The 68,574-nt window shown below is 34.4% G+C and overlaps 2 long non-coding RNA genes and 1 pseudogene across 2 annotated transcripts; all 3 read left to right on the forward strand.

Annotated features, from left to right (window-relative positions):
- The first annotated feature begins 1,043 nt into the window (after positions 1-1,043).
- Positions 1,044-10,814, forward strand: LOC139363126 (uncharacterized). The gene is made up of 3 exons (XR_011623040.1): positions 1,044-1,090; positions 6,638-6,735; positions 10,681-10,814. It is a non-coding gene; the product is annotated as an uncharacterized lncRNA (long non-coding RNA).
- A 34,659-nt stretch (positions 10,815-45,473) lies between these two features.
- LOC105465779 (small ribosomal subunit protein eS4, X isoform-like) lies at positions 45,474-46,305 on the forward strand (annotated as a pseudogene).
- Positions 46,306-51,977: 5,672 nt separating this feature from the next.
- LOC139363127 (uncharacterized) lies at positions 51,978-57,954 on the forward strand. Its single transcript, XR_011623041.1, has 3 exons — positions 51,978-52,237; positions 55,760-56,150; positions 57,873-57,954. It is a non-coding gene; the product is annotated as an uncharacterized lncRNA (long non-coding RNA).
- The last annotated feature ends 10,620 nt before the right edge of the window (positions 57,955-68,574 follow it).

Genomic DNA, 68,574 nt, shown 5'->3' on the forward strand with positions numbered 1-68,574 from the left:
GTCGGTACAACATGAATAGCTGTGTAGATTTACAGTGTCATTCATGTCATCTGAGCCCTTTGGTTTTCTGCAAGCAGAAGGACGGTTGTACTACCAGGCAATCTGTTACGTATTAAGCTGGGGTATGAAATAGTCTGTATTGAAAATGTTTCTGCTCAAAAGCAGACATGAAGCACTTAGAACTTTTTCACTTTAGGTACTTTCAGTCAATGAAGTACTCAGAAGTAAAATGTTTTTTCACCCCCGTTAAAACAATGAGGAAGATGAGAATGGGAAGGGTTAGAAAGAAAAGTATTAATTTAAAAACCATTATTTTAGTATTAACCAAATTACAGCTCCTAAATTCAAGGAGTGAAGTGTGTAGTCACTGAAACTGAAGTCAGGAGACAAATTGCTGGAGAATTACAATTATTATTTGCCTAATTTTTGTAATCAACTCTGATTGCAACAGCCCTTTATTTAAATAAGACCACATGGAAATGATTTATTGTTTGTGATTGTAGGGTCACAGAATGTGAAAGACCCTACACTGCAAACGATTGCAAACTTGAAAATTAGATAGAAAATAATTTTAGCTTAGACAGAAAAGAATTATTTTACACTATCAGTAGAAAAGATGTTGCTAAGCAAAGAACTATATTTTCATAGTTTTTTTAATTTAGAAACATCCATTCTAATATAGAGCTATTTATATATTCTTATTTAGTTACTAATGTTCTCAATAAAAAACTTGATTTTAAAATAGTTAAACATTGTATATTTCAAATTTAAGGATTCTTTTCTTCCACCAGTTTCAGCATTAAACATAGTTTTGTGTTTTTTAAAGGTTGTTTATGGTTTAAGTTAATTGTTATTTTAAAATAATACCTGTTGAATATTTATGGGAAGTTCAATGATAAAGAAATTTATGGAGCTATTCTCCTGATGGCAATAAAATAACATATTTGTATAAAACTAAGTAATGATTCAAGATCATATATATCCTTCAGTGTTTTTCCTTGGGAAATTGAACATAGTTGTTAGTATCCTTAACAGATACCTACAGATAGAACTGAAGCAAGAGAGATGCTATTACTTGGGGTATTTTAAGGTCAGTATTTCAGTACTTGCTGTTTTTTATTACTTGTCATGTAGACCAGTTCTTCTCTACTGAATAACATTAGCTTGAAAAATGAAAGGTTTGATGTCCTAAATAGACAACAATAACCAATATCTTAACTTTGCCAGACACTTCTGTGGGAAACACTAAGTATGTCAGTTTTGCCATTCTTACATCTCCAGCCAATGCACTAAAGGCAACAAGTAGTGTTGCTTGGTCATGATGTGGGAGTGTTGAGAATATGACATCCCTTGGTTCTACTGATTGCCAAAAGAGCCAAGTTTTTTTTTTTTTTTTGCCTCCAGGGGAAATGCAGCTTAGGCTTTCTGTAGTTCTCTGTGGTTTGCATTCAGTCCTAAATTCAGAGTCCAGGATAAAAAAGTTATTGTCAACCAACAGCAGGCAAATCAAAAAATGCCAGGCTGATGTAACACAGGCTTCTATTTCACTTCAGAATGAAAATTTAATGTTTTTTGAGAGTCTGTTACAGAGCAATTCATTATGGTTATCTTATGAATGATGGGTTCAGAGAACTATTGTTGTGCTACATATTTTTGTGGCTATTTCAGAAAATGCATTACAAGAGGCAAACAGCCAACAGCAAGAATCATGTTTAAGACTAAATTAGAAGTAGAACTGGTTCAGCACAAAATGGATTTTTGTTTATTTCTTTGGGTCAAAGGTAAAAGGCTGTGTCACATAGGGCATATGCTTTTGGGAAGGGTGCCTGGTTAGGCACTGTTTTGTAAAGGTATTTTCCTTGTCTTGTTTGCCCTTTCTGGGCAATCGAATATTTTATACTTTTTCTAGTTAGTATTTCTCTATATGCTCATTTTAAAATAAAACAATAGGAAAATAGAGAAAATTTGGAGGAAGGAAAAAGTATAAATGTAAACCCACAAACACAACTATTGTTTACACATTGATGTATCTCCTTCCAATAAATTCCTTTGTAGATAAAAGCTTTAAACACATGATATGATTATGATAGTAACAGATCAATGTAGAAACATATATAAGCATTGTTAGTACCAGATTAATACAAATTAAGCTTTGCTTAACTGTTGTCAGATTCAATAGAATCTGCTGACCCAAAATGTCTTCATATATATATATGTATATATATGTATATACACACATATATTGAACACACACACACATATACTTTTAAATTCAGGGATCTACTTACAGGCTTGTTACATACGTAAATGTGTGTCATGGGGGTTCGTTATACAAATTATTTCATCACCCAGCTATTAAGCCTAGTACCAATTAGTTATTTTTCCTGATCCTCTCCCTTCTCCCACCCTTCACCCTCCAATAAGCCCCAGTGTGTGTTGTTCCCCTCTATATATTGATATGTTCTCGTCATTTAGCTCTCACTTATAAGTGAGAACATTAGGTATTTGATTTTCTCTTCCTGAGTTAGTTTGCTAAAGATAATGGCCTCCAGCTCCATCCATGTTCCTGCATAAGACATGATCTTTTTCTTTTTATGGTTGCATAGTCCGTGGTATATATGAACCACATTTTCTTTATCCAATCCACCATTGATGGACATTTAGTTGATTCTATGTCTTTGCTATTATGAGCAGTGCTGCAATGAGCATACCCATGCATGTGGTTGAACTAATTTATACTCCCACCAAAGTGTATTATTATTTTTCTCCACAACCTCACCAGCATGTTATTTTTTGACTTTTTAATAATAGCCATTCTGACTGATATGAGATGGTATCTCATTCTAGTTTTGATTTGCATTTCTCTAATGATCAGTGATGTTGAGCTTTTTTTCATATGTTTGTTGGCTGCATGTATGTCTTCTTTTGAGAAGTGTATGTTCATGTCTTTGCCCACTTTTTAATGGGGTTACTTATTTTTATTCTGTAAATTTGGTTAGTTCCTTATAGATGCTGGATATTAGACCTTTGTCAGATGTATGCTTTGCAAAAATTTTCTTCCATTCTGTAGGTTGTCTGTTTACTCTGTTGAGAGTTTGTTTTGCTGTGTAGAAGCTCTTTAGCAAACATCTCTTCATATTTAGAAGAGACGTTTCCAGGTTCTCACTAACATTAATATTCAAATAATAATGCCCCAGAATCCCACATTATTCAATTAGTAGGAAGTCTTTCAGCAGGCTGCATTCCTGGAGTATTTCTGGGAGCATTCCTGGAAGAATGCTCATATGTTCCCATATCCATCCTTGTTTTCACTTGTCACCATAATGCTCTGTCTACTCTAAGATGTTGCTCATATGTTGCTGTCTTTTATCACCTTTAATCAGACTCCAGCCTGCATTCTGTCTGTCCTGACTGCTGCACTTCAAGAACAAACATTCTAAATTTCCCAAATAAGAGCTAATGTCAGTCAATTAACAGATAATAAAACTTTGTCAGAGTTTTGGGGTTACCAGAAAATGCAACATAAAAACGAAAAAAGGTTAGAAATATTTAAAATGCTACTTAATATTCTATTCAGGAAAACAATCTAAAATTTCTTATGTGCTTAATTTTGAGCTTTTAGGTTGTCTCAGTTTTTCACTTTTAAAAACAGTTCATGGCCGGGCGCGGTGGCTCACGCCTGTAATCCCAGCACTTTGGGAGGCCGAGACGGGCCGATCACGAGGTCAGGAAATTAAGACCATCCTGGCTAACACGGTGAAACCCCGTCTCTACTAAAAAATACAAAAAAAAATATTAGCCGGGCATGGTGGCGGGCGCCTGTAGCCCCAGCTATTCCGGAGGCTGAGGCAGGAGAATGGCGTGAACCCGGGAGGCGGAGCTTGCAGTGAGCCGAGATCGTGCCACTGCACTCCAGCCTGGGCGACAAATCGAGACTCCGTCTCAAAAAAAACAAAAACAAAAACAAAAACAAACAAACAAAACAAACAAAAAAACAGTTTATATATATATATATAAAATCTATCTATATATGTAATCTATATATATAGATGTAAAATTTTTATACTTCTATTTTGTATATCATCTCTGCCAGAACATATTCTTAGCTCTTAAAATCTATCAGAACATTTTGTGAGAAAGAAGTCCTATATAAAGAATTTCTAGATTCACTTATTTTATGGTTAGTGATAGTTTGTGCTGTTTCCAATTGATTTAATTTGATAAATTATATTTTCCTAGGAACTTGACCCTTTTATTCAAGTTTTTTAATTTACTGCCATAATCTGTTTGTGTTATTGTATTATCTGCTTCACATCTGTAGTAATTATTTTCCATTTTAAATTTTGACAATGTGTATGTATGGGCCCGTGTGTGTGTTTGCACTTTCTTATTGTTTTCTTTGATTGGTCTTCCCAGAGTTTTGTTAATTTTACTATGAAAAAAATTGCGTTTTTCTATATTACTAATGTTGGCTCCTGTTAATTTTTCCCTTTTACTACTTTCAATTTTTTTTAAATATTTCAAACTTCTTTATTTGAACATTTAATTTTCAGCCCTTATCCTTTTCTAATAAAAACCAGGCTATGCATCTATCCCCAAGCACTGCTTTAGCTGTTCACAGATGTTTTCATTTATGTTTTTAATATTATTCATTAAATTTAGAATATTATTTAGCTCCAAATATTTTCTAATTTCTATGACAATTTATACTTTCTTTTTTCCCCCAGTTTTTATTTAGAAATATCTGTCTTAATTTATGAATTTGAAATTTTCTAGTCATTTTTTACTATTTTTAACTTAGTCACACAATGAAATATATATTATAGTAGTATATATCATATACCTGTACATTATATATTATATTAAATATTATGCAGCCTATATTGTCCTATTATATGGTACATACATATATCAGTATTTGCTACTGGAATTTGGCGTGTGGTCTATTATGTGCTCAACTTTATTTTTATTTATTTTTTATTTTATTTTATTTTATTTTTATTATATTTTAAGTTCTAGGATACATGTGCTCAACGTGCAGGTTTGTTACATATGTATACAGGTGCCATGTTGGTGTGCTGCTCCCATTAACTCATCATTTACATTAGGTATATCTCCTAATGCTATCCCTCCCCACTCCTGGTTCCCCACAATAGACCCCGGTGTGTGATATTCCCCTTCCTGTGTCCAGGTGATCTCATTGTTCAATTCCCACCTATGAGTGAGAAGATGCGGTGTTTGGTTTTCTGTTCTTGTGATAGTTTGCTGAGAATGATGGTTTCCAGCTGCATCCATGTCCCTACAAAGGACACAAACTCATCCTTTTTTATGGCTGCATAGTATTCCATGGTGTATATGTGCCACATTTTCTTAATCCAGTCTGTCACTGATGGACATTTGGGTTGATTCCAAGTCTTTGTTATTGTGAATAGTGCCGCAATAAACATACGTGTGCATGTGTCTTTATAGCAGCATGACTTATAATCCTTTGGGAATATCCCCAGTAATGGCATGGCCGGGTCAAATGGTATTTCTAGTTCTAGATCCTTGAGGAATCACCACACTGTTTTCCACAATGATTGAACTAGTTTACAGTCCCACCAACAGTGTAAAAGTGTTCCTATTTCTCCACATCCTCTCTAGCACCTGTTGTTTCCTGACTTTTTAATGATTTCCATTCTAAGTGGTGTGAGATGGTATCTCATTGTGGTTTTGATTTACATTTCTCTGATGGCAAGTGATGATGCCTGTGCTCAACTTTTAAAAAAATGATTCATATATGCTTGAAAATACATAAATTCTATGGTGGTTCAGTATAGTTTTTAAAATATGTTTTTAATATCTCAAGTTTATTAATAATATCGAATTATTCTGGTTATTTATTATTTTGTCTGTTGTTTAGTCATTTACTGAAAAAGTTATGTTGATATCTTGCAATATGATAGTGAATTTGTATATTTTCCTCATTCTGAAAAAAAAAAGTCTGTGCTATTTTAATTTTATATTCAGTGCATGAAGGGTGAGATTGTTAAAAATTCTTCAATTTGTATGTTGAAAGCTTCATCATTATGCACTAACCTTCATCGCTTGCAATGTTTTTTAATTTCAAGTCTTATTACAAATATTAACATAGTTTCATTAATTTTATTTTCATTCGTATTTACCTGATATATCTTCTTTTGTTGTTTATCTTTCCTATCTATATCCCTGGTTTAGAAAAGTCTCCTACACACAGTATACAGACGGATTTTTAAAATTTTGAGTTTGACTATATTTGTCTTTTAATTTACCTTGTTGGGAATTCATCAGTTTTCTTGAATTTGTGGATTCATTATAAATTCTGATTGGACATATGTTGAATCTTCCCATCCTGGTCTCATATCTCTTATCTCCCTATTATATTTTACACCTCTGATTCTCTAAACTCCCTGTCTGATATTTCCTTCAGCTCTACTAGTTCAAGAATCCTCTCTTTGGCTATATCTATCTTCCATTTAATACATAACAGGAGTTCTTAATTTTAGTTACATAATTTGTATTTTTATTTCTAAATTTTCTACTTCTCTTCTATAAAAGCTATGCCTAGGCATTTGATGTTGTTGTTGTTATTTACACAGAGTCTCATTCTGTCACACAGGCTGGACTGCAGTGGTGCGATGATAGATCACTGCAGCCTCAACCTTCTGGGCCCAAGTGATCCTTCCACCTCAGCCTCCTGAGTAGCTCTGACCACAGGTATGTACCCTCATGGCTGGATAATTTTTAAAGAATTTTTTGTAGAGATGGGGTCTTCCTATGTTGCCCAGGTGGTCTCAAACTCCTGAGCTCAAGCAATCCTCCCACCTCTGCCTCCCAAAATACTAAGATTACAGGCGTGAGCCGCTGGGCCCAGCCTGCTTAGTCATATTTACAGTGTATTAATTATACTTAACAAATTGTATTAATTCTACAGCTCTGGTAGTTATATCTCTATTTGACTCTCCATCTAATTCATCACCTTTTCTTGTCCTAGCTGTGGCCCCAGGAAGATGGACTATATCACCTAGCTTCTTAGATGTCTGGTTTCTGGTTAGATTTGGTCATAGTTACTCACCAGTAGGGATTCAAGAGTGGGGTTAGATAGTGGAAAAATGTTTATTTACTTTCACATTCCTTCCAGGCTTTGAATGTATATAGTTCTTTACTTATGCCACCTAATGAGATATTTATGTTTTCTGGAACAGAATAAATATCTCATTAGGTGGCATAAGTAAAGACTACTAAGAAAATAATCTAACATCAGTTCAGGTCAGGTTTTGCTGCCAAATCAATTTGTGACAAGTCTAGGAAAAAATATTGGTTTCTCAAATTGTTAAAGATTTTGGAATGATGGATAGGGGATTATGAATCTGTACTATTATTATTATAATTCTGCTCTAAAATCTTTGCAATTCTGATTCTCCTATCTGTTGTTTCTTTTGACCCTAACTCAAAAATCCTTATTTCATTGTGATTTTGTTATTTTTAATTGAGAAATCATCTTTCTCTCTTTTCTTTTACTTCTTATTTTTAAGTAATTTTATGTTTAGAGAAAAGTTGCACAAAATAGTACGGAAAGTTTATGTAAAATTTTCATGTATTTTCCCCTAAAGTTAACGTCTTGCATATCTATAGGGCAATTTCCTAATGCAGAATATTAACACTGCACCAATACTATTAAATAATCTATAAGCCTTATTTAAATTTTGCCAATTTTCTCACTAATGTCTTTCTTTTTTCTGATCTAGAATCAAATTCAGGACCCCAAACTGCATTCATTGTCATGTCATTTTATTCTCTCTCCGTTGGTAGAGGTTCTTCAGTCTTTCTTTTTCATAATTTTGATGCTTTTGACAAGTACTGATCTTTGAAGTATTGATCTTTTTGAAGAGGACTGACTTTCTAGCATGTCCTTCAACCTGAATTTGTTGAATGCTTTGTTATGTTTATCTAGTGGTGATCTTCCATTTCCATCATTCCTTCTACATTAATTAATTAGAATCCCACTGCAAATAAGAGCTAGGCTTACTTTCCTATTTATTTATTTATTTATTTATAGCATTGTGTACTCATGGATATTTATTTTATTCCATAGGTTTTAAACCATTTCCATTATTTGTTTGGATGCACAAATTTGGCTCTTTTTTTTTATTATTACTGTTCAAGTTGGCTACTCTCTTTCAACAAACTCCCGATTTCTTTCTTTTTCTCTTTTTTAGCACTTCTTTACTTTCTGGTACTACAGGGTGTTGCAAGCTCATCTTCTGTATTCTCTGCCCCAGTCCCAGAAAGAAACATTTTCTTCAGAGAGCCCTGGTTTATTTTATTGGCAAGCAGTATTTAGAAACAAAGATCTGGGGAGAGATCTTGTTTCTTGCAACTTTATCTAAGGAAATTATCTGAGGACTGGGTGGACTACTTTAGAAAGTTTTTGTATTTGCTTCTGTTAGATGCCATGACTCTACCAGTCTTAAGCTACTTTGCTGTTGCCTTTAAGTTTTTACTTCATTCAAGTAGTTCAGTTTTACTGTGTGCATCTAGGTGAGGGCTAGTTTATGGTTATTAATTCTTAGGGGCAAGAAGGTTCAATACAGGAAATTGTCCTTACTGCCTTCTAGCAGTAGAGTAGACTGCTTTTTTTCTGGTTGAGCTTGCCATCAGGATTTATTCCTTTGGTGTTCTCATCTCCAGGTAGACTCTTCAATTTGTCCAGATCCTAAAATTTTTCTCCCATCCTCTGATCCTTATGAAACCATGAGAATTGAAGCCCAAATTCACTAGGTTTGGCAAATTCTCTTCAGGAGACAGCCAGGTTCAATGTTCAGCTTTTCACTGTGTTCCTGATTTCATTTCACTTTTCGGCCTCTGGATATTTCTTACATTCATTCCAGCTCATCAAAGGTATTTGTAAAAATGTTTTGTACGTTTAATTCAGCATTTTTAATTGTCAGTGGAAAGATTATTCATGTGACCTCATCCTCCAAGTTATAGGAATTGAATATGCGTTAAAAATTTAGGTTTAATTCATTTTAATTCATTCTATAGACTATTTTTCTGAGGGCATAATCATAAGGTTCAATAACATTTTAAGGCTTCATATAAACAAACATTGTTATAATTCTCTAATTTTTTATTTTAAACATTGCTTTAAAAGCAATGCAATATTTTATTTCACCTTCAATGGACGAGCGTAAGTATTAATGCACTTGCTAAGGGCCCTGGAATCCTCTAGGAATCCAGAGAAAGGAATGGTTTCTTAACCTCCGTTTGTGAGTTGTTCTCCATAGTTAGTATGCTTATCTGGAATCTCTGACACAGGGACAGCAAAGGGGGTGGGTTAAACTGACGACAGATATTCAACAAAGATTATTGAAATGCAAAGTAAAAAAGAGGATATGTGTTTTTCAAAGATCATCACATAAAATCTCCCATCCATCAAAACATATTGACAGCTATGAGGCCTTCTGTGCTGTTGGAGACTGATGGAACCACGATGTATGATGCTATAATAATAGCAATGTTACCTGTTGACTTGCATAGTTACTTTGGTCTCATCGACATACCTGGGATGTCAGTTGTTTTGGAATTTCATTCTCTCTCAATTACTTTTTATAGCCTAATCCCTCTTTCCACTTTTCATAGCTACATTGCTTTAAATTAGCTAAAACAGATTCATTTCTCTACTGTTGTTGCTAATAGCTTTATTTGATTCTTTTCACAATTCTTACTTTCTTGTAATGCCCATAATTTTAAAACTATTTTAACTGACACAATTGCTGTTTCTCTTAATAAAACTTAGAACAAGTTCTCAGTGAGTCAGAGTAAGAGGACAAAAAAAGAAATCCTGAAAGTGCCCTACAACAAGATATTTTAACTAACCCCATGAGAGTCCTGCTGCTAAAATTGTACACCTACTGGTCACTGCTCATAGATAACTCATAAAGCTTTCAGGCAAGGATGTCCTCAAAGAAAATTGGAAAAGATGGTCCTCCCATTGCTAGATTTTCACTGCACTCATAATTCTTGAGGATCCATGTATTAAATAGCAGAATGGCAAAATAATTTTAAGTTAACTAGTATTCTCAATAGTTTTGACTTTTAATTTTTTTATTAAAATGTACACAAATGTTTAAAATTCAAGTAAAAGGTTAAAGCATAAGTTTACTTAGCTATGCTGTAACTATACTCACTTCTGTACTCTTAAAGACTTGATTTGTTTCTTCTTTATTTAATATGCTATTCAATGCAAACAGAATATCAGTCACTTAATAATAAGTAGTTTTGGCATTTAGGACTAAGGCTTAGAATTTTTTTAACTGCCAAGAGCATACATTAGAGAAAATAGCTCAGTATCTGCTTTCTTTAAAAGAAAAAAATACTGTGTATACTCATTTAAAATGTTACTTATAACTTGTTACTAAAACTAATAATTATAATGTACTTACCATAACATTTATGAATATCTCTAGAGTTTTGTAATGTCGTAGAAGCACCAAAAAGAATGATAAATAGGGTGGGTCACCAAATAGTAAAGAAAAGCAAGAGACAATAAAACATGTTGACAAAAATGCTGGCAATATTGCAAGAAGTGAAAGAAATAACAGTAGGAAAGAATGATGGAAGTACTCAATGATGATGAAATATTTCTTTCTTATATTTCAGGAATGGAATGTAAAAAGATGAACAAAAAAAAAGAAAAGACAATATTGCAAAACACCATATTGTGCTTATACCCAAAGAAGTAAAGTTAAAATTAAATTTATAATCAATTATTTTATTGCATAAAGTTAATCACAATTTGGAAGTCCATTGTTTCTAAGTTTTCTGTAAATTTTACTTTACTCACAATATGTAGGGTCCTGGTTTAGGCCTTGTGTAAGAGCTAAATGAAATTATGCATTCCTTCTAAAAGCTCATGAATCTAGACATGTCCTAAAATGATAAGACAATATATGATTGCTAAATGTGAGTTAACAGTCAATAAGTAGTATATGGATGAGTAGTTCAGAATGAGGAGAAATCTTAAGGGCTAAAATGGTGAGAAATTTTTGATGAAAGATGAGGAACATTGGAAGAGAAGTACAAGATTATAAAGGATAAAAGGTGGGTTATCATTTCAGTAGGAAGAAAGATGTGGAAAGATGCAGAGGCATGTGCAGAAGCAGCAAGATCAGTGTGTAGGTATCTGTGTAGAGAACTGGGAGAGACCAGATTAAAGTGACTTGCTCAAAGTAATAAATATTAACTCCAGAAACTGAAAACTTTTCGTTCCAATTACATGAGTAACAGTGATCTCTAAGTTTAAGTTACGTGCTTCTAAGTAAGTCAAGGTTTGGTTTCTTCTTGGAGAAATGGAGGAGATTTTTCAGTCCCGAGAATTGAAAGAATAAATATGGAGATATATTTTGAGTTCAAGTTAAAAAAATGAGAAAGTAAGTTCCTTAAAGTAAGTAAAACAGGGTGAGAGTGGGTGGGCATGTGTTCATAGGTGACTATGACAGGTGAAGAAAAACAATACTGGAATTCAAATGAGCAAGAGATTATTTGGTTAAATGAGCCTTCTATGGGAATGCTGAATTTACCAAGAATAGTAGATAGGAGAAATCATAGTAGAGAGAAAACTTGTGAATTAGGTGCTAGAGTGTTCAAGATATGATAATGGGTATTAAATCAAAATGTGAAATTTCTAGACGTTTTCAATTCATGCAAATATATTTTTAATATTTAAGGCAAAGTTAGAGAGACATAAAAATATTCATGGTGCTATATTTATGTTTTTATTCCTTTAAAGATCTGTAGCTACTGTGTTAATACTGGGAAAAGGTTATTATATATAATTTTACTCATAAAATATATTTTAAAACATGTTTGAAAGTCAAATTTTAATCTGTAAATTTACTATTGATAAGCATCCTAAGGCTTACCTGTTTAATACAAATAGAATTATAGGCTGATGAAATTTAATAATTCTTCTTTTTCTTAATTTTCATTTATTTTATGAGGACCTGGAAAAAATACAAAAATAGATAGTGTCACTATCACTGCCATTAGTGCAGTTTCTGGTAGTTCTATGGATCTATGGATCCTGTCTAATGTCCAAATATTGTGCTAAGTCATTTACATCTCAAAAGTCTTTTAAAAGAGTTACCATTATAATATTCATTGCCCTGATAAAGAAACTGAGACTTAGGGAACTGAAATGCTTTTTTCAAACTTATTGTTTGCATATTTAAATATTCTACATATTTTTTATCTGATTTCTGTACAACTTCCTAAGAGAGGTGTGTTAAAATTTTCTACCGTCATAGTAAATTTTTGAATTTCTTCTCAATATTTTGACAAATTAAATTTTATTTTGTGACAATTTTGAAAGTTTATGGGAACTCTATCATTAATTCTATTGTTTACTTTTGTAAATATGCAATAATTCTTTTTATCTCATGATTATTTTTACCTTAAAATCGTTTGTATTTGATATTAATGGAGTTATATCAGTTAGCATTTGCCTTGTTTCAATCATTTTACTTTTAGCCTTTCTTTTATTGTGTTACTTAGTTATGTTAAAAGACATTTAGCTGGATAGTTTTACATTTTCATATTAATCTGAGGATCTCCTTTAATTGCTGACTTTAATCCATTTATATTTATTGTGATTACTGATGAAGTTTGATTTATTTTTATTGTCATGGTGGTAGTTCTGTTTATTAGTGATATTGCTCTAAAATTTTTTCTTCTAGTTTCTTCCATCATTAAATTTTACAAAATCAAATATAAAACAAGGACAAACACTTAAAATAAGGTGACTATTTTCTGGAAACATTTCTAAAGATATTTGGCCAAGAATATATAAAAGGAAGGCTGCTGTCAAAACTTTTTGCTCTCCTGGTACAATGTCATAGCTTTTCCTTTTTCTTTCTTCCTACTGGAATGCAGATGTTCTGTCTATAGCTGTAACAGCTATCTTGTAACCAAAAGAATAGCAGAATCATTGTTAGCCATGGGACAGAACTTAACAGCTTCCTCTTGTCTTCCTATTATATGAGAAAAATAATCTATTTTAAGCCACTGTACTTGGGTTATAAATGGAGTCAAATACAAAAAATATACATATTTTTCTCTCCTAATTTCTAGTAGATGGTTATCCCACCCACCTTTCTTCTTTTGATTTTGAAATCGTACATTCATTTTTGATCCTTCAATTGTTATTCTTCAATTTTTAGAAAACAATTGGCTTACCAATGGGCTAAAACTATTTGACATCTCTCCCCTTCTAAATAAATATAAAAGAATGCTTTTGTCTGAGTCACCCTCATCATTCTTTCCTATCAGCCAAATATAAAGTCTGATATTTTAGATTCAATTTATTTATACTCTTCAATTAGTAACTGTTACTGTTATATTTATAATCAAAACATGTTTAGATTTCCCAATATTTTTACAAGTTTGTTTTTGTAATCTTCCTTCTTTACTTTCTTCTTACTGAAATTTATCTAATAATCATTCCTTCAGTTAGGTCTGCAAAACTTAATCTGTTTTGACCTTTGCTTGTTAATATATTTATTTAAGCTTCACATTTGAATAAGTTTATGTAGAATTCTAACTTGAGATATATATTCCCTCAGCTCTTTGAAGATGTTATTGCATTGTCTTCTGACTTCTGTTGTAGTTCTAAATCTGTTCTCATCTGATTGTTCTTTTGTGTCTTTTTTCTGATTGCTTTTATTATATCTTCCTTGTCTTTGATTTTCTTTCTTCTGTTTCTGGTCCTGACAGTGGCAGCAGCAGCACTCCACTCACCTCAGCAGCTCGTTTTTGTTTCAATAATGGAAGTTACTGCTGCCCAGCAACCTCAGCAGTCAGTCTCTAGCAGTACCAGTAGCAGGCAACACTTGTAGCATGGATGTGGCAGCAACAACAATGGGAATGTGGGCTCCCAGTTTTTTAGTGTCCTCAGGAGTAAGAGCTGTTGGCTTCTTACAATATGGTTGTACTAGTGGTTCCAACAGCACAACAGCAGCAACACTTAGGTAACACCTAAGTGTTATTTTTTGCTCCTTTAGCTCTTCTAACACATTGTAAATAATTCTCTATATTATATTCTTCTAATTGAAATGCCTGGAGTATTTCTGTTTCCCACCTGGATGCTGATTAATACAATATAAGTGAGAATATGGAAGATTATATTAATGTGAAATATTATACAACCTTATCCCATGATATTAATATTGGCCATCCAATTTGTTTTAACTAGTGAAATGGGAGCAGAAGTAACATGTGTCATATTCAAGCAAAAGCTTTAAAAGATATTAGATGGTTTCACCCTATTCTCATTTACCTCTGTGACAAGACCAGCAATGCCCCAGAGAAGAGCTGCCCAATAGTCTGGATTCTGGAGTGCAGACATGAACCTGAGGCACAGTCAAAATATAATGGACATGTAACATGAACAAGAAATATACCTTTACTCTTGTAAACTACTAATATTTTGAATAATTTGCTATTGCTGTATAATTTAGGATGACATATAATTTGGGTTTACTTTCACTTATTATGTTTGAGAATAATTTGACTCAATCTGAGAAATTATTTTTCAATTCTGAAAAATTCTGCCATTAACTTTGTGAATATTGCTTCCTGCAACTCACAAGCCTCGTTTTCTTGTTCTCAAATTAGAAATAGGTTGACTTTCTTATTATATTCTTTTTAACTTGTAACCTTTCATATTTTCACATGGATAACACTTTGTGTTACATTCTAAATAATTTTCTCCATCTGCCTTCCAGTTTATCTGTGTCTGATATCCTAATAGATTGTCCATTATTTAATGACTATATTTTTGTCTGAAAATTTGATTGCATTTTGTAAATGTTTTTCCCTCTTTATAATGTTAATTGTTCATTTTGATTTATATTTGTTATTTTGTCTTTTTTCATTTAAAATGTACTTATTTCATAATCTTTAGATTGTTTCAATTATTACAGAGTTAAAATCTTTCTGTTTGTGGGATTCACTGACTCTTCCTCATAATGCGATTATTTTCTCATATATTTTATAGTTTTTAGCAGTAAGACCATCTTTAATGGGGACTTTTTCCCTTCTAGGAATGTGCTGAACCCTAAACTAGTGTAATATTATTTATTTTTTTCACATCTCCATCTTCCAGTGCTAGAGAAATTCATAGGACTAGGACTAGTTTCTCAGTAATATTTTTTGGCTTGAGGAGTCAAGCACTGCGATACTAATGTAAATTTTAGACCCCATACCTGTGTACAGCACAGGTTTGGGGCTTTGATTTTTCAAGAGGAGGTTTTATTCATCCGTGCCCTCAATCAGCAACAAAGTTTTGCTGGTCAAAGTTTTTTTTAGGTTCTTTTTCATTGAAAGGATATCCCTCCAAGGACCCCACATTTTCTACGGATATGTCAATTCTACACCTACCATCTCACTTTATGTGAGGTTAAAGACTCAGTCCTTACCTGTTAGAGCTTTTCTCCATGTTTGATAGCTCGTAGGGGCCATATCTAATCTAATATCACAAGAAAGCTATTTTGCATCTGTTTGCAAAAATGTCATTCTATTAATTCTAGTTTATGTTTCTAGTATCAACTGTTCTAGCTCAATGTCTGTGTTAAGTTTTGTAGTATTTTTGTGCACATTTCTCTGTGTTTGTAAGGAAAAGAGTTCTTAGGTTAGCTCAAAATATCTAATTGCTAGAAGTAGTAATATATATATACATGCATATATGTGTATAGGTTATATATATGTATGTTTCATATATTTTTATATATGTTTCATACACATATAAAATATATATGAAAGGTAGAGATCACCTATATGTTCCTGAGTTAGCAGAAATCATAATTTAAACCTGAAAAACAAAAGCAGACAAAAATTGCATGGAGAAACACAGAACCTTATTAAGCAAAGGAATAGGCAAGGTTATGGATTTGGGGAAAGAGTAGCCCTTTGGTTAAATTCAAAAGAAGCAGTGTTTTTATTGGACCAAAGGAAACCGGGCCCATTACTGACTAGGAATGTTCTCTGGAGCTTGCTGATTGGTGAGAGATTTAGCTCAAAGTTGTATGAGCCACCAATACATATCACCATTATAGTATTACAGTATTCTCCACTTGTCTATGTATTTACCTTTGTTTGTGAATGTTATACTTTCATATGCTTTGGTGCTGCCCTTTAGGTCCTTGCATTTCAACTTGAACAATTCCTACTAGCATCTTTTTTTTTTGGTAAAGTATGCTTAGCAATAAACTCATTCTGCTTTGGTTTGCCTGGGAAAGTCTGTATTTTCATTTCTGAAGCATAGTTGTTATCAGGTATGGCTTTGTTGGTTGGCAACTTTTTTCTTTTAGCACTCTGAATATATCATTCCACTTTTTTTTCTGGCCTGCAAGGTTTCTGCTAGAAAGTCTGCTGATAGTTTGATGGTGTTCCCTTGTATGTGGTAATTTGCTTTTCTTTTGCTGCTTTGAAAATTATCTCTTTGTCTTTGACTTTGGAAAATTTTATTGTAATGTATCTTAGTGTAGATTTCTTCTCCTATTGGGCATCCTTTTGGCTTCATGAATTTGGATTTTGATTTCCCTTCCAAGATTTGGGAAATTTCAGCCATTTGGAGAAGGTACACATCTCTGAGACTTCCTCCACCAGCAAGGAGAGAGAGGAGTGGAGAGTACACAAAGGTTTCAGGGACTCCTAAAATCTGTAGCCAGGCTGATTGGTGGAGGTTTATAAGCCAGTCTGGAAAGACTGGGAAAGGTGGCTCTTTCTTCAATTGCTCAATATCAATGTAAATTTATAAGAAATGTAAAGAATTTGGAATATATGATAAAAGAACAAAATCACTCTCTAGTAACTGGTCCTAAAGAAATGGATATGTATGTACTACTTGACAATTAAAAATTATTGTCATGGAGCTCAGTGAACTGTAAGAGAACACAGAAAGACAACTAAAAACAATTAAATAAATGATACACAAATAATATGAGACTATCAACAGAGCTAGAAACCATAAAAAAGACCAAACAGGAAATCTGGGACTAAAGAATATAATAACTAAATTAAAAAATTTAATTGAGAGCTTCAACAGCAGGTCTGGGCAATCAGAAGAAAGATTCAGCAAACTTGAAGTGAGGTCTTTTAAAATTATGCAGTCAGAGGGAGAAAAAGAAAAAAGAATGAAAAAAGTGAAGAAACCTTAAGAGAGTTATGAAACATTATTAAATGAACCAATATATGCATAAGCATATCTCAGAAAGAGAAGAGAGAGAGAGAGAAAGGGGAGGAAAGCTTATTTAAAGATTTATTTAAATTTTACTGCAAAGTTATTTTGTTTCTTTAGTTGTGTCATATATTCCTGATTCTTCTTGAGTCTTGTAATTTTGCATGGTATATGAGCAATTGAAGATGCAGCCACCTTTCCCAGTTTTTACAAACTGGCTTTGGTAAGGTAAGACCTTCACCAATCAACCTAGCTAAAGAGTCTAGGGGTCTCTGAGACCTCTGTGCACTCTATTTCTCTAACCTCTCTCCTGGGGAAGAATGGGTATATACACCTTCTCTCATTCTCATAGGGCTGAGTTTGCTGCAGTTAGATGGCCACACCTTCTCCCTAGGGCAATGCCTCAAAAGTCTGTGATGTTGGATGCGTGCTTCACTCCTTCCCTTCCTCCGGGGGCAAAAGTCTGAGCATTGCACAGCTTTTCCCACTCTTGCAAAGCTGTCTGGCTGCAGGAAGATTTCTTCTCCTTTTCTTTGTTCTTAAATGACTCCAGTCTTCTACAATGGAAGCCCCAATAACGAAACTATGTTGGTTCTGTTAGTATTTTGTGTGAGGTAAGACAAAAACCAGTCCCTATGGCAGTGCACTGAAAGGCCTAAGACATTGGATACATACTCCACTATTTTCTCTGAGGAAGAAATTGAAGTTGGAGGCAATCTTTCTTGGTCTTGAGATGGGCTGGCATGGGGGAGGAGGTAATGTGGGTAAAGTGAAATTGTTCTTTTTACCTGGTTAAATGCAGCTTTCTCAGTTTGTGATATTCTGGGGGTACTGCTTCATCTGAGTTGGATTCTCAACCTCTCATAAATATTTTCTGGTCCATACATTGTTGTTAAATCAGTGTTTCTCTCAGGAAACAAAGCCTGGGACTTTCTATTACACCATGTTGCTATCACCTCCTCTAACATTCTTCTTGGTGAAATATTTTATTTCTTAGTAAATGCAGTCTTTATTCAGACAATTTTTGCTTGAGATCAATATTTTTTCAAGACAAAGATTGGCTCATGCACATAGGTCTACTTAGTTGCTTTACTCTTGTACAAATCACACACGAACTAAAAGCACAATGTTAAGCAGTGTTTCATCTCTCCCCAAATGTGAAACATGCAGTTTTATCATTTTGATTGTTTCCATTTAAATACTGGTTAAATGTGATGTTGGTGTTATTGTAGAAAATTAAATATAAATTGTCTCCAAATTAATGTAATTTTGAGCAATCAAAATTAATGTAATTTTGAATATGAGAAGTTTTCATTAGCTGATTTAAATTAGTTGTTCTCAAATTTGAAAACTCATGGATCCTGAGAATATATTTGCATTTTCCTGAAGAATCTATACCCTCCAGTTCGAGAAACAACTCTTTTAAATGTTGATTTTCATTAAAAGCTTCTTATTAAAATATTTACAAAATGTTATACAGCTGGACTTAGTTGAATTTTCTTATTTTTTGTAGTTTATGACCGCTATTGTTAGAGATAATGATTGTGGTAAACTTGTGGGAGTAGTTCTATTTCCTTTTTCTTTTCAGGAAAACTGCCAGTATCAGGAATCACTGGCTGTCTCAAAATTGCAGCTGTGGTTGTCTTCTCAGATTACTAGGAAATTAAAGCAGTGTTTGTAGCAAACTTGATAATTATTATTCAGCAAAGATTTGTACTAAGAAACACAGTTAATGAATAAAGACATTTAAAGGAAAAGATTGAGTAAAAATAAGACAAAAATCTAGTTGTTAAATTAACCAATAGATCTTATACAAAAGGAAAGAAGGAAAAGAAAAATGCTGTATTTCAAGTTCCTCTTCCAACATTGGATTTTTTTTCCTCTCTCTCCTCTTTATTTAAATTTAATCTCTTTATAGATGATTATTTATTCTACTTTAAATGAGATATGCATAAGAAACTTGATACGTGTTTGCAAGTTACAATAAATTTTGTAACATCACTTCTGACAATCTCCTTAATAATGAATATCTGTGTGTTCTGATCCAGACCTAGATTTCATTGTGTGATACCTATTAAAAGTTTGGATGATATTTATTGTCTTTATTTGTATTCTCTTTATATATGGACAATCTACCACTCTAGAAAGCTCATTTCAGTTCTAATAGAGATTTTAAATGTGTTGTGATGATTCTATGATTCATGCTACAAAGTGTTCTAAAATAAATACAAAATGCAACTATCTTTAATACTCTGAGATTAATCATTATTAAATTAAAGAAGCATTCATTTTATGCAGGTTTTAATAGCTAATTTAACTATTTAAAGAAGCTACTTTAAAAAATAAGACACTTCTTTCCACATTACAGGCTGGGTATTCTCAATCTTCATCCCCAACCACATTCTCCCAGATTTGGGGTTGGTTAAAAATTAATATTAATCTCCTTTCCACTTTCAATACTTCCAAGGCAACAGTTTTCCCATTATGTCAAAACTGACTTATTTTTTCACAAACTGAACTTTTCTAGCTCTATTGATCACTTAAGACCATTGAAAAATCAGGGCAGATTTTGGAAAGTATATCAGAATACAGTTTTTTACTGGTAAATTGTCAGTTATGATCAGCCTTCATGTTTTTTAAGGTGAAACAAGCAATTTGTTTTAGAGGTGGGCAATTCTTTTTTTTTTTTAATTTTAATTTTATTTTATTTATTTTTTAATTATTATTATACTTTAAGTTCTAGGGTACATGTGCATAACATGCAGGTTTGTTACATATGTATACCTGTGCCATGTTGGTGTGCTACACCCATCAACTCATCAGCACCCATCAACTCGTCCTTTACATCAGGTATAACTCCCAATGCAATCCCTCCCCCCTCCCCACTCCCTGTGATAGGCCCCGGTGTGTGATGTTCCCCTTCCCGAGTCCAAGTGATCTCATTGTTCAGTTCCTACCTATGAGTGAGAGCATGCAGTGTTTGGTTTTCTGTTCTTGCGATAGTTTGCTGAGAATGATGGTTTCCAGCTGCATCCATGTCCCTACAAAGGACACAAACTCATCCTTTTTTATGGCTGCATAGTATTCCATGGTGTATATGTGCCACATTTTCTTAATCCAGTCTGTCACTGATGGACATTTGGGTTGATTCCAAGTCTTTGCTATTGTGAATAGTGCCGCAATAAACATACGTGTGCATGTGTCTTTATAGCAGCATGACTTATAATCCTTTGGGTATATACCCAGTAATGGGATGGCTGGGTCATATGGTACTTCTAGTTCTAGATCCTTGAGGAATCGCCATACTGTTTTCCATAATGGTTGAACTAGTTTACAATCGAGGTGGGCAATTCTTAAAAAGACCAGTAGTTGGAGTTAGTTACACACACACAATAGTTACGTTTCCAATGTGTAAAATGCACCCAGTTTCTAAAATTCAGCAAATGATTTTCATTTGGTAGATGGTCAAAACATATTAATTATTCTGAGAGTGCCAAAATAATTTAAAAAAAAATTTTCTGGGCAAATTTGACACCCAAAATTTGTCTGTATGCTGCTCTATTAAATAATAATTATATGAATTAATCCATTGTATTCTTATATATAAATTATTTACAATATATAGTGATTTATATTTACATGTATATACATAGTTTATATTTACATATATGTACATAATTATTTTATATTTTTTCTTGTCTAAATGTATTAGTATAATATAGAATAAGTATATAACAGAATTTGGGAAGTTTTCTAGAACTATGACTCAAACTCAAACATCCTAAATTCACTCCCTAATTTATGTAAGGCTGTTTTTAAGCTTATGATTATGTAAGGCTGTTTTTGTTTTGTTTTGTTTTGTTTATATTTTTGAGATGGAGTCTGGCTCTGTTGCCCAGCCTGGAGTGCAGTAGCACGATCTCGGCTCACTGCAACCTCTGGTGAGGCTGTCTTTAAGCTTATGAATTAAAACCCTAATACATAAGGGATATTTAATCTTTGAGAGTTTTAATAAATCTGTAATCACTTTGATAAAAATCTGAAAATAATAGTAGCATCATAATTTGGCATTTTATGACGTTATTTAATTGAAAACTCTGTTTGAGTTGCATAGAAAAGAAATGCAGACCTTATCTAAGAAAGACTTCTTTAAATGTACTGTAAATGCAAAAAAACACTATAGAAAAATATTTCTCTTGGATTTAAAAGTATTAAATGTCTTACAAAAATGCTTGTCAGCAAATGAATTTTTTTTATGGATGGAGAAATGAACTGAGAGGGTATCTTCTATTTTAACATTAAATGTGTAGATAAACAATCAAATAACTTATGGTGAAGAGATTCCTTGTGGGTCATACTATGATTCCTTAACTTGCCTCAGTATGTGAATCATATTAATGAACAATGGTTTAGTATTAATTCTACAAAAATGATAATATTTATGATGTTATCCTAGAGGACTGGATATCCAAATTTGATTTAGTTAGAAAACAACTGTGGTGCCATTGAAACTAAGCTAAGTGTGAGCCAAAGTGTTGAGCCAGCAGATGTCAGAGATTCGGGCTCCACCATCATAGACAGCACATTACTATATTAGAGTGGAAAATCAAACCCCATGATTAATGCTTGCCTGATAGTTGATTGATGAAACTGAAACATTCAAAATACTGAAGTGAAATAAGAGTAGGGGAGAGGGAGACAAAAAAGAAACAGTGAGAGAAAGTGAGAGTGTGTGTGAGAGAGATTCAGAAAGATGACAAAACTGATTTTCCTATATTAAAATTTGTGTCAGACTTTAGATATTATGAAAAGTGAGAGAAAACTATTCAGTTGACCTACGTAAAATTGCTAATTTACTAGTTTTGACCTTCAAATATGACATTTTCATGTGCTTCCATATAATATAAAACCCCTAACTCAAGGTCTAACTTTCGATGAGGATTTTACATAAGGCAATCCCTAACCTTTTCTCATATAATGCAGTATACAATAAGTTTTTCCCCTCTTGTGGTAGCATTCTACAATTCTGTAGAGATTTTGTGTGATACAATTTGGCTGTGTCCCCACCCAAATCTCGTCTTGAGTTGTATCTCCCTTAATTCCTCCATGTTGTGGGAGGGAGCTAGTGGGAGATAATTGAATCATGGGGGCAGTTTCTCCCATACTGTTCTTTTGGTAGTGAATAAGTCTCATGAGATCTAATGGTTTTATAAGGGAAAACCCCTTTCACTTGGTTCTCATTCTGTCTCACCTGCTGCCATGTCAAAAATGCCTTTCATCTTCCACCATGATTGTGAGGTCTCCCTAGCCACATTGAAGTATGAGTCCATTAAACCTTGCCCTCTTTATAAATCACCCAGTCTTGGGTATGTCTTTATTAGCAGTGTAAAAACAGGCTAATACAGTAAATTGGTACCAGTAGGGTAGGGTGCTGCTGAAAAGATACCCGCAAACATGGATATGACTTTGGAACTGGGTAACAGGCAAAGGTTGGAACTGTGTGGAGGGCTCAGAGGAAGACAAGAAATTGTGGGAAAGTTGAGAACTCCTTAGAGACTTGTTGAATGCCTTTGACAAAAACGCTTATAATGATATGGACAATGAAATCCAGGCTGAGGTGGTCTCAGATAGAGATGAGGAACTTGTTGGGAACTGGTGTAAGACTATTACTGTTTTAGCAAAGAGATTGGTGGCATTTTGACCCTGCCCTAGAGATTTGTGGAACTGTGAACTTGAGGGAGATGATTAAGGGTATATGGCAGAAGGAATTTCTAAGCAGCAAAGCATTCAAGAGGTGGCTTAGGTGCTATTGAAAGCATGCAATTTTAAAAGGAAAACGAAGCATGAGAGTTCAGAAAATTTGAAGGCTGATGATACAATAAAAAAGAAAAACCCATTTTCTGAGGAGAAATTCAAGATAGTTGCAGAAATTTGCATAGGTAACAAGGAGCCAAATTTTAATCACCATGACAATAAAGAAAGTGTCTCCAGGGCATGTCACAGACCTTTGCATCAGCCTATCCCATCACAGTCCCAGAGGCCTAGGAGGACAAAATGGTTTCATGGGCCAGGCCCAAGGGCCCCTCTGCTCTGTGCTGCCTAGGGACTTGGTACCCTGTGTCCCAGCCACTCCAGCCATGGCTAAAAAGGGCTAAGGAACAGTTTGGGCCATTGCTTCAGAGGGTGCAAGCTTTCAGATGGTGTTGAGCCTGCAGATGCACAGAAGTCAAGAATTGAGGTAGGGGAACCTCCACCTAGATTTCAGAGAATGTATGGAAATGCCTGGATGTCCAGACAGAAGTTTTCTACAGAGGTGGAGCCCTCGTGGAGAACCTCTGCTAGGGCAGTGCAGAAGGGAAAAGTAGAATTAAAGCCCCCACACAAAGACCCCACTGAGATGCTGCCTAATCGAGCTGTGATAAGAGGACCACCATCCTCCAGTCCCCAGAATGGTAGATCCACCGACAGCTTGCATCATGTGCCTGGAAAAGCCGCTGACACCTAATGCCACCCTATGAAAGCAGCTGGGAGAGAGGCTGTATCCTGCAAAGCCACAGGAGTGGAGCTGCCCAAAACCATGTAAACCCACCTTTTGCATCAGCATGACCTGGATGGGAGACATGGAGTCAGTCAAAGGAGATTATTTTGGAGCTTCAAGATTTGACTGCCCCACTGGATTTCAGACTTGCATGGGGCCTGTAGTCCTGTTGTTTTGACACATTTCTCCCATTTGGAATGGGTGTATTTATCCAATACCTGTACTCCATTTGAGACCTCCCCAGTCCTGTGGAACTATGAGTCCATTAAACCTCTTTTTCTTTATAAGTCACGCAGTCTTAGGTATGTCTTTATCAGCAGCATGAAAACAGACTAATACACTGGGGCTCTAAAGTGCTATTCCACAGACAACAACAGAAAAGTGAAAGAAGACTTGCATTCAACAAGTGTTTATTGAACCTTTGCAAATGGCAGAGCAAAACAGAGCAAACAACCTCAAAGTTTCTCTGAAACTTCAGGTTTATTGTTAAACATTATATGACTACTGCAGTCCAATCTACCATATGTCCCCCATTTTCTTCTGTTGTTTTCTTGCTTCAGTGTCTTAGAGAAAAATGATTTCCCAATAATTCATCATCCTAAGTGTCCACCAATGGATGAATGGATAAAGAAAATGTGGTGTGTGTGCGTGTGTGTGTGTGTGTGTGTGTGTGTGTGTGCATGCATTCCTTTTTATGGTCCTTATATATATAATGGAATTCTATTAGGCCATAAAAAGGAATAAAATAATGTTTTTTTGCATTAACATGTATGAAACTGGAGATCATTCTCTTAAGTGAAATAAGCCAGGCACAAAAGACAAATATCACATGCTCTCACTTATATGTGGGAGCTAAAAATTCTGATCACATGGAAGTAGAGAGTGGAAAGATAGAGAACAGAGACTGGGAAGGGTGAATCAGGGGAGAGGACGGACAAAGAGAAGTTAACTAAAGAGTAAAAATGTACAGATAAATAAAAGTAAAAATTTCAATGTTTGATAGAGTGACTGTAGTTAAACAAATATGTATTGTACTCAAGTGAACACCCAAAATACACTGACTAGATCGCTATAGATTATATACATATAACAAAATTTCATGTGTATCCTATAAATTTGTACTGATAAAAAAATTAAAGATTACATACCAAGTGACAATGAAAAAAATAGAAGTCACTTTTTCTTTCAAACAGTTAAAAAATGTTTTCCATGGAAGGACATAAGTATATCCTTATGATTTCTAGCAGTTCTAGATTACCAGTTGTGTATCTGCATGGCCAAATTCTCAACTCCAGAAACTATGAGAAATGAAACTTAATTTGAACTTTAAAAAAATGGACATATTTGAGTACGAAAGATAGAGAAGGCATTCCAAATAAGGAAGAAAATCATTCAGAACCTGTGTATCACATAGGAAAAAGCTAACCAAAAAGATGAAGAAGAATCAATTAAGGTAGTATGATGATAAAAATACTAGTTAACACATACACATTAATAGCTTTGTCTTCTTTATAATTATTCAGGACTTGATGCCAAGATTATACTTTTGTGCACATACCTATATTTTATATGTAAGCTTCTACTAAAATTGGTCTTGAAAAGACATGCTTGTTCTTATATGGATTGTACAAGAAATGGAATAGGTGCCATCTCCACTTTGATGGGTGTAGCTCAAGTTTTAATGTTATTAACGGTGAAATGATGATAAAAATATAAGAAATTTGAAATATAGCATTCTTCTCAAAAGCATGGTTTTCAAACAAACATGGTTTTCATGTTTATTTTAGAATATTTTCTTGATCTGTAGCATATTACTAAGTAGGATCCCTCTGATTATCAATCATTTTAGGTTTGCTTAAGTAGAATAGTGATTTTAGTATATTCTTTAAAATCCTAGTGTATATTTATTTTCCCTTAATCAAATTAGAATACCATTTATTTTCAGCCCCTTGAATCCCCCAGACATCTTTTATTTGTCTATTATTTAGTTAGGATTTTATAAGTTTTTATATGCCATTTGCATTGTGTGGAATAGCCATGGAATCCCTTGTCAGACCTAGCATGTAGGACATGGAGGAAAGGAAAATAAAAGAAAGAAATTGCATGAAGAAAGCAGGAGAAGCTAAAGGAAAAGTAAGAGTAAAAGGAGGAGTGGAAAAGAGATTTAATAATGAGATAAGGCATGGCAGTGGGCTTCAAAATCAACTCTCTATCCCCACTGTGATCAATGGGTCCTTCTAAGGGAGGACTAGGGTGGAATTTAGGCAATAAAATATATGTGTGACTATAATCTAATAATCTTTACCCTCTCCCTCAATCCCTGTGTGCACTTAGCTCCCTCTGTTGGACTGGTGTTGTTTACACACAAGTGATTTGTTCTTTGAAGAGACAGCCAAACAAAATTTCCTTCTGATATTTTACATTCAAAAGACAGAGGAAAATGATCTCTTCTTGGCATTTTTATATTTCTGTAAATGTTTTTAAGTGGTGATAATAACTAAGACGAATTGTTTGTACAACTCAAGAGTTTTCCTCCAGGTCTTCATTGTAGTAGAGAAATTTAAGTATTTTGTATCCTTTACCACACCGACTTTCTCACATCAAATATTCAAAATTGCAACCACATTAAGGGAGAAGTTTGGAAATGTTCCTATTAGAAGGCAATCACAATAGTTTTCAGTAACCACTAGACTTCTTGTGATTATGATTTTAATATAGTAACAAAGCTCTCTTTCCCAAATGGGTGAAAGATACACATTCTTCTAATAGTTTAAGTTATGTTTGGAGATAAAAGATGAAGACTAGGAACTCCAGAGCTCTGGAAGATTTTAGAGTAGCCATAATTAATGATATAGAATATGTTAGTCTGTGAATGCTTCATAATATGCAATATGTGAGGCTGGAGGTTATATGCCTTGCTTATTATTTTATGGAATCTCTCTCAATAAATTTTTCTTTAATTTACTGATTTTAGATAAAAAAATTGACTTCTAATTTTTCCAATCATCCATTCACTCATTCAGTTAGCTTCTCAACAAACACTTAAGAAGAACTAATCATGTCACAGGTTCTGTGCACAGTGCAGGGTATACAACCGTTAAAGTAGACATTTTTCCAATCTCATGAGACTTACAGCTTTTACTTACTTTGTTTCTCTCACACAATACACTTAATTTTCTAGACTGTAGCATGGGTTAGAGACATTCTGGGGATTAGAACTCACCTAGTCATAAGACTTCTAGGTTCTCCCTAAATTTTAATGCACATTGGACTTTCATGTATTATTTAGAATGGAATAAATTGATTGATGATCCCTATGATTTCTCTCACGATTCCAGTGTTTATCTTTTTGAGAATGACAATGACCTACTATATATTGACTTTTTGAAGACCCTCACAACAAGATTACCTTGTTTCAAATTTATATCCCTGGGAATTTCCTAGAATCACGGTGTGTGTCTGCATGTATGTGTGTCTATGTGTAGGAAGAAGGCAGGTGGTAAGAAGATAAGAGAGATAGGCAGAACTGATTAGGAGCAATGCATGTAACTTTATATAAAATTTTTATCCTGCTATTCTCCTTACTTATTCTGCAACATACTATAGGATATTAAAAATGGAAGATCTGCGTGACATTCAATACCTTTATGTAACTCAGGTATCATATGACTAAAAAAAGGACCTCTCAAACTACATTTAGTAAATGGGATTTATTGTAAAAAAATCAGGAAACATCATGCAATTCAAATGGAAGAAAATGGGGCTAGGCCTATACAGTTTCTGTAACAAGGGATTGTTATGTTGTTCAAGAACTGAGGACGCTCATATCTTGATCACTCTTCTTCTGAGGTCACGTGAGTCTTGATTTTTATGGTTCCATAACCTTCTATGCCTGGCACCCACTAGTAACTTAATGTAATGTCTGTGTACTACTTCTATAAAGTAGTGGAAAGAATATGGTTATGTCAACTTATGTCATGTACGCCCCACAGATTAATTTAGATAATTGGGCATTGATATGACCAGAGGTATTTCAATATCCATTTAGTGAAAGTTTATATCAGATTCTCCAACAAAGGATGTGTAAAGGACATCAGTGCCAGATTTAAATATTTATCTTCCAACATGCAAACAACTCTTTTAAATCAAGAGACAATACAGTCTAATTCACCACTGAAAGATAAATTGAAAATCAAGACTTTCTTACAAAGATATTTGTTGTAAATTCATTTGAGTAGATGCCAGAAAAGATTCTAATTTAGTGGAATTAACCTGCCTGTTTGTTTTCTTTTCCACAGAGCTCTGAGGTTTCTAAAATATGGGAGTTGTTGACAATAGTGTTATTACATATAATAGAGATGGCCCATCCAATTTCCTATTAATTAAATTCTGCTATCCTTTCCATTCCTAGCTAAATGAAATTGTAACAATAGAAGGTTATGCTATGACAAAGATAGCGTAAAAGTTTAGAAATATATTTTGAGTACTCTTGACACCACTTGTATGTACAAAAGGAGTTGTTAAAATATTTGGACCACTTTATAGTCTATATTAGGTTTCAGAACTTGCATGAAGACAAATATTCAGTTTCAGAGACAGAATTTAGAGCCAACAATAACTTTGAAATTTACTAAAAGCAGGTCACCTTATTAATGGTGAAATGTTTGTGCTAAAAGTAGGAATAGTTCTCTTGACTAAATTTGTTAGGGATCAAAAGAGTACAAAAATGGTTATTGAAAAGGAAAATTTATAGCACTCAAAGTATTTGTGAATCCAAATATTGTCATTTTTTTCTAAACAAGCAAGGATATTGATCAGTTAACAGTATTCATATAAATGAACTGTTAAGGTTGAAATGAACAGGAACTATCTTGTGTTATTTACAATCAAGTTCTGTCTTGGAAACAGTGGTAAGTTATTAATAATGCCCATCAACCAATAAGCATATTAAAATAATTACATTCACTACATTTTTATTTACTTAATATTTCTAAATTTATTTTAAATTTGTTACTCAACTTAATCTCTAACATTCCTCATTGACTATTTAGTCAATTGTTCTAATGTTCCACTTTCCAAAACAGCATGCAAATGGAAGAAAGAATGAACTAACAGTCATTGTGCATTGTTAAAATAAACCAGGTGATTTGCATAAGTCAGCATACTTAATACTTATACTACAGTGTAGATATTATATTATTTACAGAAGAAAAACTTGAACATCAGAGAAATTCAAGAAATTGTCCAAAATCAGGTAAGATAGACAGAAATATCAGAACTGGTTGCTGATCAGTCTGTATATCTATAAAGTACATGCTTTAAAAAAAACACACTTTCTATATGCTATGTCAATTCTTTCCTATTTTTTTGTAATATCTATTTAAATCTGCTTAGCCTAGCATTCATGATGATCCATTATCTGGTGTCTCCTTAATTAATCAACCTTCTTTTCACTGCTGTCCAACACAAAGCCTGTTTTTTCAGTCATCAATCTACTTCCACCTCCAGACCTTTATTTAATCCACTCTGGAGTCAGAAGCCCCAACCCTCTTTCATATAACTCCAAACCTAAATTCTCCATGACAACCTCTCCCTTTATTATAAATAAAATTCCCTGCTCCTTTTTGTTTTTTACCTTATTTTCTGACGCTGTTTTCTATGTCCTCTTTTATTGTGGTTGAACTATGACTTCTGCAGGCTGATCTGCCTGCTCTCTTTTCTTCTATAGCATCTTCTATAGCATTGATAGGGTGCCTCTATGTCTCACCACCTGCTTTGAAATGGGCTCCTTTTCTTCTAGATCTCATATATACTACATAATTAGTTACCATATGGCCACAATATATGTGCAATGCAGGGTGCAGAAGAGTGAGTAGAACTGACTTAGCACCTACTCTTATGAATGTTTTAATTCTTGGAGGAAATGAAATATGCAGGTTGTTTATATATATGAAATAGAGAAAACATCCATCATGAAGGCAGACTTTTATCTAAATGTGAAAATATAAGGAGAACTTTTTTGTTTTCCTTGTTACACACACATACACATACACACACACATTATGGTACTTTATATGATAATAGATTATAGAAAGGAAAGAGGAAGGAGATGAAAAGTCTTATACCTGGCAGAGTGCATATTTTTCAAGAAGTTTCTTTCTTTTCACCAGTTCTGGTGGTGTTATATATTATCTTGCTGTATGTGTCTCACATTAACTTAAGGTTCTGAAAATAAGTATTTAATTAAACTACATCAAGTTTAGGGAAAATCTTGCCTGGCAACTTGAGGAAATTAAAGATTTTTAACCCTCATGTTCATAATAGGGATCCTACAAAAAGTCAGGGCCTGGGATCTCATGATTTCACTGCTATATTTAAGAATCATCAAATACTCTGTGGTTTCAGACTTCCCCAGTGAGTTACTACTTACATGGGGCAGTGTAACTCATGTTTTCCTATATTTAGCTGCATTCCAAAGAATTTCATAAGCATTTCCCTGAGCTCACTTTCCTATCCTCAGAGTGATGGCATGAAGCAAGAGGGGATTTTTGATGAATATACTAATATTTTGCATCTTGGAATGTAGATTGGGGTATTTTCATAGAGGGGTAAAAAAGGATTAAGTATAGTGGGAATGACAGTGATTTCTTCTGGGAATCCTCACTATTGCTGGTCATGTTGTTGCAGTGAATTAGTGATCTGTGCACTGGGAGACACAGAAGTTTCTGTACTTGCATGCTTCTCTCTGTCCACCTTTTACTTCATCTGAACCTATATGCATCAATATTGTATCATATTTTATCTTCCCATTCACAAAGGGCTGGTTTTCCTATCTGCCTGCAAGAATTTGACTATGAATGAAGATAAAAGTCACTAAAAGAAAGAAGGGAAAAAGAACCAATTACTATTGTTTTATAATCAATATATTTTTCCTCACAATTAGATCTGATGATATTAATTAGCTACTTGATCCAAAAATTCTTAAACTCAGGGTTCAACAGCCTTAAGAGCTAGTTTTCCTTGCTTCCGATCTCCAGTATTCTGAGGATGTGCATGAACATGTGTCATCTTCAGGAGCAATGTGTGGGATAAAGGCAGTGGAGCTCACCAGTCTCAGACAAACAAAGGTGCTTGCCTACTAAAAACTTAGTCACAGCATCTCTGTCTTCCATGAGGAGCCATTTTCCTAGTTATGTACATCTAGTCTTTCTTTCCTTAGGTTTTAACTACTGTACATCTGTGGGTAAGTCAAAATTGACCCCTACTTCTACACATGAAATGATCTCATCTAAATCAGGCCAAAACAGAACTAAACTCCAATTGGAAATTTGGTTCTAAATCCAATATTTTATATTCTACCATTGATAGATTCTTATATCACTTAGGTATAGGACATTTGTGTGTATTCTGTCATTTAGCTTTTCCAGTATATTGTTTTATAGAACAGAAGGCACTTCTTTATTTGTCTGATTTCTATTATTCCCAAATAATCATCTTTTATCAGAATTTAAAAGTCTGTGGAGTGAGCCTGTATCTTATACTTCTTTAAACTGCCCTTCCCTAAATTAATACACTTTAAATTTGGTTTTGCTTATTTAGTTTTGTTTTTACATCAAAGGAAGTCCATGCATTTTTATTGAATGAATGGAAAATTAATTGAACTAATTCTGAGTTGGAATGTTCAAGTAATAAACAACATAAGATGCCTTTTATTTTTGCAAAAAAAGCTCTGGTTATAATCTGATAACAATAAATTTTCTCTTATATGACTCATATTTCATGCATATCTAATGAACCTAGTCACATAATAAGCATTTTGGACAACACAAGATTATATTAGATTCAGTCCTTGTCTTCCATGAGCTTTCAATCTAGTTGTGAGTTCCTGGAAAATACTTAATTTTGACACTAGAGAAATCTTATGCTAGAAATTTCTGCCAGTACCAATTAAAGATATTTTCCCTCAAGTTTCCTGAAGCCAAAGTATACAAGGTTTCCAAATTACTTGACTACAGAAATGAGATTGAGAGTAAACATTGCAAAGAAATCTCAAAATTACCAACCGAAGCATTTTTAAAAATCAAACACCTCTCCCTAGTGGCCCGAGGAGATATATCAGAAGTCAAAGGATAGAAAGCAGCATTCTTTACCTGACTCCATATATTTACTTGTCAGAACTGCTTAACCTTAGCTTTCCTGACAGCAAATGTGCTTGGACTGAAAAGGAAGAAATTATGTCAAAGCTCTTCCCAAAGGCCAGGAAGTATTTGCTTTCCAAATAGAGGAGTCTTAGTATATCTGTGGCTAAAAGTGATGCTGAAGATATGCAGATTTGTAATTTCTAAATTTACAAAGTACGACTTTGTTTCCAGTGCTAACAAGCAAGAAATTACTGACAGTATCAGATGCCTGGAACTTATTGGATCAATGAGATGGGACTTCTGGCTTTTCTGTTAGGCAAAGATCTGTTAAAGTTGAGCCATGGAAGCCCACCAAATCCATGACACATTAACATTGCCACTACAACTTCATCCCTGCCATAGAAAACATGTAAAGTAGTTTTCATACAGTTCCTAATTTGTGGTAAGGAATTAAGCACAAAATATCTTAGGAAGTGTTGCATTTTGTTTTGCTGAACATTAAGAATGCACTTTCTTGTATTCCTTCCATAGATTTGTATCATGATTCTATTTTAAAAATTCATAGCTTTGTCTCTACTCATGTGTTCCCAGAAATGGTTAGATGTGTACAATATGTTCACAGTCCTTTCTTTAATCTGGGGACTGCAATGAACTAAAGGCAGAAGAAAGTAGTGTGAACATCGAACCAAGCAATAACTGGCCATCTGAACAAGCCTTGCTGCTGGGGCCTAGTGAAGATAAATACTCATCTATCCAGCGCCTTCATTTCTGTAATGTCTCCCTGTCCAATTTAATAAATGCTTTCTTGCTGGTTTCTTGGCATCTCTTTGAATAAGGAATGTAAACTGAAAAGGCCTAGGAGACTAAAACTGGCACAAAACTCTATGATGAATAATATCAGGAGACACAGAGGCTAGCTCAGTAGTCCCATATGCAGTGCCACAGTCTTTACCAGAGGACAAATGGATTTGCTGCCTGGGACAAGGCTGTTGCATAATTTCCAGATACATGAAAAAATAAGAGACAAATCAGAATAAAACCAGGTCCAATTTTATGCAAATAGAAGTATAAAGCCAGATATTTATAGAAATTATGTTAAAGACAACAATTTAAAGTCTTAATAAACAGAACCATCAGTATATATTTAATATTTAGATATTGTAAAAGGAAAACATAATGTAGGTTTCTCTAAGAACACTTTGAAATTTCAGAAGAAACTGCCAGCAAAATTAGACTGCAACTATTATTTAGTTATCTCTGTATTTATACTATGTCATAAACTATTACTGTTTAAATATCTCAAAAAGCCCCTGGAAAATCATGTTCATTTTCCCAAGTAGAATACCAGTAAAATAAGAAAGCTTTCACTTGGTGCTATGGAGTCTGACTAGACCTTAGTTCAAATTTTATTCCCCAAAGAAGCCTTAAATTATATTTTTTTAAGTTTCTATTTTTCTTTTCACAAGTTGAAGAATTTTCCCAGGCTATTATGTTCAAGTCTTTGATTGTAATATGGAAGCTATGCTCCCAGATAATTGAAGTAAATATTAATTCAGATCCACCCAGTAAGTGTGTAGTTTTGGTGACTCACCATCATTTAGGCCTCTAAAAAGGCAATTATAAAGTGTGTTGTGACAGATAAAAGTAAGAAATCAGAGACAGCACTCATATTGGAATAGTTTGCCTTTGAGGCTCACTGGAAAAGAGTAGTGTTGAATTTTTTGGCAGTATTAATAGAGTAGGGTATGTTATTTACATTTGGGGGATTAAATTAAGGACATTCACTACTAGTTGTTCAGATTTTCTCCATGCAAACTTTTGGTCTGAATAGAGACAACTCATCACACCTACTTGTAAGAAAGGTCCAGTAACCATGAGCCCAGTAAAAAGTTATTTCCAGTGCTAACAAGCAAGAAATTGCTGACAGTATTGGATGCCTGGAACTTATTGGATCATTGAGATGAGACTTCCAGCTTTTCTGTTAGGCAAAGACCTGTTAAAGTTGAGCCATAGAAGCCCACCAAATCCATGACACATTAACATTGCCACTAGAGCTTCATCTTTGCTATAGAAAATATGTAAAGTATTTTTCATACAGTTCCTAACTTGTCGTAAGGGATTAAGTCCAAAACGTCTTAGGAAGTCTCGCATTTTGATTTACTAAGCATTAAGAGTGCACTTTCTTGTCTTCCTTCCATAGATTTGTATCATGATTTAATTTTAAAAATTCATAACTTTGTCTCTACTCACGAGTTCCCAGAAATGGTTAGATGTGTACAATATGTTCACAGTCTTTTCTTTAATCTGGGGACTGCAGCGAACTAAAGGCAGTAAAAAAAAAAAAAAAAAAAAGAAAAGAAAAGAAAATATAGGCTATAAAGCCAAGATGGCTGTTGCATTGGGATACAAACAACAGTATGTGCCACAATGAGAAAAGGCTAGAACTAACTACAATTTAATGGAGAGCATGCTTATGTATAATGCTTATTATTATTCTTGAAAAATAAACTTTTCCAAATGTTGCTGGCATATTGAAATTATGTCAACCTAATTATGTCAACCTTTTATTCCCTAGGAGAAAGGTATTCTCAGTTAAAATTTCCTGAATTTTTATGCATTTTTAACAATCCTGCATAATGTATTAACATCTTATCTCAGACATTACAATGAATAGTTCTCTATGTAATAAAATTTTAACTAGCAAACTCATTTGCCTGCTCAAAATGTTTGCCTTTGTAGCTAATGATATTTTATTGTTTCAATTGGACTCTAAACTTAGTCTATTGTTATTTTGCTTATTGTTTGTAAAATAAAAGTTATACACACTATGTGAGGATTGTGTATTAGTGCGTGAACATTTAGAGGGGACTCCAACTTTGGTGGAGGCAAAAACACATGAACACTTACGAAAAGACTCTTTTGGCCAAACTGGATGTGATAATTTCTTAAAATGTTGCTTCCTGGAGGCAAAGAAACTAAAATTGGACTGTGGCTTATATTCATTAATTTTAACCTTAAACATAATTAAGTTGTAAATAAGGTGTTTGATATAAATACTGATTTATGTATACCATAAGAGCTGTATCAGAAATATATTGGTGAATAAAAGTTATGACTCCAGCCTCCAAAAATCTTGTAAGCTAGCTTCAGTTTTTTTCTATAAAATAGGCATCAAAAAATCCATAGTTATTCTGACTACATATTTACATTTTAATAGCCATGGTTGTGGACAACACCAACCAGGAAAGGTAAGAGAAGTGTACCCTTTTACAATATATCAGAAAAAAGAAGTTTTGGATCCAGTACAACATAATGCATATATAGAGTGGGCATCAACTTCATTAGGAATGTGACTGACTGTAGAATGAGCACAAATAGGAACTATGTTCAGAGCACACCTGGTACCTGGTAGGAGACAGGTACTGATCTGGTTAATTTCATGTAATTATTTCCCACAGACTCACTTTGCTTTAGTGTAATGTATTACTTACATATTGATGTGAAACAAATCACCCCAAAACTTAGTAGATTGAAAAAACAAACATCTATTATTTCACAATTCCAGTGATTCAAGAATCAGGATATATCTAAACTGGGTATCTCTGGCTCAGGCTCTCTCACAGCAGCAATTAAAGTGTTGGCTGGGACTATAGTCATTTTGAGGCTCCTCTGAGAGACAATCTACTTTCAGACTCACTTATATGGCTGCTGACCGGCCTCCAGTCCTTCTGACTCTTGACTGAGATATCAGCTCCTAAGCATGTGGGCCTTTGCATAGCACAGCTCCCAATATGGCAAATGGCTTTCCTCAGAGTGAGTAGGTAAAAGAGAAAGAGAAGGAGTAACACACATGGGAGACACCTTCTCTTTGTTCCCTTCTTTTGGAAGTGACATTACATCCTTTTACCATTTTCCATTCATTTGAAGGCCATTAAACCAACACACAAGAAAGGATTACACAAGGGTCCAAAGGCACAAATCTCAGTAGATAAAGAATCTTTGAGGGCCACCTGAGAGACTGCCTACCATACCTTGTAAGGCAATGTGACATGGATAAATACACATGGACTCTTTACTGGTCCTTCATACTTAAGTTGGGACCCGAGCCCTGAAACTTTCTACCTATCTGAACGTGGGCATGTCTCCATTATCTGTTGTAAAGGTAAATAAATGAATGTTAGTACACCCTACTGTCCTTCAGTTCACATATATAGAATGGCCACAATAACCTGTAACTCTAAGGACTGCAGTTAGGATGCAATAGTACAATTGTGCTTAACAAGTAGGAGGCAGTTGGCTGGGCGCAGTGGCTCAAGCCTGTAATCCCAGCACTTTGGGAGGCTGAGACGGGAGGATCACGAGGTCAGGAGATCGAGACCATCCTGGCTAACACGGTGAAACCCCGTCTCTAAAAAAAAAAAAAAAAAAAAAAAAAAAAATACAAGTAGGAGGCAGCAAATATCCCACTGTCCCTAATAGAAGTAACAAATTTGTGTATAAATTTATGGAAAACAACTGTCCATGGTGACCTGCCCTATGAACTTCCTAGGTTCAGCATTAGTGCCTTCTTGTAGAATAACCAACATATTTAACATATTTATGTCTTCAGAACTCAGTAAAAGTGGTGGTTATTTTGGACTACCTTCTGTCAGAAGTAGAATATTGTGACCCAACTCAAAGGAGATATTTTTTCTAAGTTTTTTTAAGTTTTTTTTTTTTTTTTGTCTCTCTCTCTTCCTGGTACTTGAGTTCAGCCAAGATACAGCAATTTCTCATTATTCCCAGTTAATAGTTAGACCTCGAAATGATCTACTTTGTACTTGGCACTGACAATTCAACTGCAGTGTTTTGATAATTTCTAGGTGTTACGTTTTAGAAGGGGGCATGGACAACTGTGAACATGTTCAGAAAGAATAATCAGATTGATGAGTGGATTCTAAAACCTGCAACACGTTATTTGAAAAGATAAACTCCCAGAAAGAGAATGTTTAACTCAGAGGTAGGGTGGAGAGAGAAGGCTTCAAATCTTAGTTCTACCTCCCACTAGGTGACTGATATGGTTTGGCTCTGTGTCCTCACGAAATCTCACCTTGAATTGTAATAATCTCCATATGTTAAGGGCAGGACCAGGTGGAGGTAATTGAATCATGGAGGTGGTTTCTTCCATGCTGTTCTCGTGATGGTGAGTGAGTTCTCACAAGATCTGATAGTTTTATAAGTATCTGGCATTTCCTCTGTTGGCACTCATTTTCTCTCCTGCTGCCTTGTGAAGATGTGCATTCCACTATGATTGTAAGTTTCCTGAGGCCTCCCCAGCCATATGGAACTGTGAATTAATTAAACCTCTTTCCTTTATAAATTACACAGTGTTGGACAGTTCTTTACAGCAGTGTGAGAATGGACTAAAACAGTGACCTTAACAAATTTGCATATTATCTCTGAGATTTAGTATATGAATCTGTAAACTTACAATAATTATTATGTATTATAGATCAATCATGTGCCATACATGGCACTTTGTATGGCACATGATTATCTTGAACAAGTTACTTTGCATATGGTATCAATAATCCTAAGGATTGTTATTTTTATTTTTACACATTAGGTGGCAATAAGTTTCAAACCCTGTACTTCTTCAATATTTTTGTTGGCACCTAAACAAGCGGGCACAGAGTATCTTTTCTAAGTGAATTTACTGCCTATGTTAGTGATCAAACTTGTCAGGATCTCACTTTTATTTGGATCATAATGCAATTAAAGTTGAATTTGAAAATCGGTACCCAGCATGGGCTTTTAAAGTCCCAAGGCAATGAAATATGTTTTGTAGAATTCATCTTTTTTTCTTCACAATCTGTTTTAGCGAACTTAAAGACCAGAGGAAAAATAAAGATCACAGTAGAGATGCTGAAAAAACATCAGATTTTGGTAGAATCTTGAAAAGGCTACCTAATCTTTTTGAATATCAGAATTTTTTTCCTATGAAATAAATTGCAGTAGGTAGTTCCTTTAGTGTCACATATCTAGAGCTCCATAAATAGACTCAAAATTACTGCAGGAGTTGGAAATGATAAATTTATAGGCTTCTTTAGATTTTACTTCCTGCATTCACATAATTTAGGTGAGATTAAATGTCACCTTTTTGACGTATTAAATGTAGTGTTCACCTAGTATTCCTGAGGTTCTACAGGTTTATTCCATCAGGACTTGAGTGGAAGACGTTGTAAATATCAGTTTGCAAATATAGAACTTTGGCTACAAATATGATTCCAAAGTTTATTATATTTTTTTGAGATTATACAATATTTGCTATCTTAATGGAGATTTTAATATTCTTTACAAATAAACAGTGAGGTAGAGCTACATGAATGAAAGAAAAATAAAGAGAAAAAGTATTAGGGAAAATATGATAAACATAGAAGGCAGATAAAGGGATTCAGGCCATTCATAATTGGAATCCCTAATTTAAAAAACTCTAAAATCTTAAAATTTAGAAAGAGAACTCGTAATTATAATTAAAGATATATATTTTTAGAACTAAATACTTGAGCTAAATATAACAAATGCACAATGAATGTGAAAAAATAATCCAGAATGGTCAACATTAAGACATCATTGGACTTGAAGGGTAAAGAAAGAATGCTTCATGAAGCAGTAAAATAACTAATAACCTATAATAGGTCATGTGTCAGGCTGGCCTTGATTTCCCCCACAGCAATATTGGCTGCTATCCAATTGAATAACACTTAAGAAATTCAATATTGGAAGATGTCACTCAAGAATTTTATATCCAGCCAAGCTATCCTTCAAGTTGTAAAAAAACTAAACAATTTTTACATGCAAAAATTCCCGTGAGAATTTTTGAGAAAACTACCAGTGTGAAGTTTAGCTCACAAAGAGATGAAAGAAAGAACCACAAAAAACGACTGAGTACTGTATACATTTAAATGTTTAACTAAATCTAAGATACATAGCAAAAAATTTATTAAATACTATTTATTTTGTACTAGGCCCTGTTCTAAATTCTTGACATATATTAACTGTAGAGACTAGGGTTACAGATGAGAATGTAAATGAAGCACACCTTCATAGTTTATATATTAGCCTCACAACTTAAAAGTAGAGTTTAGAAAAATTTCCTGTTTACTTCATGTAAACACAAGGAACCAAATTATTTCATTTCAAACTAAAATAAATTGAGGAATAAAAGGATAAGTTCATGTAACCATAGAAAAGTAAATAATAAGAAAGAAAATATATCAACTAAATTTGAGTGACCAAAAAAATCCAGGAAATATGGTAATATTAAAGTGATTATGATAAAGAATTATGGATAAAGTGTTTAAAATACAGGGCTGGAAATAAGATATGCAATATTAAAAATAATCATTAGAATAAAAATGTTAAAAAATTTTTTTTTCTGTTTTGAGACAGAGTTTCACTCTTGTTGCCCAGGCTAGAGTGCAATGGCATGATTCCAGCTCACTGCAACGTCCACCTCCTGGGTTCAAGTGATTCTCCTGACTCAGCCTCCTGAGTATCTGAGATTACAGGCGTGTGCCACCACGCTTAGCTAATTTTTGCATTTTTAGTAGAGACAGGGTTTCACCATGTTGGCCAGGCTGCTCTAGAACTCCTGACCTCAGGTGATCTGCCCACCTTGGTCTCCCAAACTGAGAGGTGTGAGCCACAATGCCTGGCCAAAAAATTATCTTAATGATTACATATATAAATAGCAAACAAATGAAAAAGACTAAATACCAAAAGACTTAAAAGCTTAAAAACAGAAAACACAACAAAACATAAAATACAGTCAGAACTAAGACTGGATATACATACATATGCCATATTAATAAATAAAAATGACTTAAAAGAAAAAAGATTTATTAAAAGAAAAATATTTTCATATTGGGTTGCAAATCAAAACCTAACTCTGTTCTGTGTACATAAGACACAACTAATACCTAAAAGAAGTATATAGAATGTATATATGTGTATATATAACATGTATCATGCAAATGAAAAACAAAAACAAAAGCAAGTATTTTATGGTATCTGCAAAGGAAACACAACTTGTTGCAGAACAACCCTTGATTTGAGGACAACTGCAAAAGTAGGAAACACGCACACATAATCTGTTTGGTCTGTTTTAAGACACTGGAGAGCTAAGCGTAGAGACCTCAGAGAGCACTGAAGATACTAGAGAGAAGGGTGACCAAGAGAGAAAAGCCAATATTCTGCACCACTTTTCTACTTGACTTTGGTCAGTTTAGAAGCATCAGCTAAAGGCTGAGAAACTGAGCAGTTTCCAGCGGTCATTTCAGAATATGGAAACCAAAATTGGACTTTAGGGCCCTCCAAAGAGAAAGGTCTGACATACAACTCAGACTTTCAGATGAGATTTTTAATGGGCTGCACTCTAGGGGTAAGGGAGAACCATAAATAGATCAGTCATCATAAAGAATGAAACAAGCCGGGTGTGGTGTCTCACACCTGTAATCCCAGCATGCTGGGAGGCCGAGCCAGGTGGATCACTTAAGGCCAGGAGTTCGAGAACAACCTGGGCAACAAGACAAAACTTTCTCTCTACTAAAAATACAAAAATTAGCTCGGTGTGGTGGCACACACCTGTAATCCCTGCTACTCAGGAGGCCGAGGCATAAGAATCACTTGAACCTGGGAAGCGGGGGTTACAGTGAGCCAAGATTGTGCCACTGCACTCCAGTTTAGGCAGCAGAGTGAGACTCAGTTTCAAAAAAAAAGAAAGAAACCTAGTTAGAGACGATTCAGTTCCAAGTTGGATTAAGGTGATGTTCCTTTAGCTTATCTGCCTAAAACAAAATAAATCCTCTCTTCAAGAAAATAACGTCTTGAGAACTTCAAATTACCTTCACAATTTTTTATTTTAAAAGTCTATGATTTAGTCAAACATCACCAGGTATATATGGAGACAGACTACGTGACAAAAAAGCGAAGGAGAAAATTACCTAATAGAAACAGAATCACAGGAGACATCAATAATATTGGAGCTATCAGATGCAAATAAGAATTTATTTTCCTTGGACTTCTGAATAGAATTTAAAAGATTACATAAAACCTACACATACAAAGTTTGTAGCTAAGAAAAAAAAATTACAAAAATACTTTTGAAAAGGCATCATATAGGTTTAGAAGCCATGAGGAGTGAATGGGCCTAAATTACAGAGAGGAGAAACATTCAGTGGTGAGTAGATAAATAGCATTTTTTTCTTTTTACATAGAGGAATTTGCCAATTATTGATGTGAGCTGAAGTTTGTGGCTTGGTCCAGATAGGGAGAAGCAGCTGAAAGATGTAGAAACCAATGTAGACTTTAGCAGTCACTTGGGAATAGAAAGATATATTGAGGGCTTGAGGGCCATAGATACACAGCCATTTTCCCCAAAGACGTTTGCTATATTCTATGGCTGTGTAAGAAGCTGAAATCTATACTAAAAGCTTTTGAAACTGAAACTGAAACCTAGTAAAGTCTCATAGTAATTAGGAAACAAAGACCTGAAGACAGAAAATGCAAGAAACAAAAGCCTAGAGAGTATGGTATATTGGCACGGAGGAACTGTAGCCTCTTTTCACTAACCAACTCTGATTGTAGGCAAAAGTTGAGAAACCAGAGCCAGACCAACACTTGTGGGGTAAAATCATTGGATACATTTGAGCAGTAGGGTATTTATACATTTTCAAAGTATCTCCCCACATATTGTTTAGTAGTTACAAGGGGAAAAATATTGTACAATGAAAATATCTGACAGACTCCATCTTAACAAAATGATTAAAGTTATCATCATCAGCAGAGCAAATAAATATTGTGTGCCTTTTGAAATAATACGTTAAGAAGGACACAGCACATATATTGTATAATATATAATGTATCGATATATTTTTATATATGGGGAGAGAAATAATAGTGTTCTTGCAAGAATAGTCATAAACTAAATCTTATCATGAAGAAATTAGCAGACAATCTAAATTGAGGGACTCTCTACAAAACACATTTGGCACGTACCCTTTTAAAAAAAGTCATTTCATGAAAGACCAAGAAAGACTAAGAAACTTACAGCTTAGAAGAGATTAAAGACATATGACAAGTAAATACATGCATGATTCTGTGTCATCGGCAACCAGAAAATCATCAATCAGAAAAAAATACGTTGTAAAGGAAAACATTAAAACAATAGAATCTTGTGTTAATGTTTAATTTTTTTGAAATTAATAGTTGTGCCATGCTTTATGTAATAAGATGTCCTTTTTCTTAGAAAATATACACTGAAGTATTTGAGGGTGAAAGGTCATGATGTCAAAGACTCTCAAATGCTTTAGTAGATATGAAATGTACGTGTGGTTTTTTGTATATGTGTGTAGAAGAGAAAGTGTGGTCACTTCAGGTGTGTATACATGGGAGTTTATTATATCATTGCCAAATTTTCCTGCCAGTTTAAATATTTTTCAATAAAAGTTAAAAAAAAGTATGAGAAAATATTGGAGAGCCATGTTACACGAACAGAAGCAAACGAGGCACTTTGAGTTTTGCCATTTAAGTGAGATTGTACTTATTTTGGTAACCAAGGTCATTACTGACAGGAGAATAGTGATTTCTCCTGCTTGCTTTTTTTTTTTTTTTGAGATAGAGTCTCACTCTGTTGCCCAGGCTGGAGTACAGTGGCGCAATCTCGGCTCACTGCAAGCTCCACTTCCTGGGTTCAGGCGTTTCTCCTGTCTCAGCCTCCCTAGTAGCTGGGATTATAGGTACCCACCACCATGCGTGGCTAATTTTTGTATTTTTAGTAGAGATGGGGTTTCACCCTACTGGCCTGGCTGGCCTTGAACTCCTTAACTCAAGTAATCTACCTGCCTCATCCTCCCAAAGTGTTAGGATTACAGGCATGAGCCACCACACCTGGCCTAAGACCTGCTTTTATATAAGACATCTTAAAAGATATTCAGGCAGTAGAAATATGGTACTCGACAAAAACTTAGAACTACACAAAGAAATAAGGAGTACTGGAAATTAAATAAATGAAAGTAAAAATAAAACATTTTAGGTTATCTTTCTTATTTTTAATTGCTCTAAGACTTAATTGACTCTCTAAAATAGAGGTTAGCAAGCCTTTCCATAAAGGATCAGATAGCAAATACTTTGTTTTGTAAGTCAAATGGACTTTGCTGCAATTACTAAATTTCAGCATTGTAGTGCTAAAGCAGTCATAGATAATACATAACAAATGAGTGTGGCTATGTTTTAATAAAGATCATCATGGCGTGTAATTTCATCATACTGATTTCTTTTTGGTTTCACTAAGATGACATATTCTTACTTCTTCATGTGTTTGCTACTGTATTTTTTTCAAGACCTAATGCAGGAATTATCTCTTTCAAGACTCTTTCCCAAACCTTTTATTCCTCACAGGCAAAATGGAATCTCGTTTTTATGATCCAATAGGAACTTTTGCCTGCTGATTTTGTCTCTGATTTGATTTGTGAACTTTGGAAGTTATTTAATATCCCTAAGTTTCAGTTTTCTCACCTATAAGATAGTAATAGCACCTGCATTGTGATAATGCATCTGAATTACTTAACACAGGACTTGACCCACAGAAAACATTCAAAACCTGTAAATGATATCTAATCATATTGTGATGATAATGATTATTCCTCTGTCATACTACTTTCTGATGCACAATATTGGTCAACATAAAATATGCTTGGTTCTTGGCTAAATATTATGTAAAGGAAAAGTTATAATAATGTGATTGGGAATATTTGGATTTGAATTTTAATAGCAGTAAAATGTACTAAATCAGAAGAACATGCCTTGGTCAGTAATATATATGAATATGCAGGTAAGATAAGGGAGAATAAATATTATGATACCTGTAAGTTTTTGAATACCAAAGTGAAGTAAGCTAAGAACACAGCTGTAAGGGGATCAAGTAGACCGGAAGCAAAATTAGCAGTTGAGCTATAATCCCTGACTGTGCTGGACACAGGACTCTGTTCATATAGAGAGGGAAAGCAATTAGCAGTGGAACAGCATGCGGTTTGGCTAATATCACCTCAAGAAAAAAAACTAGATTAAAATTTAGAAGGGATATTGAATAGAGGAGATGGCAGGTGGGTGGTGAATAAAAATGAACAACCAAATTTATGCTTGGGAATATCTTGGGTGTGCATGTGCCTGTTTTTCCTTTCATTGGTATATTTAGGATTTGCATAAATAAGATGAATATGGGGGTACATGTTGCCTCATCTTTTAGTTGCTCTGCTTTGAAATAAAAATAAATTCCTGGATCAAAAGATGGCAGATAGGGAAACTTAAAGAAGTTGGTTTGGATAAAATTAAAGGAGGCAGCCGTCTGATCGTTTCTTTCTCCAAAGAGGATTTAAGTCTTCCCCTAGGACACAGGACACTGAATCAATATATTTTAAATAGTATATTAAAATTATATAATGTCTTAATTTTTAATCAAATAATTCATGCACATAATTATTAATAGTATCAGAGGATTCTTTTGAAATCAGTGTCCTCTGCATTGCTCCTCTCTAAATTGCTTAGAAGGAGTATTAATACTTTTAGTTATATCTTCTGGCATTAGCCATAATTTCTTCATTTTTCAAAACCTAAGTAACATGACTGTATTTCTTTCCCTTGATTTATTAATTATAAACGTATAATAAATTTATTATTTTGAAAAAGAAGGTAAACTGATTCATGCCAACTCTCATCTTCAAATATATGTTATATATTATATTGTATATACATTATCAATATAGTACATCCTAATTATTAGTTGATGATGTAGTTTCATTATTGTGAATATATAAATATTGTTTACTAAATAAGAAAGCAGTGTAATATGTTACATTTCCTGTCTTTTGAAACCTCATTATTTTCTCTAGAGTTAATTATTGTCTCAGTTTTTTCATTATATAATTTCTTCTATTTACAAATGTTAACAAATATTCTATCAGATCTTTCATTGTCTTGCAGTACCAAGTGTTGCTGTGGAAAAACATGATGTTATTCTGATTGCTCCTTCCTGGGAAGTGTTTTTCTCTCTAGAAGTTAGTGAATCCTCCCTCCATCACTGGTATTATGATATTGCATAATAATGTGCATTGGTGTGGTACCTTTTTGTATTTCCTGTGCCACTAGAGACTAGAAATTATTTGCTGATTTGTTTAAGTTCCCTATAGATTCTGGTTATTAAGCCTTTGTTTGGTGCATAGTTTGCGAATGTCTTCTCTTGTTCTGCAGGTTGTCTGTTTACTCTGTTGATAGTCTCTTTTTTTATGTGCGGAAGCTTCTTAGTTTTGTTAGGCCCCACATGTCTATTTGTGTTTTTGTTACAACTGCTTTTGGGGACTTAGCCAAAAATTCTTTGTCAAAGCCAATATCAAGAAGGGTATTTCCTAATTTGTCTTCTAGAATTTTACAGTTTGAGGTGTTACATTTAAATCTTTCACCCATTTTGAGTTATTTTTTGGCTGTTTCCATGCCTAATGCAGCCATGGCTCCTGGTCCCACAAAGTATCTGAAGTGGGTGGCAGCTCCAAAGTACTGGATGCTGGATACATTGACCAGTGTATTTGCTCCTTGTCAATTCACCAGTCCTCATAAACTGAGACAGTGTCTCTCCCTCATCATTTTCCTAAGGAACAGACTTAAGTATGCCCTGAGAAGAAATGAAGAAGATTTGCTTGCAGCGATTCATTAAGATAGATGGCAAGATCCAAACTGATATAACCCACCATGCTAGATTTATGGATGTCATCAGCATTGACAAGGGAGACAATTTCTGTCTGCTCTATGACACCAAGGGTTGCTTTGGTGTACATCATATTACACCTGAGGAGGTTAAGTACAAGTTATGCAAAGTGAGAAAAATCTTAGTGGGCACAAAAGGAATCCCTCATCTGTTGACTCATGATACTCATACCGTCTGCTACCCTGATCCCCTCATCAAGGTTAATGAAACCATTCAGATTGATTTGGAGACTGGCAAGATACTGATTTCATCAAGCTTGATGCTGGTAACCAGTGTATGGTAACTGGAGGTGCTAACTTGGGAAGAATTGGTGTGATCACCAACAGAGAGAGGCACCCTGGATATTTTGCCATGGTTCACGTGAAAGACGCCAATGGCAGCAGCTTTGCCACCTGGCTTTCCAACATTTTTTGTTATTGTCAAGGGCAACAAACTAAGGGCTTCTCTTCCCCGAGGAAAGGGTGTCCACCTCACTTTTGCTAAAGACAGAGACAAGAGACTGGTGGATGAACAGAACAGTGTGTTAAATGGTCTCTGGGTGACTTGTTACATCTTTGTACATAATTTAAAATAATTCAGCATGACTAAAAAAAAAAACTTGTGTACAGTGAAAACTAGGGGCCCAGCTTCAGTCTTCAGCATATGACTACCCCGTTACCCTAGCAATATTTATTGAACAGGGCATACTTTCCCCTTGTTTTTGTCAGCCTTGTTGAAGATGAGATGGTTGTAAAATAACCCCATTTAAAAATAGGAGAAGGGAACAAACAGATATTCTCAAAAGAAGACATATAAGCAGCCAAAAAATATGAAAAAATGCTCATCACCACTAATCATTAAAGAAATGAATATCAAAACTACAATGAGATATCATCTCACATCAGTCAGAATGGCTATTACTAAAAAGTCAAAAAACAACAGATGCTGGTGAGCTGTGGAAGAAAGAGATGCTTATACACTATTGGTGGGAATGTGAATTGGCCCAGCCACCATGGAAAGCAGTCTGGAGATTTCTCTAAGACCTTAACACAGAACTACCCAGAAATCCCATTACTGGGTGTATATCCAAGGGAAAATAAATCATTCTGCCAAAAAGACACATGCATTTGTATGTTCATTGCCACACTATTCACAATAGCAAAGACATGAAATCAACCCAGGTGCCCATCAATGGTAGATTAGTTTAAAAAAATGTGGTATGTATACACCATAGAATACTACACAACCATTAAAAGAATAAAGCCATGTCCTTTGCAGCAACATAGATGCAGTTGCAAGACATAATCCTAAGTGAATTAATGCAGGAACAGAAATATCACGTTTTCACTTACATTTAGGAGCTAAACATTAAGCACACATTGACATAAATATGGGCTCAATAGACATTGTGGACTACTAGGAGGGGGAGTGAGGGAGGAGGGTGTGGGTTGAAAAACTACCTATTGCGTACTCTGCTTACTACTCGGGTGATGGGATCTTTACCCCAAACCTCAGCATTGTGCAATATCCCCATGTAACAAACCTGCATATATGCGCCCTGTATCTAAAAGTTGAAATTTAAAATAAAATATTAAAAATGAAACTAAAAATTAGGCATTTGAAATTAAATTATCACTCTCTTCACATATGAGATCTTCACCCTATACATTTAATGATTTTTTTTCCTTATGTTTTATCTTTTTTCTTTCTGGAATACCTAATAATCTGATGGTTGACATCTGGATTGATTTTTCTGAATATTTCATCACTTTTATTCTATTCCAATTAATTTGTTTTGTTTCCTGAAATATTAACTTGGTTTTATTTTTTAACATTTCTGCTAAAATTTCAAATTATAATTGTCTATCATATTTGCAATTTCATCATTTTCCTCTTTCTTAGATGTTTATAGATGTATTATATCACCTTGTTACTCCCTAAGGCTGATTTATACTTTTTTATTTGTTAAAGTTCTTTTTTCTGCATTAGTTCTGGTTCTACTAGGTTTTAATTTTCAGTTTGTCTCTCTCTTTCACGTAATAGATCTTTCTTTCTTTCTTTTCTTTCTTTCTTCTTTCCCTTCCCTTCCCCTCCCTTCCCTTCCCCTCCCCTCCCCTTCCCCCCTTCCCTTCCCTTCTCTTTCCTTCCTTCCTTCCTTCCTTCCTTCCTTCCTTCCTTCCTTCCTTCCTTCCTTCCTTCCACGTTATAGATTTTCTTAAGGATAAGATATCTGATTATCCTTACTTTTCTGTATATATTTAAGAAGTAGGTACTTAAGAGACTTATACTTTTGGCCATAATATAAGAAAAGGGACCATATTTACTCTCCCACCTTAACAAGTAAGACAAATAGAAAAGATAAGACACAATGCTTTTTAGATATTAGACAACCTGCAAACAAATGAAATTTAGTCTATAAGTGCCTCAACTCACTGTCTAGAGCGTTTCCAGGCTGTTGTACAGAAAGTGGAAACCCAAAGAGACCCCAGTGATCTCAACGAATTGAGGAGACAGAGTCTGGAGTATGGGCAGGACAAGGTGGCTAGCAATTGTGGGACTAAATATCCACAAATACTAAAGAAATAACATATATAAATATATACAAATAATATACAAATATATAGACAGAGAGAATTCCAGGGAATGACAGAAGGTCTTCTTGAGTCATTGGCTGAATATGTTTGGCTATAGTGAGGAAATTATCCAGCTCATGGAAAGAATGGTCAGAAAGAAGTATAACAATCCTCAACCATACATAGAGTCAGAAATAGTTTGTGTTCCCACCCATTAGAAAAAAGTTTTATCTTAGAGGTGGGGCTAAATTAGCTATAAAAACTCTCCTACATTTGACCTAAGAAAGCTTGAAAGCAAGTCTCAAAAAAGCAATTGTATTCCAAATAACTTAACTGCATTCTAGATAAAACATAATAAAACATTGTGAAAAGTGCAAAGTTGGATAATATTTCAAGGTTCTTTTCTTGATAGAATAATAAGATAGAAATTCAGGAAGGATATAGAAGTTTAAAAAACACTATAAACCAACTCGACCTAACTGATGTGTTTAGATTATGTCCCCAACGAGGGCAAAATACAGTGATTCCTTGGAATTTGAGGGTTTCATGATGCCCTACAGATACCAAAATCTGCAGATGCTCAAGCCCTTTATATAAAATATTTTAGTATCTTCATATAACCTACACACACTTCTATATATTTAAATTATCTCTAAATTACTTGTAATACCTAAATACCTAATACAATCAAAATAGTATGTAAGTAGTTGTTATATTGTTATTTTTAAAAATTTTCTATTATTTGTTGTCATTGCATTGTTATTTTTATTGTATTTTTTCCCAAATATTTTTGATTGGCAGTTAATTAAATATGTGGATGCAGAACCCACAAATATGGAAGAGGGCCAACTGTATGCATTCTTTTCAAGGGCACATAAACATTTTTAGTATAGATCATGTGCTAAGTGGGGGAGGAAGATGGCAGGTAAGAGACAGGACTAACATGCAGCTCCCACTTGAATGGACAGAATAGTGTGTGGAGACACACATCATGAATTTTTACTCCAAGAACCACCACAACTATGTACCAGGAAAACCAAAAGAATTCACAGATTCTTTCAAAAAACCAGCACACTGCTGCAAACTTCATGAGACAGGTGAAAAACTATGAGTTCCCAAAATGCAAGGGGAAAACCAGCCTCAGAACACACATCTCCACTGGTGAATCTGAAAATCCAGATCATGGGAAAAGGATTTAACGTTACCGAGAGCTGAAATTAATTTAGGGGGTCACACAAAATATAAAATTAGAAGCAGTAAGAAGAGCCTTGTAAGTACTTCCAGTCTCCAGCTCGAGTCCAGGGAGGCCATCCCTGACTATATCTCACAGGGGGCCTCAGGTAAGGCAGCCAGCAGAATTAGGGAGGTGCCACAGGGTGAAAGAAGCTTCCAACTGTGTTTTTATAATAATTTCCACTGGGCATGAATTTTCTTGAGCAGAATCTGGAGGGGAGAATGAGAACTGCTGCAGATTCGAGTGCAGGAGCAGCCACTAACATTGTAAGTAGACAGGCAGAGATAAAGTCTGAAAGCCATGCTTGCTTTCTCAGCAGGGAAGATTATGGTCTGGGGCAAGCTCTGAGTCCTGTATGCATGCTGCCTTGATATAAACTTGGCACTGTTAGCAGAACACTGTGGGAGCAAGACTATCTCACCAACTGCATGGCAAATGGGTGAGGCCTTTTGCTGCCAGCTATTCTCCACTTGCCTGGTGAACTATATGACACAGGAAAGGCAGCCATAATCCCCTCTGGAACATAACCTCATTGGCCTGAGAACCATCTCCCTAACCCCAACAGTGGCTGTGGCAAGCCCCACCCAAAGAAAGTCTGACCTCAGACCCACCTAATCCTGCCATGACCTGATGGCATTTCTCTACTCACTCTGCTAGCCAAACACAATAGACAGAAACTCTTGGGAGTTTTATGGTCCAACCTATCAGCTGAGAAACCAGGGGCTGGCCAACAAGGGGCAAGCTTTTATCCCTCTTCTACTACTGCAGCTGGTGCTTTCTTGAAAGTGCCACATTCTGGCTAGAGGCCAACCAACTCAGGCCATTAGAGCAACTCACGACAGAATAACACTGCTCCCAGGAAGGAGAAAACAACAGCTAATTCCACTACCTGCAACATCCTGGCTAACCGTACACATGAGTCTATCCATGTGATAACTTCGCTGCTAGCATAACCAGCATTCAAGAAAGTCAGCACACTAAACATATCTACAACCAAGGACTCTCAAAGAGTCTACTTCACTCCCCTGCCACCTCCACCATAGCAGGTGCTGGTATCCATGGCCGGAAGACCTGAAGATGAATCACATCACAGGACTCTTTGCAGATACTCCTCAGCACCAGAGCCTGGTAGCCCCACTAGGTGGGGCAATTGCAGTCACTGCAGTCTGGCTCTCAGCCCCACCCCTAGGGGAAGGAGAAGAGCACCATATCAAGGGATCAACCCATGGGACAAAAGAATCTGGACAGCAGGCCTTGAGTTCCAGATCTTTCCAATGAAATAGTCTACCCAAATGAGAAGAAACTCTAAAAGTAAATCTGTTAATATGACAACATGGGGTTCTATAACACACCAAAAAAAAAAAAAAAAAAAAAAAAAAAAAAGTCACAGTAGCTTTCCAGCAATGGATCCAAATCAAGAAGAAATCCCTGAATTGCCAGATGAAGAATTTAGAAAATTGATTATTAAGCTACTCAAGGAGATACCAGAGAAAGGTGAAAAACAACTTAAAGAAATTAAAACAATACAGTATATGGATGAAAAATTCTGCAGAAAAATAGATACCATAAAGAAAAAACAATCACAACTTCTGGAAATGAAAGACACACTTAGAGAAATACAAAATGCAGCAGAAAGTTTCAACAATAGACTAGAACAAGTAGAAGAAAGAACTTCAGAGCTCGAAGACATGGCTTTGGAATTAATCTAGTCAGACAAAGACAATGAAAAAAAGAATTTTTTAAAAAATGAACAAAACCTCTAAGAAATTTGGGATAATGTTAAATGGTCAAACATAAGAATGATTGGTGTTTCTGAGGAAGAAGAGAAATTTAAAAGTTTTGAAAACTTATTTGAGGAAATAATTGAAGAAAACTTACCTGACCTTGCCAGAGATCTAGACATCCAAATTTAAGAAGCTTTTAGAACATCTGGGAAATTCATCACCAAAACATCATCACCTAGGCACATAGTCATTCGGTTATCCAAAGTCAAGACCAATGAAAGAATCTTAAAAGCTATGAGACAAAAGCATCAGGTAACGTATATAGTTATCTAAAGTCAAGACCAATGAAAGAATCTTAAGAGCTATGAGACAAAAGCGTCAGGTAACCTACATAGTTACCTAAACTCAAGACCAATGAAAGGCTCTTAAGAACTATGAGACAAAAGTGTCAGGTAACCTATACGTTAATCTAACCTATTAGATTAACAGGAGATTTTTCAGTAGAAATCTTACAGACCAGAAGGGTTTAGGGTCCTATCTTTAGCCACCTTAAACAAAATAATTGTCAGGCAAGAAATGTGAATCCAGCAATCCTAAGCTTCATAAATGAAGGAGAAATAAATTCTTTTTCAGACAAATGCTGACAGAATTTACCACTACCAAGCCAGCACTACAAGAAATGCTATAGGAGTTCTAAATCTTGAAACAAAACCTCAAAGTACACCAAAATAAAACCTTCTTAAAGCACAAATCTCACAGGGCCTATAAAACAATAACTGACAATGGGGAAAAAAAAAAAAAAGAAAACAAGGTATCCAAGCAACAACTAGTATGACTCATAGAACAATGCTTCACATCTTAATACTAATGAACATAAATGGCCTAAATGTTCCACTTAAAAGATACAGAATGGCAGAATGGATAAAAATTCACCAACCAAGTATCTACTATATTCAAGAGACTCACCCAATACATAGGGACTCACATCAACTTAAGGTAAAGGGGTGGGAAAAGATATTCCATGCAAATGGAAACCAAAAGTGAGCAGGAGTAGCTATTCTTATATTAGACAAAACAGACTTTAAAGTAACAACAGAAAAAAAAAGACAAAGAAGGACATTATATAATGATAAAAGGATTGGTCCAACAGGAAAATATCACAATCCTAAATATATATATATATGTAATTGACACTGGAGCTCCCAAATTTATAAAACAACTATTACTATGTGCTGATGAGATAGCAATAAAATAATAGTGGGGGACTTCAATATACCCTAGAACAGATGGACTTAACAGATATTTATGGAACATCCTACCCAACAAGTGCAGAATATACATTTTTCTCATCAGCATATGGAACATTCTCCAAGATAGACCATATAATAGACCACAAAACAAGTCTCGATAAATTTCAAAAAAAAATTGAAATTGTATCATGTATCCTCTCAGACCACAGTGGAATAAAACTGAAAAGTAACTCCAAAAGGAACCCTCAAAACTATACAAATACATGAAATTAAATAATCTTCTCATGAATGATCTTTGAGTCAATGAAGAAATCCAGATTGAAATTTAAAAATCATTTGAACTGAATGATAATAGTGGCACAACCTATCAAAACCTCTGGGATACAGCAAAAGCAGTGCTAAGAGGAAAGTTCATAGTATTAAATGCCTACATCAAAAAAATATAAAAGAGAACACATAGAAAATCTGTTTACCCCTCAAGGAACTAGAGAAACAAGAACAAACCCAAACCCAGCAGAAGAAAGTAAATTACAAAGATCAGAACAGAACTAAATGAAAGTAAACCAAACAAAAAAATACAAAGCAAATGAAACAAAAACTGGGTCTTTGAAAATATAAACAAAATTGATAGACCATTAATAAAACTAATTTAAAAAAGAAGAGGAACGATCCAAATAAGCTCAATTAGAAATAAAATGGGAGATATTGCAACCAATACCACATAAATACAAAAGATAATTCAAGGCTACTATAGACATCTTTATGTGCACAAAATAGAAAATCTAGAGGAGATAGATAAATTCCTAGAAATATACAACCATGATAGATTAAATTAAGAAGAAATAGAGACTGTGAGCAGACCAATTACAAATAGCCAAGTTAAAACAGTAATTAAAAAATTGCTGACTGAGCGTGGTGGCTCATGCCTCTAATTCTAGCACTTTGGGAGGCCAAGGCGGGTGGATCATGAGGTCAGGAGTTTGAGACCAGCCTGGTCGACATGGTATAATATGTCTCTCCTAAAAATACAAAAATTAGCTGGGTGTGGTGGTGGGCACCTGTAATCCCAGCTACTAGGGAGGCTGAAGCAAGAGAGGCAGAGGTTGAACACAGGAGGTGGAGGTTGCAGTGAACCGAGATTGCACCATTGTACTCCAGCCTGGGTGACAAGAGCAAAACTCTGTCTCAAAAAAAAAAAAAAAAGAAAAAAGAAAAAAAGAAAAAAAAATGCCAACAACAAAAAAGTCCAGGACCCAATGGATTCACAGCTGATTTCTATTAGACATTCAAAGAAGAATTGATACCAATCTTACTGAAACTATGCCAAAAGATAGAGAAAAAGGAAATCCTCCCTAAATCATTTTATGAAGCTAATATCACTGCAATACCAAACCCAGGAAAGGACATAACAAAATAAAAAAACTGCAATTCAATATCCCTGATGAACATGGATGTACAAATCCTCAAAAATACTAGCTAGCCAAATCCAACAGCATATTGAAAAAACTATGCACCATGATTAAGTGGGTTTCGTACTAGAGATACAGGGGTTGTTTAACATATACAAGTCAATAAATGTGCTATATCACATACTAGAATTAAAAACAGAAATCATGCAATCATCTCAATAGACACACAAAAAAGCATTTGACAAAATCCAGCATCCCATTATGATTAAAACCCCCAGCAAAGTTGACATAGAAGGGACATATCTCAAAGTAATAAGAGCCATCTATGACAAACCCACAGCCAACGTTATACCGAACAGGGAAAAGTTGAAAACATTCCCCCTTAGAACTGGAAAAAGACAAGGATGTCCACTCTCACCATTACTATTCAACATACTACTGGAAGTCCTAGTCAGAGCAATCAGATAAAGGAAAACAATAAAGGACATCCAAATTGTTAAAGAGGAAGTCGAACTGTTGCTATTTATTGATTGTATGATTGTATGTCTAGAAAACCCTAAAGAGTCATTGAAAAAGCTCCTAGATCTGATGAATGAATTCAGTAAAGTTTCAGGATACAAAGTCAATGTACACAAATTAGTAGCACTGTTATACACCAACAATGACAAAGCTAAGAACCAAATCAAGAACTCAATCTCTTTTACAACAGTACAAAAAAATAAAATACTTAGGAACATACCTAAACAAGAAGTTGAAAGAGCTGGATAAGGAAAACTACAAAATACTGCTGAAAGAAATTATGGATGATATGCTAAGTAACCAAAAATGTGGTGCACAAAAAGAAAATCTAAATGGCCAATAAACACTAAAAAAACAACCTTACTAGAAATCAAGCAAATGAATATTAAAACCATAATGAATTATTAGTTTACTTACATGAGACTGCAGTTCTGAAAATGCCAAGTGATGGTGAAAATGTGGGGAAAATAAGAACTCGTATTCTTACTAGTGGAAGTTCAAAGTGATGTAAGATCTTTGAAAAGCAATTTGGTGATATTTGCATATGTATTCTCTAAAACTCAGACATTCTAATCTTAGATATATACCTTAAGAGACTTTAACATAGATTACAAAGAGATATGTTCAAGAATGTTAATTGCAGCATAGTTTGTAATAAAGAAAATGAAAATAACCTAAAACTATCAAAAAGAAAATAAATCAATTATGTTGCAATCATTAAACAGAATTTTATAATAACAAAAATGAATTAAAATAATATGACCGAATTTATCATCAAAATATTAAGATAAAAACCTAGCTATTGAAGAATTCAGATGGTGTAATACCATTTATAATAAAGGTTATGAATAGAAGAAGTGGCATGCCTGATAGCCTGAGGAGCTCAGCAGTGCTTTCCTCAGAGAATCTGGTGAAAATTATGAAACAGTAAAATCAACACTTTATAACTTCTTAAAATGGTCCTATGAATGAAGAAATATCTATGCAAGAAATCTCCAAAATGATGTAAGAAAAGTAGAAGTCTGTTATATTTAAAGATTATTCCTTCCCTTCCCTACCCCAGCTCAGAGAAATAGAAACTGCACTCTAGACTGGTGGAGACAAGAATACAGGTCTCTCTGCTTCCAGTTCCCAATTAGAGGGCTTTCTTTCTTGGAGGGAAAGACATCAGTATATTTCATTTTGCCCACAACTATCTGCTATTGAGGCTAAATTTCAGGTCAGTGAAGCCAAGATGTGCAGTATAGTGCCGTATAGTACATAATACTTGAGAATGATTATAAATGACTATGTCACTGGTTTATATATTTCCTATAACATACTTTTTATCATTATCCTAGTGTGTCCACTTTCTACTTAACATACATCAAAGGCAAAGAGAAAACCTTGAAAGCAGCAAGCAAAAATGGCTCACTACTTATTAATAAAAGCAAATTCTAATAAGATCAACAATTGGAGTTTTCATCACAAAAAAAGTGGAGGATAGAAGACAATGGGATAATATATTGAAAATGTACAAAGAAGAAACTATCAGTCAAGAATTCTATACTCAGCAAAACTATCTTTCAAAAATTAAATTAAATCAAGACATTTCCAGAGAAAGAAAAACTGAGATAATTTGTTCCTAGCCAACTTGTCTTACAAGACATATTAAAGAAAGTTCTCCAGGCTGAAAGTAAGTGACCCTACAGGATAATTGCAATCCACACCAAAAGAAAGAACACAGTAAAGGTAATTACGTAATTATATAAGACAGGATAAAGGCAAATGTACAATATCTTAAGTGATTTAAAAGCCATTGTGTAAAATAATATGTATATAATGTATTGCTGGGCCTAAGGAATATAGAAATGCAATATGTTTCTGCACAAAGGAGGTGGGTAGGATTAAATCTGTATTAGAATTAATAATGTATTATTGAATTTGTAACATGAATCAATATACAATATTAATAGACATAATAATATCACAAAAGAAGGGGAGAAAATAGTGTTGTATGGGAGTAATATATTTCTGTGTCTCTCTGGGATCAAGCTGAGATCAGTATGTACTGGAATCAAGTACATATTGAAAGCTGATTCTGTAAATTAAGATATACATGGTAAGCCCTAGAGTAATCCCTAAAAACAACAACAACAACAACAACAGCAATGACAACAACACACCTCAAAAAACATAGTGAGATAAATAATTTAAATTCTTCATTAGGAAATATTTACTTAATGCAGAAGAAAGCAGTAAGGGAGAAATAAAAGAACGGAAAAATACATGAGACACAGTAAACCAAAAGTAAAAATGACAGATATAAATCCAACTATATCAAACAAAACATTAAATGTGAATGGATTAAGAAATCTGATCAAAATGCAGAAATCGTCAGATGGCTTAAAACAAAACATCAAGATCCAACTATACACCATCTATAGGACACACACCTTAGACATGAATGTTTATAGAAGAATTATTCACAACAGCCAAGTTGTAGAAACAACCCAAACACTCATTGACTGACTAAATGGGTAGGCAAAATGTGCTATGTAGATATAATGTTCAGCATAAGATGGAATAAAGTACTGATCTGTGCTGCAACATGCATAAGACTTAAAGACATTATGCTAAGTGAAAGAAGCCAGTCACAAAACACTACATACTCTATGTTCATTTACATGAAATATCCAGAATAACAAAATCTATAAAAATGGAAAGTAGATTGATGGTTGCTTAGGAAAGAGGGTTGGATGGAGAGATAAAGGGAAGGTAATGTAGAGAGCAGAGTTTCTTTAGGATGTGATGGACATATTCTAAATTTGACTATGGTGATGGTTGTGCATATCTGTGAATATAGTAAAAAAAAATGAAGCATTGAAAATATTGAATTGTACACTTTAAATTAGTGAATTGTATATAAATCGTATCTTAATTAAGCTGTTTAAAATATTTTTAAAGGAATAGAGGGCCATATAGAGAAGTGAATGAGTAAAAATTGGGGAATTCAAAAAAAGCACACCACTCAACCACAATTAACAATACTATTTTAGCCAAAACTAAGAACTCTTTAATACTTATTTTGTGAGAAGGAACAAGAATTAATATCAGAACTCCATTGTATAAAATAGCAATTCATTGTGTACCTTTCTATTTAAGGTTAAAGTTACAGATTTTTTAAAAGAAATACACTTAAAAGTACAAAGACAATACATAATACCTCATAGACATATTTACATATGGAATATAAATAGAAAAACATTACGGGTCCATAGTTAATGCTGGGGAGGAATTTTCTTCCTCGGGCTTTATGTTTTTAAGTCTAGGGACCTCCAGAGGTCAACTGCTTGCTTTTCTCTCCCCACCCACTCATTTCTCTTAAAGGTAACAGGAGTTCATTATCTGATTGATTTGAGAAGAATGAGTTTTCCTTTGTCTGCTTAGCCGCTCCCTTTCCTTTCTCTGCAGGTCTCAGAAAGAATGCCCATGTGCTGTCCTTCACATGGTAAGTTTGGTGGAGCAGGTTCTGTTGTCAGAAGTTCAAATCCGGGGAGTGCTAGCAAGCTAACTGGCAAGGTGCAAGGCAGGTCACTTTTTCATCTCCTGTCTAACTTCTGTGTTTGTCTTCCACTTGATTCTCAACTCAGCTGAGGAAGAGGAAGTTGCTCCCTGGGCCCCTTCAGAACGTGGTAGTTAAAAAAAAAAAAAAAGTTACCTGCTATTCAGCATCATGAGCCTGATAGTTTAGTATCTTCAGAAGGTTAGAATTTTCTCCACATTCCATCACATTAACACCAGAAAGACATGAGATTCACCCTCTTTATTAAAACTAACAAAGAAATGGACAAAACCAGCATTTACCTATATGCAAAGGAAATAAGAGATAACATGATCAGGGAAAAATTTTCAATGCTGCTTGTAATGTTTACTTGATTAAGCTCAATGTTGCATAAGTCAATGTTGATTATGTTATTCCTAATATATTTTCACTTGTCTGACATATAGTTTAACAGGTTTTTTAAAAAGATGAGGTGTAACTGAACTTTTAATATGGAATGCTGTTACAGAAGGGGAAAATTGGAGAAGGACTTTCAGTTTTTTAAAGCTCAACATTTCTGCTCCCAAGTTTTTCTGAAAGGAAGATTTCTGAATCTATATTATAGCAAACCACCATTTGCAAATGTTTGAAAAGTGGTCTACTTCTATGTAAACATTTACAGAAAAAATCCAGCAGAAAAGAGCTTTGAACCTACATGGTGACAGTGCTCTAGCTGTATGCATTGAAATCAAACCAAAAACCTCTGTATTTATTCTACTTAAAGTTTCATATATTGTCACACATCACCAATTAGAAAACTCTATAAAATAATTCCCAGTTGTTATGTTTAAGATTATTTTTTCATTGTGCAAAAGCTTGCAGAGGGTATTTGTGTATATTTGCTTTAAAACAAGTAGAATTATACATCCACAAGAGATGAGGAGAAGCCGTGAAACCATGCACTGCTGCCAACACATTGTCTAAGGCAGTACTTCTCAGACTGCCTTTGTTGAAGGCACTTATTAAACCTTTAAACTTTTTCCTTTTTCATTTTATTTTTTATCTTTTTAATTAATAATTTTACTTTATAAAAATGTAACTTAATTACCAAATAATCAAATTAAACTGTAGAGGCACAAGCCCAAATCTATCTTCATTACTTTCAATGGACACAAAATTATTTTATCAAATTTCATAAGCATTTCTCACTGCTTACTTTCAAGTTCTGTGCTTGTCTTATTATGAACAGGTAAAAACTGTTTGTGGGCCAGCACTGGTCTACCGACCACACCTAAAGAATGATTGGATTGATCTAAGGAATTCTTTAATTTACTCTTTTTCTACATTCAGCTCTATCTTTATGGTAATCCACAAATATGCCTTGTATTATCAATGTAATTTTGTTGTTGCATTGCTATAACAAAATGCCTGAGACTGGGTAATTTATAGAGAAGAGAGGTTTAATGGGCTCACAGTTCTGCAGACAGTACAAGAAGTGTGATGCCAGCATTTGCTTCCAGTGAGGACCTCAAGGAGCTTATAATCATGGCTAAAGATGAAGGGGGAGCAGGCATCTCACATGGTGGGAACAGGAGCAAGAGAGAGTGGAGGGGAGAGGGGCCATGGATTTTTTAACAACCACATTTCACGAGAACTCACTCTCATGCTCTCTCACTATCCAACAGAATAGCACCAGGTCAAAAGAAACCTGTTCCCATGACCTAAGCACCTCCAACCAGGCTCCACCTCCAACACCGGGGATTACAATTCAACATGAGATTTGGTGGGGACATACATCCAAACTATTAACGTATCATGCCTACCCTTGCATTTAACCTGCTTTGACCTTCATGTGTTTTCCTTTAAAACATTTCAGCATGGGTTTCTTTTTTCGGTTTTATGTTGTGCTCTGAATCTTTTTTCCTCTTTTGTCTTAATACATAGCTTTCCACATCAGATTTTATGAGAAAATGACATTTCTTTCCTTTCCTTCTCTTGATAGATGATTGAGCATCCCTGAGATCAGACTGATTTAATATTCACAGGTGATATCATGGTCACTCTATTCTTCCCTCTCTTCTTCATCATTCCTCCATCCTTTCCTTTCTCCCTCCCTTTCTCTTCCTCATCAAATTGTAGCTGTCTACTTTATACCAGGATGTAGGGATCCTCTGACAAGTAAAGCCACTGTCTTTATAGGACTCAATATCTAGCAGGAAAGTACTCATTGAACACATAATTACCAAGAAGAGGGATAAATTTTACAAAGGAGAAATAGTGGCTACTTTGACAGGGTTAACATGCATGGTGAGACTTGCTAACCTACCTAATTCTAGAAGACAAAAGGTTACAGCACTTTTTAAAGAAACAAATTATATTTGATATGTACTATCTTTAAAATGAAACTGTATCTTTTCAAAATTATTGTTAATTTTAAAAGTCTGAAATAAATGATTTGTTAAAAGTAATTTCATTTGGTTGAATTTAAGGAGCTGAAAATAATAATCTAATTATCAAAAAAGATCTCTTGGCCCAAATGATTTTAAAAACCAGATTATAGACTGGATTTAAATTAAAAGTATCTCTACCCTTGTTGATCATTTCAATGATTATACTGTCAACATTTACTACTTTTTGGCTTCATTCATCAATTTAGCTTTCTAGTCTGAAATTTTTGGCAGTTCTTTCTTTAAAATCATTCTCTAATTGACAAATATATAAGCTCTAAACTTTTACTCATAGATGATGATAGGAAAAACAAGGGTGACTGTATCCGTATATAAAGAAAGTATGCTGTATTAGCTAATTATTCTTACATGAACTATTTCATAAATGTAGCCCATTTTCAGTTTCTATAAAATTATTCCTGTGCTTTCTTTCTGAATAAGTAGTAAAATGTCAAAAAAGGTTATTATTGTAGACTAAATGTTTGTTTCCCACAAATTAATATGTTGAAGCCCTAACCCCAAGTGTGGTAGTGTTAGGAGGTACAGCCTTGGGAAAGTATTCAGGCTTAGATGATGTTGTGAGGGTAAAGTCCCCATGATGAGATTAGTGCCTTTATAGGAAGAGGAAGAAACCCACCAGAACTTCCTCTCTCCACAATGTGTGGACACAGCAAGAAGACAGGTTTCTGCAAGCCACGAAGAGAGATCTCACCAGGAACTAAAGTGGCCAGCACCTTGATTTTGGAATTCCCAGCCTCTAGAACTATGAAAAATAAAATTTTGTCATTTAAGTCACCTAGTCCATATTTTGTTATAGTACCCTGAGTTGACTGAGACAGTGATTGATAGGAAGAGAAGAATATTATCTATATCTATTGTAATATTGCTTATTACATAGGAAGAGTCCTCAAATGACATACCAAAAAGAGCTTATTTCTTCTGTATTATAAGATCAGAGTGTATTTATTTTAAGACATTATATCATTAGCTCTTATACAAACAAGTGAAATGTGTTAAAAATGACAGAAATATATGAAACACTCATATTGACAATAAGGATCTAGATTTTCGAGTTAAATGGTTTAAATCAATTTATATACTACAATACAAACGTGTTATATTATTTAATAGTTATATTCTCACTATATTCACTTTCCTTATTCTTGAGATTTCATTTCTTACTCTCACCTCTCCCTCATGTGTCTTATGTGGTTTCCTTTTTCAGTTTTCATCCATCGCTAGTCTCTTTTTTCTCAAGTATATAACCTGTGACAAATACAGATATATTTTTCAATTTTTTTAACTACATCACCTTAAGCCTACCTGCAGAGCTAGTGAGATCCCTATGCTCACAACTTTGGTTGATATGGTCAGCTGGATCTACAAATACTAAAAAAGACCACTCCAGGCCTTGATCCATGTGTCTACAGCAGAACAAAAGGCAACACAGCTATGTGTTCCACAGAAGAGTGGGGTTGGCTCTTCTAGGAACAGTACATCAGAGTCTATGTGAATCATAGCTTAAAGGAGATGCAAATATACAGAGCCTCCAAAGAACTGAGACCAGAGCAATCATGATGACATGGTTATACGACTCCATAGGCACATCTGGCAAGCAATTGCAGTCCATGAACCCTGTAAAATTGTAAATGTGGCCTGTTGAGCATAAGGGCTCTTTATATCTGACATTATATTGACCAGGCTATTGCTAACCCTTCTAGAGAGGCCCTTCACCCTCCTCTGTAAACAGAGAAGGAAGTCAGGGACTTGCTCTTGCATGCAGGCAGTTGGCAGCTCACCCTGAACTTGCTTTAGCCAGAGCACGCTCAGGCGTCATGGTCAGTGGATATCTTGAAGCTTCAAAGGTGAGTCTACTGCTCAAAGGGAGACATTTCGATGACCCAGGATTCCTGGCAGATTTTATTTCAGTTGCTGGATGGTTCTCAAAAAAACTAAAAAGCCCTCCAGCTGCCTGGAGTGTCTGTGAAATGCATGCAGTGGGTCTCCCAGACAAAGCTTTAGAAAGCTGCTAGCACCACAGATCCAACCCAGACTCTGCATCTTGATTTCACTAGAACAGATGTTATCTGCAAGCAATTAACATACCTGTCATCGCCAGTGGAACAGATACAGAATTCTTCAGGTTGATTTTTTTTAATGTACCCTAAAGAAAAGTGTTTGTGCACAAAGAAAATTTTCACATTAGTATTAAAATAATATTCAGTAAAGAAGTTGCATGTGTCAATTGTTCCATTTTTTTTTCAATTTTGGGGAAAATATATTATAATAACTTTTAGAGAATAAATGTCACCAGCAACATAAATATTAGTGTTAGCTCCCTTTCAGTTAAACCAGTATCTATTTGTATATTATTATGTATTTTCATATAATGACTGACAGAATTTGCTATTTGATATGTTTTAAATGTTACAAATGATTTGATTGATAGGTTTTTATATAAAATAATATCTTATTTATAGTAGTTATACAAATATCAAGTAATAGCATATTGATTAAATATGTCCCTTAAGATTAGTACAAGTGAAAAGTTTAGTAAAATTCAATATGTAAATATCCTAGATAATAAAAACTAAATAACGAAGTTTTAAGCTCTTAAGCTGTTCAAACAAAAGTACCCAATTAACATAATATCTTTCTATTATATCACTATATTTTTGACATAAAATTATTTTCTTGTAAGCTGGGACTCTTATAACATGAATGTTCTCAATTATTTGTCCTTATTACATTCATAGTTTTTACTTAACATTCATACCTTCACGCTTTTTTTAATTAGTGAAAACTGAAAGTTCTGATTTCTACCATTTCAACCTCTGATACAAGCATTTATACAGAGGTTAAATACGTTTTTTTAAATTTTTCTTCTAAATTAAGATGATTGGTATAATTTTAAGGCAACATTTTTGCTACAAAGGCAGTTTTAACTGGTTTGAAAACACATACTTAAATCATGTGATACTGTGACTAATAGATTCATTCTAAACAGTGGTACTTGTATTCGAAGTGGCATAAATATTTGTGGCTACTGGGAGGCAGAGATGGGGCAGTAAAAAAAGCGCTGTACTAGAATCTATTATTCAATATCATTCTCGTAGTTCTGTAATTTACTAACTGTTGACCTTGAAAAATGACAAGTTTTTATCTACAGAAAGATGACCTTCTTAAATGATTTATTATGAGAGTTAGTTAAGATAACTTATACAAAAACTCTTCATAAATTATGGCACATTATACAAATGAAAATAACGTTTAATCATAGAATATTGCATATGGCATATACTCAGTAAAATACCTGATGTGGGGCACTGCCAACTCTACTAGATGATCCTAGCTAATGTGTCCTATTGGTTTTTGATGCTTCCTCTCTAATAGGAAGTGCTTTATCAGTGTAGCTTAAATGCTAGACAGATTGGTGGTTAATGTCTCTACTAGCACACAGGTGCTCCAGTGTGCTTACATTCTTCTCCCAACCTTTTTTCTATGTTCTTGTATGAAGCCTTATATCCTATATCTTATATCTTATCTTTTCTATGTCCTTGTATGAAGTCCTGCTCAAGTCTGTCATCAACTCAGTGTTGGTGCAAAAGTCAAATCCTTTACTTTGTAATCTCCTTAATGCTCCTTAGGTACTTTACTGCCTATGAGAAGATTATATTTTAACACCTTTTAATGATTTTTTAAATAAATGATTTTCTTTTCAGTTATATCAGAGTCCCCGTGGTTTCTCACTCATCTTCATAGTCTCAGCAATTACTATACTGCTCTGTAATAGATAATTATCTAAGTGTTTGATTATATTAATGATTTGACCTCTAAAATCAGAACCTTCAGGTTGTGGGTGAGTTTTGTACAAGTGAGAGCAGAAGTACCAGTACCCTTGTTTAATCCACTCGATTACTTCTTGACCAATTCTTTAGCAAGAAAGTCAGTACTTTGAGGTTGCCCTACCTGTTTGTGTACTGTTTTTTTGAATTCTATTCTTTTAAAAATATTTTCCTAACCTTTATTCTAATTAGAATGTCTGATTTATTTGTGCATTTTTGGTTCATTTGGTAAATATTTTTTAAAGCACTTCTACCTTCAAGGCATTGCTCTAATAAGACTGGATATTAGATACGGCATTGGACAAACAGGGCGGATACTCTGTGCCCCTTGGAGTCTAATTCTACTGGGCCAGCCATGCAATAAGTTAAGCAAACCCACATATTAACAAAATAATTTCAGATAGTTAAACATTCAATGAAAGAAACAAACAGGGAAATATGGGAGAGACAAGCAGCTGTAAGAGGGACCTTTAAGACAAGTCTGAAAGTGACCATTTAAGCTGAGATGTGACAGATAAGAAGCCTGTCACGCCAAAGGAGAATTAGAAAGAAGGTTCAAAATCCATAGGCAGACAAGAACTTGATGTATTCTAACAATTTTCAGGGGCCAATGTGGGTGAAGCAAAATGAGGGAAAATGAAAAAGGCATGAGATAATGTAGAAGAGATAACAACAGCAATATTATTGACTAATGTTTATTGTGGGTTTTCTATTGCCAGATACAGTGCTAATTAAGTACTTTGCAAACTGTCTCACTTAATTCCCACAATTCTATGAAGTAAATGTTATTATAAACACTTTGCAGACAAAGAAACTGATGATTAGAGGTTAAATAGGTAGTATCCCAATCACAAAGTGACTTATACCATGTGGTAAGGTAATTCAACTTTTCTTTGAGTATAATAAGAAGCTGTCAAAAGATTTTAGACAGCAGAGTGATAAGATTTGTTTCTATTAATATAAAAATGTACTCTGAATGACAGATGAACATTCTGTTGCTTAATTTCTTACTCTTCTATTTGTATCTGGTTTGTTTTGTGCCCACTAGGTTATGAACCCATTTGGGAGAGCAGAGCCTATCACTACATCCAGTGCTTAGCACAGTGTTTAACATATTGTGGCTGCTCAATTAATACATATTGAATGGCTGTACTTGATACTTGCTAATTTCCACTTACTTTTATTCTGATTTGAGTTACTAACCTTAAACATGACATTGGTTCTTATTGTTTGAGTACCATAACTCTATTCCAGATTCCTTTTATCATTCCTGAAATTTTTATAGGAGGGAAATTATATACAGTAACAGGTGTGCATTGTTCTTTTTTGGCTTTATTACAATGATTGTGGCAAAATCCATAGTAGCCAGGTATCTTAGTCTGTTTGGGCTGCTATAACAAAATGCCATAGACTGGTGACTTATAAACAACAGAAATATATTTCTCAGAGTATAGAGGCTGGAAAATTCCAAGATCAGTGTGCTGGCAGATTTGGTGTCTGGTGAGGGCTGGTTTCCTTGTTCATAGATGGTGCCTTTGAACTGCATCCTTACATCAAGGGAGGGTAAGGCAGCTCTCTAGAGACTCCATTATAAGGGCAGTAATTCCATTCATGAGGGCAGAGTCATGATAATCACCTCCCAAATACTCCACCTCCTGATACCATCACATTGGTGGTTAGGTTTTAACAAATGAATTTTTGGGGGGACACAAATATTCAGACCTGGGGAGGAAGTGGAGATAAAGGCTGCAGCTAGAGGTGTCAGCTTGGAGGCCACAGAAGTTAAAAGGATAAGAACCATCAGGGCAGAATCCAGCGTAGCTAGCAAAGAAAAATAATGTCTCTCAATTTCTCTGAGCACTGCAAGGGTGCATTCCACCCAAGGACCCCTATTCTGTCTTGACTTGATCATCAGGCTATGTAGCTGAGTCTTTTGTGCCCCACTGAGTTAATAATACTTAAATAATAATTATTGTATCTATTTTGCTGAATATAACAAACTGAGTAAGTGCTGGTTGAAGTAAAGCTCATAAATTAGAATTCGGTCCTTTTATTTATTGTAGAATTACATTCGCCTTGAAAAAAAAGACTTAGAGGCAAAAATTCAAGTATTTTTCTCATTATGGGCTACATCACAAATTTTGAAAAAAATATTTAATTTATAAAATGTAAAAATATTGCATCTAGCAGTTGTTCAGTGTTAATCAGAATGCTAAATTTTGCTATTATAACAAATTAATCTTAAACTTCATTTCCTAATCATATGCTCACACAGACTGAACTCTGGTCTGCATAGTTTCAGTCAGTATTCCTGGATGATAGCATCCCCACCATTTTATAGCACCACCCTCTGAAACATGCAGCCTCTTTGATAGTTGGGAAAGAGATGTAGGAGAATCGTGGGTGTCATTTCTACCTCCTCAATCTGGAAATGATCTTATTTTACCACCCAAAACTAGTAACATGCTAGTGCTGAACTGCAAGGAGGCTAACAAATATGAGCAAGCAGATGGAATTCAGTTGAGCATCACACATATTGTACAGTGCTCTCCAAACATACCATTTTCAGAAGGGTAGCAAGTCAAAGACTTTTAGTTGATAGAGAGATCATATTACACCTTGTAGTCTGCACTTTCAATTTCACTTCTGCTTTTCTTTAGAGTCAGGATACATTGATTATTATACAGTCACTGGAAGCACCAGATGTATTTCCAAAGTTCCTGTTCATGCAGAATATTATATAAACAGATGCCATTCCTCATTAGGAATTTATATGCCTTCTTGACTAATATAAAATGTATCAAGTCATTTCCAAATTAAGGATTATTAAAATCGATATTTCTCATAGTCCTATTGTAATGTTCTGTAAGAAGGGTTAAGCTTAAAGCTTTTTTTGGTCCCAAGTGTACTGTTCATATGCTGATTGATTTGGAACACAACTTTAAGAATTGTGAAGCATCTTCCAATTTTTAAATGAGATTCAGTTGTGCTCTGTTTCTTAAATGATATACTGTGTTGGCACAATATCTATATGGTGTCATCATTATTGTAATATTGAAGGTTCAGACAAATGTTCAGTTATGTTTTCACTTATTTTGGAAAATTAGATTACATCAATAAATTTACCAGGAAAAATAACATGACTTAAATATTTTCTAAAAGTATCCTTCAAATACGGTTCTAGGGTTCAAATTGAACGTCATTATAGAGTGTTTTTGAAGATGTTGGAAAGCCATCTGTAGCAAGCTGTCAAAGGAATTTTTGTATCAATTGGGAAGTCAGACTGGAGGACTTCTGGATTTTCTTAGAAAGTTCCATTCATCTCCACAGTTCTTTTGTTTATATGAAAAAAAAAATGAAATTAACCCAATGTTCATCACAAAAAAATAGAGAAATAAATTGTGAACTATTCACACGTAGTATATTACACAATAGTAAATGTAGACTATAGCTACTTGCAATAATATGGATAAGCTTTAAAATATAACGTGAATGAAAATCAACTTCTAGAAGACTACATATAATGTATAATTTTTATGAAGTTCAAAACAAGGGCTTCATTAATCTATACATGTGACCAAACAATAAAATACAAAAATAGAGAAATATATTCAGAATCTTGGCTAGTTATGCTAGTTTGGGGAAAGTCAGGGGATTTAACAGTGAAGGCACATATTTGTATGCTTACTGGTATTGGAATTTTCTATGTCTTATGTGAAGCATGTTCACAAGTGATTGTTTTATAATATACTTTATAACTCTTATGTTGCCTACATTCTTTTGTATCTAATTGTACATAATAAAAATTTAGGAAAAATAATTTCCTTTTTTGAGATAGAGAGATTCGCTCTATTGCCCAGGCTGGAGTGCAGTGGCCCCATCACGGCTAACTGTAGCCTCCTCCTCCTGGGTTCAAGCCATTCTAGTGCCTCAGCCTCCCGAATAGCTGAGATTACAGGCATGTGCCACCACACTGGGCTAATTTTTTGTATTTATAGTATAGATGGGTTTCACTATGTTGGCCAGGCTAGTCTCGAACTCCTGGCCTCAAGTGATCTGCCTGCCTCTGCCTTCCAAAGTGCTGAGATTACTGGCTTGAGTCACCATGACTGACCATTTCCTATATTTGAATAATAATGTCAATCAACAATCCAGTTTGTTAATTGACATTATATTTTTTTGGATATTGTAGTGCCAGATGATGATTCAATCCTACTAAGCAGAATGTATTGGGCCATAGGTCTTTAATAAATATCCTGACATAGTTGATTTTGTATTTGTAAATACTTTCATAACTCCTACATATTTTCCCTATTTCCATTAGCTTCTCTATTTTTTTC

Source organism: Macaca nemestrina, chromosome 5 (genome assembly GCF_043159975.1).
Source record: "Macaca nemestrina isolate mMacNem1 chromosome 5, mMacNem.hap1, whole genome shotgun sequence".
NCBI lineage: Eukaryota > Metazoa > Chordata > Mammalia > Primates > Cercopithecidae > Macaca > Macaca nemestrina.